The 61,498-nt window shown below is 30.6% G+C and overlaps 1 long non-coding RNA gene across 4 annotated transcripts; it reads left to right on the forward strand.

Annotated features, from left to right (window-relative positions):
* Nucleotides 1-8,938: 8,938 nt before the first annotated feature.
* LOC122272026 (uncharacterized) lies at nucleotides 8,939-41,808 on the forward strand. 4 transcript variants are annotated; one of them, XR_015434891.1, is made up of 2 exons: nucleotides 8,939-9,279; nucleotides 41,094-41,808. It is a non-coding gene; the product is annotated as an uncharacterized LOC122272026 (long non-coding RNA). The 4 variants fall into 4 exon arrangements; XR_006226738.3 differs by lacking the exon at nucleotides 41,094-41,808 and adding an exon at nucleotides 25,937-26,395; XR_015434893.1 differs by lacking the exons at nucleotides 8,939-9,279; nucleotides 41,094-41,808 and adding exons at nucleotides 15,347-15,428; nucleotides 25,937-26,395.
* The last annotated feature ends 19,690 nt before the right edge of the window (nucleotides 41,809-61,498 follow it).

Consider the following 61,498-nt stretch of genomic DNA (forward strand, 5'->3'; position numbering starts at 1 on the left):
TGATAAAAGATAATTACAAAAAATAATTTTCTTTTATAGAAAAAAAGGAAAATGTGCTTCTTTTTGAGCCAATCAAAATTTTTGTCAGTTCCTTATTTTTCTCTCTGTACAAAGTATAAATTTCTAAAAGTTTTTTTTTTTTTTTAGTAAAGTTTGCTTTCAGGATCCAACCAAAATTTAAATATTAGGTTTTCAAAATTCAATTCAAGCAAGCAAACTTCCATATGGCGTCAAAATTTACTGCCTGTGTCGTCATTAAAAATTCCTTTTTTTTTAATTGTTGTGTTTAGGTTTTTCTTCTACTATTGTTGATTACGATTACGAATACGAATTTGAATCATTCAAAATAAAATACCTTACATGTAATTCCAAAACATGACAATTCTTTTAAGTAAGACTTTTTTTTCTTTCTATTTTTCTTTCTAAATACATGTAATTAGGGTAATCCCATTTGTGAAAATCATATTTGTTGTATTCAAGAAAAATTCGCAGATTTAATACATTTATTTTAAATAATTTAATTTCTGTTGGCTCGCTAGGTGAAAAAATTACTTTTAAAATAGTTGTTATTAATTTCGAAAGATATTCTTAAAATGCATCTCGCTAATTTACTGATGCGGTTAGATTTCAAATACCCTATACTTGTTAAGTTAGTAATATGGCACCAAAATTCAGCGCACTGATTCTTATCATATTTCCATTAAGTACCAATATTTTCGTTAGAAAATGCTGATTGGTTGTTGATTTTACAAAAGGATTTAATTTTCTTTATACTTATTACTAAAGTTGCTTCACGCAATAAGAACATCATCCAATCTTATTTTTTATTTTTATAAAAAATTATTATTTATTTATTATTTTTAATAATATTTTCTTCTTAAGAGACTCTAAACTAGATCTAACTTTATTTGTTTCGAAATCAATTATATGTTACGACAAAAAAATAAATCAATAAATGGCTAAAATTCCTGAAACGACATGTTGTTGCGTCCTGACACGACCGATCCGGGGAAATATATGTTCAACCTAATATGGTCATAGATCAGTGTTTCCCAAAGTGTGGTACGCGTACCCCCAGGGGTACGGGAACAGTTTATTGGGGGTACGCTTTCTTATGCGAAATTTCTTGCAACAAACGAAAATTTAAAAAAAAAAATATTTAAAAACAAAGCCAGCTATGAAAATTTACGATTACGTATTTTTCTATTGATTATTTTTTGCGGAGTTAACAATTAGTAATTAGTGGTGTCAACAGCTAGTTGTGATTTTGAACTTTTGTGCAATTTTTTTATAGTAAAAAAGACATTAATTTTTTTAATTAGTGGTACACAGCGTTACGAAAACTTTAGAAAGGGTACACAAAAGTCATAAGTTTGGAAAACACTGTCATAGATGATCAACCTTAATTTTGTGATTAATATTGTAAAATTTGTCCTTTAATTAAAATCTTAGTGTCACATAATATTTTATCAAATAACTTTCTAAAATACCTAATAACATAACATATAGATCAAGTAGTGGAATGAATACAAAAAATCTTTAACAATTATTAGCAAAATATGAAAGTTTTAACTCAGTTTGCCTCACTGAGACTTTATGAACTCATTTACAAGATAAAATAGGGAAAGGATACTTTTTAAATTTTTTGAACTCAGTCCTCGAGAAAAGATAAGAGCGTTTTGAGAACGGACCCTTTTTGCAGGGAAATTCCGCGCGCCTGGTGTAGTAGGAGTGAGAAATATTTTTCCTACCAGTCGATAGCCTCGAGGTCAATGACCCGACCACCCAGCAGACGATATTCCAAGTTGATCTTTACTCGCTCTCTCTCTCTTTTTCTAACTTGATTTCCAACTTTAAGTTTGGCATCGGCACATTGTGTGAGAGCGTCTGAGAATGTGGAATTTTTTTTTCCTGCTTGTTTTAAAGAGAGAGCGGAGAATATTCTTGTTTCCAAAGGGAAATTTGAATGCCAAGTTTGTTTTTTTATTTTGTTATCGATTTTTCCAGTTGTCAAATTTTCATGAAAGAAGGTTGCTGTTTTACGTTCTTCTTTCTCTTTTGTTTTCTAATTTTTGTAAAGTTGTGGAAACTTAAAATAAACCGGTTGCTAAAGGGTAGAGGGATATAATTTTATTGTAATACGTTTGAACTGTTGACTCCAAGCTTTGCAAATAATTAAAGAATTTGAGATTTTCTTTCTTTTGTTGAAAAAAAATAAAATAAATCAAAAAATCTCTTATATCTCCTTTAAAGTTTTTTTCTCTATATCTTTTTGAAAACCGAAATTTAAATAATATATCACAAACTTCTTTTTTCTTCTTCTTAGAATAGAATATGTTTTTTAGAATATTTAATTTATGTAGTATAGAATAAAATAAATTCTTTAATACCGTAAAATATTTTCCTCGTAAAACATTCCATTAACTATACTTTATAAGCTTTTTAGTTATTTTTAATTAATGCGCAAAATTTTTTATATTTTAGCATTTTTGCATTGAGTAGAATGTTTTTAGAGTCTATTTCCTCACGTTCTGGTCAGTAACAAAATTCATTTGACTTAAATTGTAAACGCATTCATTGTAAACATTATTCATTGTAAACACATACTCTGAGTCTCAAGAGAAAGTCACTAAGAACTATCTAAGAAAGTCACTACTCTGAGTCACTAAGAAACTATCATACAATATGTATAAAGCTCCAAAAATTAAAAGCTAACATTTTTTTATTACAATTAAAAATAATTTCTTTTTATAAAAATCTAACTAAATTTAAATTAATTAAAGTTATTCTTTTAAAAAAATTTGTTTATGATTTTACTGTCTTTTAAGCTACATATTTTTAAGTAAACATTGCCTTTTCAGCCATACAGCTGGTTCTCAGAAGGATAGAAGGCTGGTGAAGTTGTGAAAGGTCATTTTAAATTTTCGTTTTATGTCATTTCAAGTCTGACTTTTAAGTATCTGCTGGTCATTTTTATCAACTCAAGTCGATTTTATATAAACTCACTCATTTCAGATAGTGATGTTATTTACAACTGGTAAGTTTAAGTCATCTCAGTAACTTCTGGTGGTTGTATCATTTCAATTCTGTCATTTTAAAGGGTCGTTTTCTATTATCTCAGTAACTATCGGTGATCATTTTATGCTAACTAAGTCTTTTTAAATGGCTATCTTAGTAACTAACGTTGATTTTTTTATGTCAACATAGTCATTTTAAATGGTCATTTTTATACCCTCTCAGCAACTTTCATCAATTTTTTATGTCGACTTAGTCACTTTATATCATCTCAGTTACTTCGTTTATTATTTTATGCCAACTCAGTTATTTTAAATGGTCATTTTATGTCATCTCAGTAAACTTCCGTTGATTATTTTATGTCAATTGAGTCATTTTGCGTGGCTATTTAATGTCATCTTTCTCAACTCCCGGTGATCTTATGTCAACTAGGTCTATTTATAAGGTAATTTTATACCATCACAGTAACTTTTGTTGATTGTTTTATGCCAAATCAGTCATTTTGCATGATCATTTTATGCTATCTTAGTAACTTCCATTTATAATTTTAGGTCAACTCTGTTATTTTAGGTGGTCGTTTTCAGCTGCTCTCGCTTACTCAGCGCTGGCTAGGTTTAAGATACACTAGTTTTGCTGGAGATTTTGGGGGGAAATAAAGCATTTTGTTGGATTAACGAAGGACTATATATAATGATATGGATTGATAGATACAATGATCATAATTTTTTTTTTTTTTTTAAATTCTTATTTCTACTCAAAATGAATTTGAAGAGCCAGAAATTTACTAATAACTTTAACCCATCATCCTTCAATAAAAAGTAGTATAGAGAAGGGGGAAAAAATTGAAAGCAAACGATTTGGAGGTCAGAATTCTGCTCTCGGTTACCTGATACTGCGAGTCGAGGTTTTGAAGAGCACCCTACACGAGCTGCTTGAAAACCTCAAACAATGTGAAAACCTTAACCCTCTTCATGTTCATGTTTTGTGGTTATTTCCGTTTCCGCTAACTACTTTCCCCTTCCAAAGTTCAAGGCCTAACAACACCCTGCATTTCTGCATGGAACCCTTTCACTACAGGTCAGGGTGACAACGTTAGTCATTCCTCAAGATTGAATAAAGTTACCACTTCAAATATTCATTTGGATCACTTCCCTGATATCATTTTCTTACAATTCTATATTTTGAAGAAAAAAAATTCAACTTTTTAAACTGTATAACTTGTTTTCGAGCTCTCTTTTTTCCCCTGAACTATACATTTTAAATTGCTAATGTAGTTGTAGGAGAATCAGCATTGAAGGGTTTTTCCCGCAGTAAAATGTTCTCTTTAGGAAAATTTGTGAAACAGTGTCATTTTGTTGAGGATCATTCGCAAATAGCGAGGCATCTTTATAGACAGGCGGAACTATGATTAAGATTTAATTTTCAAGGAATGCTTCTTTTTTTTAATTCTCTATAATCTTCATTGACTAAATGTAAATTATTCTGATAGGATTTTACACATTATAGCCAGTGGAATTCCGGAAAGATCAAGTAATTTGGTGTTTTGGAAAGAAATTTTTTTAATTATAAGTATCTCTTTATAGAGGTAAATGATTCTGATAGGATTTTACTCATTATAGTCAGTGGAATTACTGAAAGATCAAGTAATTTGTTGTTTGGAAAGAAAATTTTTTAATTTTAAGTGTCTCTTTGCAGAGGTAAATTATTCTGATAGGATTTTACTCATTATAGTCAGTGGAATTCCGGAAAGACCAAGTAATACAGAGTTTTTGAAAGGAAAATTTTAAATTATATGTATTTCTTTATGTAGGAAAATGATTTTGATTGGATTTTACTCATTATAGTCAGTGGAATTCCGGAAAGAAAGTAATATGGAGTTTTGGAAAGGAAAATTTTAAATTATACGTATTTCTTTATGTAGGAAAATGATTTTGATTGGATTTTACTCATTATAATTAGTGGAATTCCGGATAGACCAAGTAATATGGAGTTTTGGAAAGGAAAATTTTAAATAATAAGTAACTCTTTATAGAGGTAAATGATTCTGATAGGATTTTACTCATTATAGTCAGTGGAATTTCGAAGAGACCAATTAATTTGAAGTTATTGAAAGGAAAATTTTAAATTATATGTATCTTCTTATGTACGTTTTTTAATAGGATTTTACTCAATAGAGATTTTGCTGCTTGTTTATTAAATTTTAAAATCGAAATAATTTCTTTTTTTCTTGAATTTTTAAAAAAATATTTTTAAAAAATGACTCTGCAATCTTAATTATGTTTTTTCAGTGATACATTTTAGTAACCTTTTTAGATCTATAATTGTAAAATATTACAAGCGTAAAAATTGAATGTACAAAGATGTAAACGTATTTATATAATTACATTTAATTGTATAATATCACTTAATGATATAAACTTTCGCTAAAACCTTAGACTTAGTCCAACTTTGAATATTCTTAATGTAATCAAAATTAGGAGAGGAGGCTAATGTTTAATATTGGACAGTATAGGTGAATAATGATTCATAAAACAAAACTTTAAAATTTGCATAGTTTAATAATTCGGATTTTTATTTAGTAATTTTATCCTCAAACAAACAGGCAAAATAAAATCACAGGTTCTAAAAATTCAGCAACATCTTTTTACGAGCCGTGGTGGCTCAGGGGATAGAGCATTCGCCTCCCAATGAGATGAACCGAGTTCAAACACCAGCGGTGGCTGGTCGATAGTCATTCCGCACCCGGCTCGCACCGACCACAGTGCTGACGTAAAATATCCTCAGTGGTAGACCGATCACGGGTTAGAGTCCCCTTTCCGTACGGCTAACAGTGGGAGGTATTCGTGGTTTTCATCTCCATGTAACGTAAATGTGGGTTAGTGGCCTCATTCCTCCCATTACTTGTTCCAGGGGTTCTCTGGTCTTCTGGATTGGGTTCAAAATTGCAAGGGTACGGAGTTGAACATGAGTCGTAAATTCAAAATTGGGTCGGCCGTTCAGCAACGGTCATAAAACTTTTTACAGAAAAAAATTTAGTAGAATATGAGGGGAAATTTTTTTTTAAACTCCTTTTGCGTTTGAAAACCCATACACCCTTAACGAAGCGTGATTCAATTGTTCGACATGTTTTGTTACTTAAACATAATTTTTTTTTTGCTCCAACTTTCACTTTTTGTTGGTCATTCTTGGTTCAATTTCTGTAAGTGCTCCAAAAACAGTTTTGGATTCGCTTTATCAGAGTCGCCACCACACATAGCAACCACGAACGGAAGGTGGATCATTAGTAGATAATGAAATATGAGAGACCAACTTCGGACAGTAGATAGGGGCGTGGTTTGTTTGGACGACACAAGGGGGTGCTCGAATCTTAATGAATTGGAAGTTCATTGTTCCGCGCCTCGATCTTGCGGTTACAGTTAAAAGCATATCTGTGTAAATGGAAAGGTAAATTGAAAAATGTGGACTCAAATTATATCTACCATTTTTTATTATTTTTTCCTCTTTTCATAAAGCATTTTTTTAAAAATAGAAAAAGACTTCGACTTTTTGCCTTAAAAGCACTGAAAAGAATGCTATACATTTTTTATAATAAAGCTAATCTCAACAACGGCTTTTTTTTATTATTGGGAGACATAATTTTTAATAATAGCGATGTAAATAAATAAATAAAAAGCAATTCACTGAACTTCGCAACCATTAAATATTTTTTATTCCTGATAAAGAAAGATATAGCAGAAGATAATAGAGATTCGTTAATAAATTTTAATTTATCAGTAGTGTTTATGATGAATGCATTTTCCAATGTTTCTTATTATGGGAAACTATGAAATAAGGGTAAAAAGGAATTTTGATATTTACTGTTTTTTAGCAAGAATAAAATTTCAAATGCCCCGAACTTAAAGCAAGGCTATAATTTTAAACTGCGTGCATTCTCTTGCCATAAAGCGTTATCAGAGCTTTAGAATAAAAAATTTAAAAAATAGCAATTTAAATATCCTAATATAATTTGAATATTTTAAAAAAGATTAAATTTTTTAAAAATTCTCCTCTTTGGTGAGATTTTACTAAATAGTAGAAAATTATCTACATCAATGAATAATTATCAATTTTTGCAAATGTTTATGAGCCAAGTAATTCAGCGTTTTAGCAACTTTTTAACTATTCAAAAATTAGATCACAAAAGTTTTTTATTTTCGCAAAACTAGTCCTCTTTTTCATTTTGCCGTTTTAAGAATTAGCATAAGGGACGCTGGCTAAATACCCAACAGTAAGGAATAACTGTTTCCAACTCAAAGCTGATGTAAAAAAAGCGTTATTTAATGTGACTGAAGAGTCGTAGAAAAAACAGCCTTACTTATTAATAAGTAAAATCAACAAACTGTTCTGAAAATAAAAGTTAAAAATTAATGTTTTACTTCCAGTACTTAATATATTCCTTTGTAGTATCAAGTAGCGTTTTTTTTTTTTTTTTTTTTTTTTTTTTTTTTTTTTTTTTTTTTTGCTGCCAAAGTACTTTATTATGCCAAGAAGGGATAGTGCCATACTATGCCATACAAACTGACTATATTTACTATGCCATATTTACCATGCCATATTTGCTATGCCATATATACTGACGTAACTATGCCAAAATTGATTTATTGATCTAGAATTTTAAATATAGCAGATTTTTCTACTAGAACTTACTAATTACCAAGAAAACTGCCGTTGCAGAGGAGCAAACGTTTTTCATTGTATATTTAAACCGTAATCACTTTACGTCATAGTATTTAAAAGCTATTAATTTTAGAAAACATGTAGCAATTTAACATCAATTTTGCATTCAATAGATACTTCAAATAGTTAAGATTAATTTTCAAAACAAGAAGAGAAATTACCTACTTCTATTTTTGAGATTCCATCAGCTAACGATACCATCTTATTTAGTCTTCAATGACCATGCTAATTCTATGGTGAAATTTTTATTTATTTTCTTTATCGTAAATTTTGACTTTAGCCAATCACAGGCTCTTCCCCGTATGTTGTAAACCATCTGTTTAGATTTCAAGATTAAACAAGAATTGTTTTCAATTAAATTTTTTTAAAAATGTGATTTTCTTCTCAATTTTAAGTATTACAGTTGATTTTTGATTTTAAAAAAAATTTAATATGTTTTTAGCATATTTATGCTATAGATTTAAATCTGTGCAGTGTTTTTAAGAGGAAAAGTGTCCCCGCTTCTGCACCATTGAGGATACATCATGGAATCTAAAGTTTCATAATCTTGTGATTCATGGCATAATGGTAGCAATATAGTCAACATTGTGCACCGACCGCCTTTACTTCCTAAGACCAATAACAACTCAGCACCTTAACCACTGCCAAGGCTAAAAAAATTAGAAAGATTTTACTAAGTATAATCAAAAGTCAATTGAATAAATAATATTAAATAAGTCACGTGAGCTTAAAAAATAATGATAGGCTCATGTGACTTTCTTCCACTTTTCATCCATTTAAAAGCTTTTTATTTAGAAAATAAGTCGCTTATTTGCAATATTATGGTTAGCATGACACCTCATCCCATTAAACGCTAATAAAACTGTCATGACTTCAAATTGAGGGCAGAAAAAATTAATGAATCGCTTTGTCTTACTTGGTAGATCATTCAAGTGTTTAAAATCGCGTACCTTTATTAAAATTCTTCAACCTTTCACAGTTAGGTAATGAATTCCTTAGAGATTTTATTTTTTTCTCAAACCAGAAGCAATAGTTTATGCAATTAATCATAATAACTGAGTTCCAGACATAATTTAATAATATTCCTCGAACAATATCAATTAGCTCCGTCTAGTACACAGTCTAGACCAGAAGTGTATTTAAAATGCCTTGACTCTATTAAATCCGGAAATTCTCCCGTTCTGAGAGCTCCTCGGCAACTCTAGTACAACGAACCGTCACGCTTTCAATAAGAATTCCTCACTCGGTTTAGTTTCTGTTTTAAAACAAAAGATTTTTACGAACTTCAATGGCAGCTTCGTTTTTTTTTCCGTTTAGCGTTCTTTTTATTTTTTATATTCCCTTCTTATCGCTTCCTGTGAAGCTGGGTATTTTCTTTTAAATTAAGAAGCAGTTGTTGGCCAGACGCATTTTAAATGTCTGTCTAGACGGAGGTTGTCGGATACAAATCAAGGATGAATTGCATTTGACAGTTCATGAAAACAAACCCTTTTACCTGTTCCGAAAATAATAGAACACAAAACACTTTCTATTGCTGTAGAGATTCGGGTAAGTTTTTATTAATGATGAAATATCGATATATCTAAGTAATTAATTTTTTTTCTATCCTGTTTTATGATGACATAGAATGCTAAACATACATGAGAATAGAAACCATCTCGGAAGATTTTTGAAAACTTACTTTCGATGTAGCAACACCAAATCGGCTTTTCAGAGCTTGTTTTATTTCGGCAGTTTAAAAAACTTATTATCTCTATAGTTTAGAAATTTAAGTCTACTCCCCCCCAAAAAAAATAATAATAATAACAGCCAAAAGAAAGAAAATGATAGTCACCAAATAAACCATTTTATTTGAAGTTTCCCACCGTCTAATCCTGACTACGCCATCTGGTGCTAGTTTTTTTCTCTAGAAAATCATGATTTTTTTTTTAAGGCGTTAATATCCTTTTATAAAATGCACGGAGGATATATAAAAAATTATACATCCTTAGCTGAGAGCACAAGTTAACAAGTTCGTGAGATAGACGAACATTTCAGTACAATTAGCTAGTACCATATTCCATGCCCTGGTGATAGTATGCAGGGGCGGATCCAGAAATTTTCCCTGGGGGAGGTCATAGACTCAGATTCCCCCTTATGCCCCCTTAAATAATTTGTGAAATATTTTATTTCTTTTGTAAACTATTAAAAAAAATTATTCTTTTTTTCTTTCAAAAAGAAATTTTTTTTTTTTGGGGGGGGGGGGGTTCATGACCCCTATGACCCCCCCTCGTTGGGTCCGCCTCTGATAGTATGGTTTTTGCCTCATCTAAAATTATATGAAAACAACATAATAAGCATTAATGTAAGAGTTCGTTAGCAATTGTTTGCAAGTACTATGTTCAGTTTCATTGGAATATTATGCTTTTCACATTACTAATATAGTGGGAAAACAATGCAATATGTACAAATAAATAAGTTCGAGAAATAGGCTATCGCTTCTGTACTAATAGAAAGTACCATATTCAGTTCTATGTTGATATTATCGTCAGCATAAAATTATAAAATTTATAAAGATATTGTTTATTTTTATAATATTTTTTCATTCTTAATATCAATAAATATTCCATGATGTAATTACTACGAAAGCTTTAAGTGCATTTTTATGAAACCAAGACCTTAAAATCTAAGCAACTACTTAAAGATATTTACCTGAGATTTTTATTTATCATCCTTTTTCTTACTGTTTATTATTATTATTTTGATGATCATTCGAAATTAAAGGTTTAAAAATGAAAACAATGCGTCTTTATTATAAAAGTAATCCTATTAAAATACCTTTTTTAAAAATATTTTATGATAAACATATTTGTATTTATACCCAAAATTATGAACACATTTACAGCTTATAAACAGTAGTTTATTTACTCTCATTGTTAGACATAATTAAGATTGTTGCAAAAATGGATTGAACTAACTTTGCATACTCTTATCAGATAATCATCAGGGTAAAAAGCAGTTATTTTTGGAACTGAAAATAGATAGAAATTTTAAAAAAAACAAAATGGTATATGAAATTGCAATGGTAAAGGGGCTAAAGGATTAAGTCTTATTTAATTACCGGTGTTGAAAAGTCGACCCAATTCTGAGTTTTCGACTATCAATCTTTAACTCAGTAACCTTGTAATTTTGAACTAAAACCAGAAGACAAGGAAACTCCTGTATCAAGTGCTAGGACAAACTAGCCTTCGTGGAGGACTTTATGATGGAACTAACCAGCATTTGCGTTACACGGAGAGGGAAATCTCCCACAGTTTGCTTTTAACCCATGATCCGCCTACCACTGACAATATTTTACGTCAGCACTGTGTGGGAAACACAATTCTTCGTGAACACAATTTCTTGCGGTTTCTATGAAATATATCTATTCACGAAGACAAAAATCTCACATTGTCTATGAAAACTGACTAATTATTTAATTTGTGGTCGTTCTAAAAGTAAGTAAAACCGAAGAAGAAGGGATTTTGTGATTTGTTTATTGTTACAAGGGGGGAGGAGGTGCATTATCAATGATTACCTAAGACACTACATAAAAATTTTTGTTGTGACTAATCTTTAGCGTCCCTCATTATAATTACGTGAAAAAGATACCTATTGGTTGTAAAATGTTTTTAATTAGCTAATCAAACTATTTGTATTGTTCGTTACATATTTGTTGCAAGGGATTTAATATTCTAACCATCGCCTTTGTTGGTCAAAATATTCTGGACAGGTCAAATTTAATTTTATTTTCAAACTGAACAGTTCTTTAAAACAAATTTTAAGCAATTATTATTTTTCCTATTTTTTCTTCGTTTAATTTCAGTTTTGAAACGGTTTTTTTTAATTAAAAAAAAATTACTGAATTTAGATATCACATATGAAAATGAAAGACTTTTGAAACATATTTTATGGGTGTTTCATCACAGAAACTGGAACTTTTTAGGATATGAGACCAGTGAACCTTTCAAACAAAAACTGCTTCAAGCAAAATTAAAAGGCAAGGCCTAGTCCTGATCAGCAGGCGGATGGACTCTCGTTCATGAGAACGCGAGTTCGAATCCAGCCGGCCGAAGACTCCCCATGTGGTAAATGGTGACTGGTGTACGTTAAATCTGTCGGGTCACAATGTCTTCCATGTTCCCATAACAAATCATACCTCTGGCGGTACTGAATTGTAGTTTTAATTAAACAAAATTACGATCTGTGGATGAATGAAGGGATGTAAGAATGATTAAACGTATGGGTGTGGCGAAAATCAAATTCTTAGCCATAGATGGCGCCACTGGAAAATAAGAACTATCGCGCCCCTTGCCTTAATGGCCGACGACAACAATAACAAAATTAAAAATGGAACACTTTTTTTTTTTAAATCTAAAGATGAGGTTTTTATGCATTACTACAGTGCTATAATGATTCATGAGGCAAATTTTAAATTGAGTCATTCAGAGTTTGATAAATAAGGAAATCTCAAGAAAACATACTATCAAAACTTGATATAACGAGTACGATAAATCTGCTATTGCGACAAATTTTCTAGTCACTGTCAAAAGCCTATCATTAAATATACAAAAGTTTTGAAACTCACCATGAGTCCGCTAGATTTCATGTAACTGAACATTCAACTAAATCTATCAGTGTCATTTAGAAAATCCGATATTTGTCCTGTTGCATTTCAAGCAATCTCTCTTGAAACCATACACGATTGTTTTCGACCTGAGGAATGGCTGCGTATGCATACTGAGTGATCTCTCTTTGATTTTCCAGTAGGTGTAGGTATCTTTAGCGATTTTTTCAGTTTTCATCTGCTAGTGGGTGAACATACAACTCATTTTGATATAGAACTAGACGCTATTTTTGTAACTCTACAACAGCTTTCAAGGCATTTAACTCCTTACAAAGAAATGGTTATTCTCTCAGATGCCACCGAAAACGATCCATCTATTACCCCAAATGATCCATTCATTACCCCCAGGGGTATGATTTGTTATGGGATCAGGAAGGACTTTGTGACCCGACAGATTTAACGCTCACCAGTCACCATTTAATACACGAAGAGTCTTCCACTGTCGGGGATCGAACTGGCGACCTCTTGCTCATGGGCCCAATTCCCTCTCAACCAGGCCTAAAGTTCTTGTTCAAACACAGTTGTTCTGTTCTAGAAATTTCTGTCCTTCATGAAGTACAGAACTACGTAATTCAGTCCACAATCTAATGATAAAAACAGTCGCACAACAAATTAAAGTTAAAAACCTCACAATCTTCAATTAACTTTTAGACCAATTGTCTAAAACATTGATACCCAGTGCTATATACTTGCTTGCTATTTAGCTCCTATCAGTTCGCCTCTCTAACTTCCAACGATATCGATACTGTTAAAAATTCTCATGATTTTCTTTCCCAACTCACACAAAATTTTCTTCCTCCAACAAAATTATGCTCTCTGATGATGTTGTTGATGTTGTTAATTTAGTTCTATTCATTGAAATTGTAGATATTATCTCCCTTGTCAATTCCTGAATTCAGCAAACTGCTTTCAAATTCAGTAGTAATTTTTGCAAGGAAATTGAAGGTTTATCCTTTGGCACCGTCCTCTATCCCATTCCTTGCTGCATGCTCATGCATTATTTCCAAAAGAAAGTTCTTAAATTGTTCAAATTCTCCTGGTGAAAAAAGTACGTTGACGATACGGTTGTCTTAGTAAACAATGATACTGATTTTGAAGAGTTATTTTATGTTATCAACTCAGCTGAGCCCGAAATTCATTCTTTAGTCACGGAAATTAATTTTACTTTACATTTTTTAGATGTTTTTGTTACTAATCATTTTGCCTGATTCAATCCTGATCATTTTTCCATCTCTGTTTATCGTAAACATTTTACCATATCTTCACCCCTTATGTTAATTCCAATGACCCTAATTGTCAGAAAATTCCTACATTTCATACTTGACCTCTGCTCTGACTCTTCTTTAAACTGGAACTTAACTTCCACCTCTTGCTTGCTGCTAACCATGGATTTAACCATTCTATGTTTGATTCAACTCTTGCTAAACTCGCTAAGAATGAAACGCCCCTCTTCTTAAAATCCTTATAGAGAATTTGTTACTTTACCGTTTTTTTTCTCTCCCGTTTGTCCTAAAATTGCTAATATCCTCACCCGTTTTGGATTTTATATTTTTAGTCCTTTTAACAAAATCAAATTTAAGTTTCTTAAAGTCCTATTAGCTTTGATAATCATTGGGGCTTGTACCACATTTTTTGTCAGTGGCTACATCGGATAAACTTTAAACATTAAAAGATAGATAACATGATAGAAGAGAGTATGGACATATTTATCATGATATAAGAATATCATAGATATGTCCGTTATCGAGAATTCGCGACATCATCAATTGCTGCACATTGTTGGGATCTTGGGCATGAATTCAATTTCGACGATGCCAAAATTATTTCTACCCCAGTCACTTCAGCTCATCATGTCATATAATCTTTTAATTCATATGAATAATGATTCCCCAGTTAACGAATTAAGATTCATATTTCTCCATTGTGCGTGGAAATGCATTTTACTCTGATTTGCCCCAGTCGGCCACTGTGGTTTTTCTTGCTCTGCTTTTCATATTTTCTCTCTCTTCGCTACTGGGGTTTTTTCTAGTTTTGCTTCTCACCTTTATTTTTCCACTTTTCGTTGGCAATTATACGATTTTTTTTAATTAAAATTTCAATTCGCTTTTGTTTTTTCTCATTTAAGTCTACTGGCAAGTCTTGAAAATGGGCGCCTGCTTTTGAAGTGCATTAGACATGTTGACTATTATTTGCTATTTATTTATTTTTGAAGCGAATGAAGTTTTTAATATGGCAATATCTTGGCACTTCAGTTTCTTGGGATTATTTATTTAGAGAAAATTATCTCTCAATCGGTGTTTCGGGATACTTTTTAACATAAAAGCTATGGCAAATTCGCACTGTTTTATTATCCCATATTTTGTTCTAACACAGTCCTAAAATTGCTTTTTTTTACTAGTTTTGAGCTCTAAGTAATTTTTGTGTCTAATTTTACCAATTACTAATTATTTTATTTACTAATTTAAAAGTTACTGAATTACTAATATAAAGTTTAGCTACAAATTTTAGTTATGAAAGTAATTTTATTTATTTTTATTTTTGCGATAATTTGCATTTAAGAAACTATCACAAAATTGTACTGTTCCTTTTTCCTCAGTTTTAGTTAAAACCACTTTTAATTTAAACACAACTCTGAAATCACACTTTTTATTATAACCTTTTCATTTAAAAAATAATTACAAAATTGCTTTGATTTTTTTACCTCACATTCAATTCAAATCAAACTTAAATTGTACTTCTTGACACTAGAAAGACTGAAACTTAGTATATACATATATTTCCCAAAAGCAGTCAAAAATGACTGCATTGTGAAAGAACAACTAATGTGTAAAGAAATTTGTTTAAAATTTATTTTTAATATTTTTTTACATTATTTACAGTTACATAACAAGTTATTAGTAAATATTGACAATAAAAAAATTTACTTCACTTGGAAAGAAAATATTAATTTATGCATTGTTATTTGTGCTAGCTTCCTTTTAGGCAACTATGCAACACCTTGACCGCTTTCACTGCTTAGAAGGTCATCGTGCTGAGAATACACATTTACAGGGTAATATTCTCGAAACAGTGATATTCTTAATCTTGATGCACTGGAATACAACAATATATGCAACAATCTTAAAATGGTTTTTTGTTATTTTATTATTATTATTTTTTACTAATTCTTTTAAATTCTATCCTGCATATATATATATATATATATATATATATATATATATATATATATATATATATATATATATATATATATATATATATATATATATATATATATATATATATATATATATATATATATATATATATATATATATATATATATATATGTGGAACCTGTCTAAATTGACCACCCTCGGGACCAAGTCAAATGATCACTATATAGAGGTGGTCACTTTACAAAGACTATTTAAAAAGGACTCTTGAAATAAAACTAGTAGAAAATGGTCACCTTACTCAGGCGTTCACTTTACCCAGGTGGTCACTTTTACAGGTTCTACTATATATATATATATATATATATATATATATATATATATATATATATATATATATATATATATATATATATATATATATATATATATATATATATATATATATATATATATATATATATATATAATAAATAAATAAATACAAGAAAACACTAAGAAAGTTAAGAAAAACAATAAGTTTCATTTATTGCGCTTAAGCTGCAAGTAAACAGCATCATTAGATAAGTTCAAAATGAAGAATAAAACAAAGAAAAATTATAGACATATGAAAAAAAGGGGGTGGGAAATAATAAGTAAAAAAAAATAGTTTTTAAAATTATCCAGTATAATATTACCTTGCGCACATCCATTTCGGGCCCATCCTTGGTAACTAACAAATCCAAACTCAGAATAACGAATCACTTCAGCAGTGCAGTAAGAACGACACTTTAAAACCCTCTTGTTACACTCAATTTGCGCTTTTGTTTTCATCTTTTGTTTTCATATTTTGTAATCTGGCAATCTTTCTGCGAAAACATTTTTAAATCATTCTTGAAAAATATCCGTCCATGTAAGTTGTTGTTGTTGTTGTTAATTTACGTCGCACTAGAGCTGCACAATGGGCTATTGGCGACGGTCTGGGAAACATCCCGGAGGATGATCCGAAGACATGCCATCACAATTTAGATCCTCTGCGGAGGGGATGGCACCCCCGCTTCGGTAGCCCGACGACCTGCGCGCGAAGTCGAGCACTTTACGGTAGCACAGTTTAACGAGGACCAATACCGCACACCCTCGGTCCCTACGCAGACTGATCCAAGTGGTCACCCACCCGCACACTGACCGTAGTCAGTGATGCTTGACTTCGGTGATCTGCTGGGAACCGTGTCTTAATGATCAGTCCACTGCGGGACCCATGTAAGTTGTTATGATTTTGCTACTCGCTTTATAGTCCCCCCTTTTTAATGTTTTTTCTTTTTCTTTTATTTTATTATCTGTTTTTACATGTTATTTTTACTTTTTATGATCTATTTTTATGTAGTTATTTTATAAAAAAAATTTTTTGAGTGCTCCTCACACTATTGTATTAATATATTTTGCTTTGGCTTTATTGATACAATATCAGAAAGCACTCTGTTTTGCGGATATAATCGTGTGGACTGAAGAAAAGATTATATCTTTTTTTTCCGGCTTTTTTTCCCGGTTTTTTAATTAACATTTCATTTTTTTTTTTTTTTTAATAAAATGTTGTTTATTTTTTTTTTTTACTTATTATTTCCCACCCCCTTTTTTTCATATGTCTATAATTTTCCTTTGTTTTATTCTTCATTTTGAACTTATATATATATATATATATATATTTGGGTATCGCATTTATGAATAAAATAAATTATGAATAAGAAATAAAAACATACTTTTTATTATTTTAACTACTCTGTATGTTATAAACTATATTTAAAACACTTAATCAAATAAATTTCGTGAAGGAACGGAAGCGGTGAACGTCAGTTTTTTCCCCTAATTTTATTAAATGTATTAATTTTATTAAAATTTAGGAGCATATATGTTTTTAATGCATCATCTTCTGTTGCTTCTAAGATTTTTTATGGGTTCTTTAAATCTCTTTCAGTTTTGGGCGAGATAATCTTGAATTCAGCTGAAGTTATTCAATTAGTTAAGTTGTAAATGTTTTAATATTCTATAATATTTAAAAGCACGAGGCATGTAGAAAGTGTTTTAGGTTTTTTTTTCTTTCTCTGGATACCAACATTTTAGTGTAGTTTCGATTTTATTTATTTATTTTTCATACATAAAAATATTTTGTAAGTAACTTAATCTGGCTAAATTCGTTTTAGTGTTTTTCAATTGATTTCTTGACATTAAAGTTTATACCGGTGATATTTATATTTTAGACATTGCTCAAAAAAAATTAAAAAATTTATATAAATTAAAATTGTAAATTAAAATGTGAATTTAAGGAAAGGTAAATTTTATAAAATGCAAATTAATAAAACGAGTTTCTGTACAAAATGCTCTTGTTTGTTAAATAATTCCCCCAAATCTTTAACATTTAAGATACGCTTGAAAAAGGCGCAAAAAAATTGCTTAACTTTTTTAAACACTACGATCATTTAAAAAGTTAGTTCCTTTTTTAAAAGAAAAATACTCGTATCAGCAGTTAAAAAAATTATTTTTAATTCTATCTTTATTTTGGTAAATTCACTTTTTAAGATCTAGTTCTTTCTTCGTAAATATTGAGTTATGTCCCTTTTTTTAAACGCAGATTCTATATCTTATATATATATATATATTTCTCTTACACGGCACCAAAAAAAAAAGCCTCATTACAACTCCCCGAATGGCAACGTTAGAAAATCGACCAATGATTGCTGCTAAAAATGTCACATGGCAAATGTCACATGAGGTGGCTCAACATATAGCGCTTTTAAAAACGGAAACAATAACCAGAGTGAGCATTATCAGGTTTTTCAATTCAGATTCATGCCCTAAAAACATGATAATATTTAATTTAAACTGGCTCAACATATAGCGCTTTTAAAAACGGAAACAATAAGGAGAGTGAGCATTATCAGGTTTTTCAATTCAGATTCATGTCCTAAAAACATGATAATATTTAATTTAAACTCAATTAGGAATTAATTAGGCTGGCTTTCTTCATGACTATAAATAAGTCACAAGGTCAGACTTTTGAGAAAATCAGTTTAGTATTGACTAAACAAGTTTTTAGTCATGGACAACTTTATGTTGGCCTGTCAAGAGTTAAGTCATTTGACAGCCTTTCAGTAATTGCTTCAAAATGCCCAATCTATAATTGTGTTTTCAAGGAAATTCTAAATGATTAGTGCAAATTTCTTAGAGCTTTGCAGAAAAAAAAATGTTTTTTGGGAAAAATTTAATTGAAACGTCTATTGGCAGTAGGCAAGGGGAACTGCCAAAATCAAAACTCCCCGATTAGAAATGCAGCATGGTGACCTCCACGTGGTATTTCTCGGGTAATGCTAACAGCCATGCATTTTAATTTATTGTATGTAAAACATCCTTATTTTGTTCTAAAATGCTATGTACTTTATCACAAATGTTAATTAATATAGAAATTGATTTCAATAATGCTGATCACCAAAAAAAATTTCATTTGGCGATAAAACAAATTTGTTCTTGAAAATGAAAGACTTTTTGAGGGTTATTATCTCACAAGGAAAAGTTAGGGTTTAAAGTTTATATTTTTAAATAATAAAATTTTTTTCTAAATTAGAATTTCTAGCATTAACTAATTTATTATATACATTTAGTTGAATTTAGGTGAGTAACTGCAATATTTGATAATTTATTTTGCTAATATGTTTCTCATTTAGCTAATGTTTTGATTTTTTCACCATGTACAATCTAAATAGCTAATATACTTTTTTTAAAAGCCAATAAGAACATAGATAGAATTCTTCTACATGAGTACAATACTATGTCTTTGATGATAATATACTATGTCTTTGTGCTAGAACATTGTGTTCATTGGCGAGCGAGAGCAGCGAACCATGGTTCACAGCGTGAACCACATAGGATTGCGTAGCAATTCTCGGGGGTTGGCGAGCGTTAGCGAGCAGTGGGCGGAGCCTCCTAGTATATAAGTATTTTGCCAATATTAATCTATTATATTGCGTACTCGTATTTAGCCTTTTTAAATATATTATATTACCTGATTCCATTTATTCTATTCCATTATATACGCTCATTTTGCCAGTAATATATCTATTTTCCTCAACATATTCTCCAAACTTGTGTGTCCAAACTTAATTTGCGTCTATAATAAAAAATTTCATACAGATTATTATTATTGAAACAGTATGTATTAGACATAAATATAAATCCCGTTTTCGTTCAAAAATATTAAAATAATTTTTTTTCCAATGCCCACCTGTCTTAACATCTGTCAATTCAGGCATACACAGGCTGATTTTGTTGGCCTCTCTTTCAGGGGCAGCATATTAGTTGGGCCAACGTCGGTCCCACAGTGAGGACAGATAGTACTAAGAAGTAAAAAACATCCATAACTTGCCCGGGATTCGAACCCAGAACCTTTTTGAAGCAAGGACAGTTCCCTGCCTCCTACACAGGCCGGTCGGCTTAAAATAAAAATTTAAAAAAAATAAAAAGCATTTATCCGAATTCAGATGTCTAAAAGATAAAAACTAATTTTTTTTCTTTTATTAAATTTCTGAAAATAAATTAATTCAGCAGATTTTGAAATCCAACGCTTTAATTAAGTAGTGGTCATAAATTTTAATTTTTTTCCTATACTAGTTAAATTTCTTTTTCCCTTTTTTCATTGAACTTTTAAGCTGTTCTTAAAATAATTTATCGAATGAACCCAAAGGAAACCTTCGCCCGAAGATAAAATCTTTCTTGTGATGTTAAAGCAATCTATGATAACATCAGTGATGTTTTTAATTATCCGTTGACAAATTATCAATGCTGAAATCGAAGAATAAAATAATTAATTTGCTATTAACCTTGTCTTATCACTTACTTGAAATCCAAACAAATGTGTATTACTTTCAATAAATGATTGATTTTCATTGATCAGCTTTTTGAACTCAATCCTTCTAAATCCAATTTAAGACTCTTCTTCTAATCTAAGGTTAATGACTCCATGTTTTTAAATTTTTGAAAAATTCTATTTAGAACATACAAGAATTTTACGAAGGTATGTTTATGGAATAAGTATGTTAAAATTAACTTTTAAATTTAAACAAAAAAACTTATAAATTAATGCTTTGCTATAATTTTAATCAGAAAAAATTTCTTGGTATACGTATGTCACAATCTAATGATTATTTTCTGTAAATAATATATTGCGGTTTAAAAACTACTCTGTTAAAAATACTTCTCAGTTAATCAAATGACTTTATCTTTAGTAAAAAAATACTACTGCTCATCACTCCCTAGTTAGTTATATGGCTCATTATAAGCAATAAATATAAGCAAAACTAAGCAATAAATAAAATATTGTTGTTCAAAGTAGTTACAATTATCCGCAAATCAAGTGATTCTTTAACTGCTTTTTTTCAACAATTATCTTGTTAGCTCTAATTGTCAGCTAATCAAGTGATAGTTTACCTTATAAATGTGCTAAATTGAACTCTGACTGCATTTGCTTCACCCTAAATGAGTTTTAATATAGTTATAATCTTTTAAAAATAGACCTTTTAAGTAATTTTCATCAAGTGCGCATTGCTTCATCGATTTTTAAGAGTAATGACATTTTTGAAAGTCTAAATATAGATTATTTATATCCATTAAAGTAAGCTTAAGACGGAGCAGAAATTTCATAATTCCCTTTTCATAGCTGAATTCAGCTAATTGAAGATATAATTGATTTATCGTATTTATTTACATATATATATATATATATATATATAATATATATATATATATATATATATATATATATATATATATATATATATATATATATATATATATATATATATATATATATATATATATATATATATATATATATATATATATATATATATATATATATATATATATATATATATATATATATATATATATATATATATATATATATATATATATATATATATATATATATATATATATATATATATATATATATATATATATATATATATATATATATATATATATATATATATATATATATATATATATATATATATATATATATATGTGTGTGTGTGGATATAATCTTGTGGGCTGAGGAAAAGATTGTATCTTTTATTTTCCAGATTTTTTAAAAAAAAATTATCCCCCCCCCCAGTTGTTTGTTACTTTTTTTATTATTATATTTCTTTCCACCCCTTTTTACATATGTCTGTAATTTTCCTTTGTTTTATCTTCATTTTTATATATATTTTACATATATATATATCATGCGGGGGGACGCTTGGGAAAATTGAGCAATGTGACTCCTTGGAACGGCAGCCTCCTAGTTTAGTCGATTAGGAGGTGTTTTTACAGCAATAATGAAAACGAGATTCCACAAGACATCATAAGGGATGCAGGACGTATGCCTCAATACTCGACCGTATCGCATCCTGCATTCGCGCTAGAAGTGGCCAAAGAGGGCACGCATCTTGCATTTGTATTTTTTTTTTTGCAGCAACAGATAATCATTTTGCTTTTATTTTTTATCACTTACTAACATCAACGTTGTACATACTCATGTAAAATTTCGTTTTATTCTGTCAACTCTTTTTAGGTGTCATAATAAATAACCATCTTCTCTTCTTCGAGGAAACGAATCTAATTAATAGTAAGATATATTTCGTCATTCTATTTTTTTTTTGTAAAAAAAAGAAACCCTTGCAATACTACTGTATCTAACTTTCCTAAAAGCCTTTTTATCGTGGAAGCTATATAACTGGTCAGACCAATGTCCCCTTAATAACACTAGAAATACAAGTAGAACAGAGACAAATGACACCCATGAACGAAGCGGGATTCGAACTTGAGATCTTCCTGGTACGATGCTAAATCTTTGATCACCATACTGGCCGATCTGCTTATTTCGCCACTTTATTTTCGACCGTCTGTACTTCATCCCAGTTTCGTCATTCTAGTTAACAATCTCCCACTATGTACAACGATTTCGAGTTTAAACATTTTCGTCATATTTTTTGGAGTCCCCATTTCGTCATAAATCACGGGATTTCGGGACGAAATAATTCTCAAAATCTGTGACGAAATTTAAGAAGATTCAATTTAGCAACATATTAAGATTTCAGCAAACTTGAACGAGCGAAGGCCAAAAGGTCTGAGCGAAGGAGTATTAGGTGCATTTTGTTTTAATTTTTGAAACGCGAAAATTAACAATATAATCTCTTTAGTGAAAAAAAATATGTAATAGTTGTACTCCGCCTCCCAAAGAGGTGACCAGAGTTCGATGGTTGGTCGATACGAATTCTACACCCAACTGCAGGGCTGATGTAAAATATCCTTAGAAGTAAACGGATCATGGGTGGTTAGAGTCTCCTTGCCATCTGGCTGATGATTGAGGTTTTTGTGGTTTTCCTTTCCATGCAAAGCAAATGCTGGTTAGTTTCATCAAAAATTCCCCCACGAAGGGAAATTTCTCCCATACTTGATCCGGAAGTTCGTTTGTCTTCTGGTTTAGGTTCAGAATTACAAGGCAACGGAGTTGAACATTGGTAGGCGTAAATTCAGAATTGGGTCGGCTCTTCAACGACGGTTGTAAAGTAAAATAAAAATCAATAGCTAACCGTGAGAGGTTTTCCTTTTCATATAACGCAAATGCGGGTTAGTTTAATCAAAAGTCCTCCACGAAAGCAAATTTCTGCTACTACTTTATCCGGTAGTTCGCTTGTCTTCTGGATGGGGTTGAAAGTTACAAGACTACGAACTCGAACATTGGTAGTCGTAAACTCAGAATTGGGTTGGCTGTTCTACGCCAGTTATAAAATAAAATAAAATAGGCGTGCTCGAACTTTCATTCATGCCAGAAATCAAAAAATTTCTCAAGTACCTTTAACCATTTCAAGTTCAATGATAGCAGGGAGTGTTATCATAATCAATAAGCAAATGCAAATTGTGTTCGATAAAAACATTCTTTTTCCATTTGAAACTGTAAGGGAACGCCAACCGTTGATGAATCCCATGTTTCAAATGTCATGGTGATCCTTTCAAGAAATAAGTAAGCAAAGCAACTTTTGGCGGTGTCTTTGACAAACGGATAAACTCACCAAATAATACCTTTTCCGGAATGCATACTCTGTCGTCATTCAAGCGTTGTGATAAGAGACCGACATTTAATCTCCTCAAATAATCGCCCAGTCAAGAATCTACACACTCAAATGGATTTTCTTATTTTTTTTTCAATGATGGAATAACAAATGGTAGTTTAAAAATCTAATTCGGTAAACAATACTATTATTTTCGTGAATTACGTTGAGTTTTTCATTAAATTCTAATTTGATTTGTTAGACAAAAAATGTTTTCTAAAACTTAAAACACTAGGATGAAAATCCCCTTTATACCACCGATACCGCTATTTTTTTTTGTGCGCAAAAACTAATCCATTTCGAAACCTGAAATTACGAAGGTGTGTAGAAATATTTATAGTGCGCTGGGAAAAAAATGGACCACCCTGAAAAGCTTTTGGTCTAATGATAGGTTTTAGGTCTCCATTTTAATGATTCAAAAGGGTAAATTCACATAGGCGAAAATAAGTTACAAAATCAGACACAAAAAAAGTTCTTTCTTTAAATGAACATAAACCTTTTTTTCGACGGATTCGGATTTCGGACCCCAAAATATAGGGACAGCCTCCCTCTGGAAAATAGTGTCCCTATAGTTTGATCAGAAGAGTTATCTAAAGTTTGGACCTCCTAATAGTAATTTTAATTTTTACGATATTAGAACTGTTTAAGCGAATTTAAAAAAATTTTGCAACACAGTTTTAACTTTCATTTATCCAAAGATAATTCCATGCAAAAAATAAATTTTAGTAAATATTCATTATTTTTTATTATTTTATTAAGTAATAGTCGAAAAAATGTTGAATTGTGAGGTATACAGTTTTTTACGATATAGAATGTTTTTAAATCACAATTTTAGTGTATTTTTTGTCCAAATGAGCAAGTTTCAAAATGTAATATATATATAAGGGGGTCGCATAAATGTTGCGACCAACTTCTAGGGGAATTGGGCGCTTCATCAGGATTAGAATTGCAATGGAATATAGTCGAAAAAGTCGTTATACGCTGCTAGGGACGCTTCTGTCTCACGAACTGTTTCGTCGTATGATTCTAACAGGTTATTCTAATAGGTGAATGACCGATACTGATAGCGACCGTTATAATAAAGAAGCGTACGGTATTTCCAAGCATGGGTTCCTATCAAATTTTGATCTTGATGATGCATCCTAAGTACTACTCCCCTAGAAATATGTCGCAACATTTACACAAAAAATAGACTTATACATTTTGGCAAAAGAAAAAAAAACTAATAGTGTCATTTTGAAAAATGTACAGATTTAAGAGTAAAACTAATTTCAGATTTGAAATTCCCACACCAGAATTAAGCTAGACGAAGTATTTGTATAAATGCCAACCTGCTGTGTAGGGGTCAGGGAAATGGCCTTGCATCAGAAAGGTTCTGGGTTCGAGTCCCGGGCAAGGCATGGATGTTCTTTCCTTCTCTGTACTAACTGTTCTTACTGTGTGAGCAACGTTGGACCACCTGATAGGGTGCCCCTGTAGAAGTGGCCAATAAATCTGCCCTTTAGATGCCTGTATGATGTAGATCATTCCTCTGGCGGATATCGGAAAAGTATTTGCATAAATGCAACAAAAAACTTGTTCCCCAGTTCTGTAAACTGCTTAGTTGGTTTTAAAAGTTACCATGCAGACAGCTACGCACCTGACAGAAATACAACTTAGTTGAAATTTGGCGAACTGAAAATGCTTTCTTTTATTTAATTATTCAACAGGAGTATTTTTTTTTTCAAGTTCCAATTTTTTTAAATTATCGCAATTTTGTAAGCGCTTTTTACGCAATTGATTATTTAAGATTTAAATAATGACTGTTCATTTGATGTCTCAGAAAATTTCATTTACCACTTTCTCGAGATCTTTATTTTATAAGCTCGAGCTTAAGTTGATGCCAAAAGTGAGAAAAGAGAGAATGAAGGAGTGATTAGATCTTGCTAGATAAAAACATCAACATTTATATTAAAATATTGAAATTTTTAAAAACGCGAAAGGAACTTAATCCACGACAAATAAAACCGTTACAAATTTGAGCTAATTTAACGGTTTACATATTGTTAATGAGTAACATTAATTGTAATTAATTTCTTCTTGTTGAGTTATACCTTCCTTACTTCTAAGTTTAATATTCTTCCAAGCATAGTTGATTATTTTCTAAATCCAGATAAATCCTCTTCAAGTTATGATTAACATATTAAAAAAATGTTCTTACATAAATTTATAATTATTATATCTTTTATTGACAAGATTACCTTTATTCAATTATTTATTAAAAATTATTTGTCTTTTAGGAAGAAAACAGCGACAAAATAAAAGCAGTCACGGCGGTTGGTGAGCAAGGGGCGGAACATATAATAAAACAAATGGCCTTACATATTTTTAGTTATGCAACCCAAGACTTAAAATAAGTTGAACCATTTATATTTGCTTAGAACGCACAAAAATTACCTATATATTTATATTATATAAGAAGAAAACAATTCTGTTTATAGACATGTTTGGAATTCTTGTATTTCAATAAAAGTTGCGTCAATGGTTTTACAATATCGATTTCATTGAGTATTTGTTCAATTCATTCATTAAATGACTTCAAATTTTGATGAATGGCTAAAGAGTGAGGAATTCTATGGCTGCTATTGGTGGAGTATGCAACTGTATTGTACCACGTGATTCTAAGACAAATATTAGGCTTCAGACTTGTATCAAAACAGGTAATAGCGTGGGGGAAGACGATCTTCTGTTCAAATAGACTGAGCACGTGATTGTCACTCATGTAGTGGAACCAAACAATTGCAAATAAGTAAAAGGCATAAACTGTAAATAATTGATAAAAAAAAATATAGACGTTCTTTTTAATGTTTTTGTATTGTCATCTTTGATATGCATTTGACTTTCATCATCTCTAACAAAATATATTTAATATTATTTTATAACCATAGTTGAACAGCGAACTCAATTCTGAGTTAACGACTACCAATGTTTAACTCCGTTTGCCTTGTCATTTTGAAACCAATCCAGAAGACAAGGGAACTCCTGGGTTAAGTATTGGGAGAAATTTTGCCTTCGTGAAGGACTTTTTAATGGAACTAACCCGCATTTGCGTTACATGGAGAGGAAAACCATGAAAACCTCCCACGGTTAGTGTGACGGTATGGTGACTCTAACCCATAATCCGTCTACTACTGAGGATATTTCACCAGTGCGAACAGAGTGCGGAATTCGTATCAAACAGCCATCGCTGGGATTCAAACCCGGGGCACCTAATTGGGAGGCGAACGCTCTATCCCCTGAGCCACCATGACTCTATCAAAATATATTAGGTTTAATTCAAAATATATTAGGTTAGGCACCGGAAAAAAGAGACCTAAAAAATAAAACTAAGGAAAAAAGCACCAACAAAACTCTCCATTTTAAGAATTGTATGAATTTAACGGCTTATTTAATTCGGGCATTTGAGCCAGAATTTAATGTAATGAAATATTTATTCGAAGGAAACCAAATATTTTTTTTAAAAAGAATTATTAATATTTAAGGATTAATTAAAAATTTACAGAAAAGACTTTCCTCACTTCATAGTATTTAACAAACTGATAAGGACTCTTAAGCCGTTCTAAAATCGTTGCAAATTTCAATAATTGCTCTTATCGTATTTTTTTAAATAAATAGTATACAAATGATATGATACTTTGTGAACTAATAATTTATCATTTCTGTCTATAACTAGTGTGCATTAGCTATTAAATTATATTTTTTGTTTACATTGCAAAATTAAGCTCCTGAGAAACTTCGTTTATTTTATTCATTTCTTATGACAATACTCCGGTATAATATATAATTGCATTAAAAAATATATAACGTTCTTAAAGTCCCTATCAGCCAACTTCAAATTAAACTTGGTATTTTAATTAAGTTAAAAAAATAACCAATTACCTTCGAATAATAATTTAATTACACTGAATTCGAGTTCAAAATTGAAGAAATGAAATTTACGCAAAAATAAAATTCGACTGGACATTACAATCAGGTTATGTTAGGCTTTCCGTAAGGTAATGAACTTAGGTCATGGTGTAGTTGTGTTTTCTCAAATAAACCGCGCAATATGACTCAATTAGTTCATCTTGAGAGGTGAAAAATACTAGAATTTTTGAGTTAAAAAGCTCATTGGTGCCGCTATCTATGCATGAATGAGATTTTCCAGTCTAATAATCCAGGGTCACCAATTTATTTTATTTTATAACCGTCTTACAGTCGTTGAGTAGCCCATCCAGTTTTTGGTTTACGCCTACTAATGTCCAACACCGTAGCTTTGTAATTTTGAACCCAATCCAGAAGACAAAGAAACTCCTGAATCAAGCATTGGTATAAATTTGCTTTCATGGAAAACTTTCTGACGGAACTAACCTGCCTTTGCGTTACAAGTGCAAAATCCGGAGAGGTAAACCACGAAAACGGTTCCACGGTTAGTCTGCCGGCCATTGGAGTCTAACCCATGATCCGTCTACCACTTAGGATATTTAACGTCGGTCGGTGCAAGCCATGGCTGAGATTCGAACCTCGTTTAACTCATTGGAAGGCGACAGTTCTATCCCCTGAGCTACCACTCTCAGGTATTTTATACCCTTTTATATCCGTCGTTGAACAGCCGACCCAGTTTTAGGTTTACGACTACTAATGTTCAACTCCGTAATCTTGTAATTTTGAACCAATCCAGAACACAAGGAAACTCCTGAATCAGTACTCCTGATCAGTAGAAGAATGATTTGTTATGGGAACATGGAGGACTTTGCTACTCGACAGATTTAACGTGCATCAGTCTACACGGGGAGTCTTCGGTCAGCAGGGATAGAACCCGCGAACTCTTGAACGTGGACCCAGTGCCCTACCAACCAGACTATCCCGGCCAACTCTCAGATATTTTATTTTATTTCATAACCGTCGTTGAACAGCCTACCCAATTTTTGGGTTTACGACTACTAATGTTCAACTCCGTAGCCTTGTAATTTTGAACCCAATCCAGAAGACAAGGGAACTCCTGGATCAAATATTGGGAGAAAGTTTGCCTTCGTGGATGACTTTTTGATGGGACTAACCCGCATTTGCGTTACATGGAGAGGAAGACCTGGCCAACCCTCAGATATTGAAAAAAATGAAGGTAGTATTGAGGACCGTTGGAATTCGAACCCTCGATTAGCCGATCATGACATAGACAGATTTTCCCCTTCAGGTAAAGAATGTACCCAACTGCTAGGATGGAAGTCGCTTTAGAAGATGTTCATTACATACTTATCACTATAAGATTATTAGACATCTGCTGCTGTGTTAAACTTCCGATGGAAGAAAATTAAAATATGAATTTGTAAACCTCATCATGTAGCTTAGCTTAAAGCTTTCCAAGAACGCTTGCTCGAATTTCCTTGGTTGCGGATCTAGATGCAGCAGATAAAATTCCTTTTGTAAAACCGTATGAGGCGAAAACAGTCAATAAATGATTTTTCTCGCAGTGAATACCATCTTTTCTATGGGTATTTGACCGTTTTTTTTTATTGTGGAAAAAAAGGCAATTAAATAAATTTTTATTTTGAAAGTGCATTTTTAACCACACCATTGAAAGAGGACACAGGAAATTAATGAAAAATCATAGCTAATAACTGAATTATTATTATGTTATCTTTTAGTTTATATTTCCAAAGTCAAAGAAAATATTTTAAAAATGTATTGCTGGTTCTCTTAAAATCTCTCTTATGAAAATAATATTTTTTATTCATAGTCAGATTATTTTGAAAAATGAAGATTATTTTTTCAATTTAAGTGAAACTGTTGAAAATCACTGGAAAAAAAAAAGCGTATGCCTGGAAAATAAGCTTTTAGACAAGTGATTCTAATACTCGTCTGGTATTTCACAAGATATTATTCAAATTTCAAAGTTAAATAGTTTTTTGCTTTAGAAAAATGTGATATGTTCATGTATTATATTAACGCTTTCATCAGGGAACAAAGCCACGCATTTGTACTTCTCTACGAATATTCTCATACAAGTCGAAATTTCTAGTTAAAAATATTCGAAAAAGTAAATCCTTTTTACATGATAAATCATTCGTTTTGTTCTTCTAGTCTAGACAGTATAGATTTTTTTTCTAAGTTCTCTCGAGAATTTTTTTGAGATAACTATTTTTTTTTCCATTATACTTTTCAAGATGTAATCATAAATTCGAACTTTAGATCAGTTAATAATATTTATAATTATCCAAGAAAAAAAAAAGCTAGGTGAAAATTTTTGTAAAAAGTTTTGGAAGTATGATTATTTATTATTTATTTTACATGTTTGAGCAATAGTTGCGATTATGGCATGCTCTTTGTTAATGTCATGAAAAATATTAAGATAAATATTTATAACTAATAGAATGTTCGCTCTTCGTCCGGGGGGGATTAATAAATCAGTATTTAACAACACTACAAAATCATGCAGAAACCTGTAAAATATATACCAACGCTAATAATAAAGCTAGATGAATTTCAATTTTTTATTTATCTTCATTTTTTGCCCAATCCGGTAGCTTTACGTTGTTTTCAAATTTTTTTTTATTGCCTTTGATAAATATGTTACCAAACAGTAACATTTTCAGATTTATTAAAAAAATTGATCTGTAAGTTTTAATCACACACAAAACTAACTTTATAATACTTACGTACTTTGAGTTTTTTTTAACACCTGATTTACAAAATTTATCACGATCACAAGTTTTCCCTTGATTTGACTTTTTGAAAATTATTTCAGTTTTATTTTATTGATTATTGGTGACATTTCATTATTTAGGCTATTCGAAAAATATTTTAAGAGCCTGAGTAGTAACACGATGATCACGTGACTTCCTATATCTTTCGAAATCCTAATCAGCTTATGTCACGAAGAATTATTCCCCTCGATATTCAGAAACACTAAAATTTATAATTACTGTTGGATATGATGCACATAAGAGTCTGTAAAATTATTTTTGCGGAACAGTTTAATTTAAGATGATTAAAAGATCATTCATTTAAGATTTATCATTAATTTAAGATTAACTTAATAATATTCTGATAACCACTCTAACACTTAAGCATACAGAATAGATTTTACTAAAGTAAAGACATAGAAGCATTAAAAAAATCATTCCTTATGCTATTTCGAATTTTATACAATTTATTAAATCTGTATATATATATATATATATATATATATATATATATATATATATATATATATATATATATATATATATATATATATATATATATATATATATATATATATATATATATATATATATATATATATATATATATATATATATATATATATATATATATATATATATATATATATATATATATATATAATATATATATATATATATATATATATATATATATATATATATATATATATATATATATATATATATATATATATATATATATATATATATATATATACATATATATATATATAATATATATATATATATATATATATATATATATTCAAAATGAAGAATAAAACAAAGAAAAATTATAGACATATGAAAAAAAGGGGGTGGGAAATAATAAGTAAAAAAAACAACAAACATTTTATTTAAAAAAAAGAAGAAAAAAAAAAAGTGAAATGTTAATTAAAAAACCGGAAAAAAAGCCGGAAAAAAAAGATATAATCTTTTCTTCAGCCCACACGATTATATCCGCAAAACAGAGTGCTTTTCTTAACTTTCTTAGTGTTTTCTTGTATTTATTTATTTATTATATATATATATATATAGTATATGTATATATATATATATATATATATATATATATATATATATATATATATATATATATATATATATATATATATATATATATATATATATATATCGAACAGCTTGTATAAATTTTCCACAAATAATCAGTAATTAAAACAAAAGAAGAAGTGAAAAAAATTACTTAAAATTGTCATAACTTTCGAATAAACTGGAATGACGAAAAGTAAATTAACGTTTAATTCAAAAATGATAATGTCCCTTTCTCCACGTTGAACTTGCAATTATAGCAGAGTGCTGTTTTTGAAGGCTGTTTTTCGAAGTCTCTGTCGTAATATGAAATGATGCTTTTTTGCGAATAATATGCTATTTTTTAATAACTGCTGTGAGTTTGCTACTGTTACTCTTGACTGTTTGGTCAAGTTTAGCCCATCTGAAGCTGTCTGCGTTTATTTTAAAAATGGAGCAAAACGTCAATATGGAGAGAAGCCACAGTTTTGTGAAAATGAAAAGTGTTTGTGGCCTAACTTTTTAATATTTAAAAACTTACTCCAATGCTGTATTACCTGGCCTCATAAAATTTGCAAAAACTGAGAATAAGGCGGTGATTTTGATAATTTTCATCTAGGTGGAAAAACGTCACCAAATTGGCGGTTTTTAAAAAGAAATTTTGTCTGTTTGATTTGTCTGTTCTAAAGCCCAGATTATTCTTCATGGCAAGATTATATATATAGTTTAAAATCATCGCATTGCTTCAAGTGTAAGGTACCTAAACTATGACTTTTTTATTTTTTGGCAACAAAGTTTCGAAAAACAGCGCTAACAGCTGGTAATTCCGAAATTAATTATCGAATGTTGAATGTTTTTTATTCCATCGTACTGCCTGCACAATGGACTTAAAAATATATGTATACCTATATTTTTCCACAACTTCGTTGTTCTAAAGATTTTATTTTTCTAGTTTTTGCGCAGAAACACAAAATGAAACGTAAAGTTAAATATCAAAAACAGTGGCTCTATCAATCTTCAAAATAGAGCGTTAGTCATGCTAATTATTCTAAATCAACTCATAAATTTACTCATCATTTATTTGGAAGACCCCTCTACTCATAAAAGTTACCTTCCTTTCTAGCTTTGAAATTGTTTAAAGCTCAGACTATTTATTTATCGACTCAAGGCGACCCATGGAACGAACGAAATAATATAGTGCTGCCATCTTTTGAGGAGAGAGAGTTGCATGTCCATTGTCCTTGGTCACCAAAGTAGAGGGAACAAGAGAGATATGTTCTTTGACACCGACAGGGTTCCAACCCGGGATTTTTGTGCTCATAATTTACTAATGTCCTCGTGGAAAAGATTGTACACCTCTGAATCTAATTAGAGTAGAATAATTTATATAATAACCGTATAAATTAACGGTTGATTCAACAAATTTTTCTGAAGTTCGTTGCAATTACAAGCACTGGTTTTTTATTTTATTTTATTATTATTTTCATTTTCACCGTATAAATTAACAGTCAACTCCACTAAATTTGCTGAATAGTGCGGATACTGAGCTTTTTAATCAAAGAAGAGAGGTGGCCGTATGATATAACGGCAAACTCATCGAAATTTACGGAAGTTTCTCAAATCGCTAGTGTATTTTATTCCTGAAAGTATTAAAAATCAAGAATATTTTTAGAGTTTCTCAATCTTTATTTAAAGTTATGACACTTTAGCTTACTTGATACCAAGGAATTAAACTAAATGTTGACTTCTATCTTATGCTTCACTTTGCACTAAAAATTCTTATTCATGCCTTATTCCTCATAATTTCTTAAATTTCTACACGGAGAAAAGAAAATCTTGTAAATTACTGTACAATATAGAATTACATTTCTGGTTAAATAAATAAATAATAATTAGGGTAATCAAATCCAAAGTATAAGGTATTTAAACCATTCAATAGGTAATTTTTCCGTTCATTGGTAACGGTTTACTGGAAATCAAAGTTGGATACAAGCCCCGTGGCAGAATCGTGGCGACACGGCGACATTGTCGCAGAACGTTACAGAGTTCTTGCAGAGAAATTTTTCCTTTACAAAGTAAAAAAATTTGGTTTTCTTTTCTGCAAAAATTTTCGAAATTTTTTTTCTCTCTAAAATTATATTTAAAAGAATTCTTTTTCATGCATCGAAGGGGAAAGAAATGTTCTTAATTTTTCGATTCTTATTTGAGAAGCATGAAAAATAAAGAATATTGAAGTAAAAAATTTCTTTTCTGCAGAAATGTTAGAAAGATTTTTTTCCCACCACAATTATACTCAAGAGATACCTTTTTCACTCATCAGAGGGCAAGAAATGCTCGCGATTTTTTTAAATTTCCTTTTGCAGGGATGAGATTAGCCAAAAGACAAAAAAGCTGAATTTCCACGATATTAAATTTTACGCAAGCACAGCCCTTTAATAATAAATTCCAGACAGTTTAAGGTAATAAATAATGTGTAGACATACAATTGTGTACTAATCTATTATTATATAAATGATTACATTGATACTTAACATTTAATAAAAATAAAAATTACCAATTGAAAAAATAAAGCTGGAAATTATATTTTTCCTTCAGTTCACATAAGAGACAATTATTACTTGAAAAACTACCTGGTTTAGCAGATTAAAACTACTGAGAATATACATTAATATTTCATTTCTTTTAATAAATACTGTTATGTGATTTATAGCAAATATATCAGTAATATTACTTTTTAAATCATATTGGGAAAAAAAAACTTTAACAATGGACCGAGTCATTATGTTCATATTATAGTCTAATCTAACTAGAGCCCTCTGAAACATATCAATAACAGTGAAGTAGAAATATATAGTAACTCCTTAACATACAAAAATTGCTATTTTAGTTTGACAAATTACATGACAATCAGCAACTGTTTAGATAATTGTTTTTTATTTGATAAGAATTTTGCATTTTATAGCATAAATAACAGCAATTATAAATGAAATTCTGATGATGAGTTAATTAACTCTTCATCAGAAAAAAATTAATTAAATCCCTTTTTAAGTGATTGCTTTTGTTTGCTATATCTTTTATGTTTTGCTATATTTAGTCGTTAGTCCATCTTCAAACATCTTGTGACAAATCCTATTTTTTCTTCTTTGCAAGCACAGAATGTTAGTTTTGAATATATTCCCTTCCAGTTTCTCTGATGTTGTAACACTTACATATACTAATAATCGTCGTTAGAAAAACAGTCACCTGTATAGTAACTAATTTTTAAAAAAAACTTACTTCTTACAAGAATCGCGATAGTTGATCTTAAAATTGCGTGAATATGAATAACAATTATATGAATATGAAACTAGATATACGATTTTGAAAATGAGAAAATACAAACTGGGATAGAGAATTTTCAAAATGCGTAAATACAAATCACGATTCATAATTTTTAGATCGTATAAATAAGAATTATGATGCATAATTTTTAGAATGCGTGAAGGCGAATCCCAATGCATTATTTTAAAATCACATATAAATACGAAAATTAATGTTTGATGATATAAACCGCATGAGCAAATCAAGACATTGAATTTTAAAATTGCGTGAATACGAATCGTTACATAGGTTTTTAAAAAGGAGTAAATACGAATCACAATATTGGATTTTTAAATCTCGTAAATAAGAATCGCAACGTACAATATTCAAATCGCGTGAATAAGAATCGCAACACGCAAATATGAAAAGCTATGTTTGATATTAAAATCGTGTGAATAAGAATCGAGATATTAGCAGATTCCAGGCTTTGGACCTCTAAAAGGCTTGTCAGAAGCAGCGTCGTTTGAACTACAAAAATCGTATCTATCTGGAGAGCGGGTAAAAAATTCGGAGAATCTTAACTGCTGCGTGTAAAAGGGGAGAAAATAGCTAAAATAAGTAAAAATGAGAAAGGATTGGTAGCTATGTAGTTTGAATTTTCTGTTTCTCTTTGAAAATCGGTGAATTTTCTGAAAAAGCAGAATACTTAAGAAAAAAAAAAAATTGAAATTTTTAGAAAATCTGAATTTTTGATAAAAAAGCTGAAATTCAAGAGATAAAAGTTAAAAAAGCGGAAATACGCTAAAAAGCGGAAAAATCTCATCCCTGCTTTTGGGAAAAATAAAAAATTTTGGTTTTCTTTTCTTTCACTGATTTTACGATTTTTAATTATTATTTTTCTATGTGATGATGATTTAGGAAATGCGAAAAAAGAAATAATTAGTGTGTTTTCCTCTTACAAAATGAGAGAATATCGCCCATGATATTAGAATAAAAAAATATTACATATTCATTATTTAAAAATACATAAAATTTTATTATATCCAAATAGGCTTTTCTTTGTAAATACAACGTTTCTGTTACATTAAATTTAATTAATAACTTGCATATTAGTTATTATTAAAAGTATCTTGCAGAAAAATATTAGTGCTAGAGAAGATTGTCGCAGAAAGCCCAAAAAAATTCTGCCACAGGGGATACAAGGATCAAAACTACTGGTTTTCAAAGTTATAGTTCTTTTTACCACACATTTAGTAAATAACAAACAATGATTTTTATGCCATGCTGTAAGGTATCATGATAAAATAATGAAATTTTATTAAAATTTATAAAACCTTAATTTATTGTTAATTTCACCAAAATCATTACCAAATCACTTCGTTAAAAATTAACGAGCTTTTTGGTGTTCCCACTCACGGTAAATCTTACCATATTCTGGTAGTTTTGAGCATACTTTTTTTTTTTCAGTGTAAATTTATTGTTTTTTTCTCAAATTTAGCCTTACTTTTAAGAACTATTTTGTAAGCTGTTAGAATTTTTTAAAAAAAAAAAAAAAAAAATCATTAGAAGAAATTTATTGCTCTACAGGTAAAATTTATAATAAAGATTTTATGTCGAAATTAATCGGATGCATACCTTAAATTAAATTAAATAATTTACTTTCCCATTAATTACTAAGAAATGTTATTAAAATATTTTTTCCTTCAAAGCCCTTCCTTTTCATTTGTAGGAATCAGTGCAGTCGTAATTTAGGAAAAGGAAAATGCAAATGTCTTAATGTAGAAAAATGAAAACGCCGAAAAAAAAGAAGAAAAAAGAATAGTTTTCTAAACGGATCAAGTTACTTATTAAAAATGTTCTTTTATAACAAGCTTTTATCTGCTATTTTTCAGCATTTCCAAAATTATAAATGTTAGAAAATAGTAATTATAAAAGAACAAATTATAAAATAACTATCGTCTGATACCAAAGAGAAGAAGACAAGGATATAGAGGGAGGAAAAAGTAAAAAAAAATTCATATGATCACGCTATGATAGCTGACAGAATTATCCACGACTTCCGGCGTGTGTTCACTTTAGTAGTTATTTGGTGCCCATGACAATGAAATGCTAAATTGTCTATTGAGGCTCATTCATCGGTGAAATGAACTCTCGGACCCAGACACTCTCCATCATTCCGTCAAATCTTTTGAAAAGAGTCACTTGTCGCCATTTTGTCCAAGTCTTCCGACAGAATCCATTCCTTCCTGACGCACTGTTCTTTTTCTATGAAACCCAATAAAGGTTGACACCCGAAGATTGAGATACACAATTAACCCTTTTTTTAGCATAATTCTAATTTTAAAAAATGCTTTAACACTAGAAAGACTGAAACTTAGTATTGCCCAAAAGCAGTCAAAATGACTGCATTGTGAAAGAATAACTAATGTGTAAAGAAATTTGTTTAATTGATTTTTAATATTTTTTATATTATTTACAGTTACATAACAAGTTATTAGTAAATATTAACAGTAAAAAAATTTACTTCACTTGGAAGGAAAATATTAATTTATGCATTATTATTTGTACATTTTTTGCAAATGAAAAAGCAGTCAAAATGACTTCCTTTTAGGCAACCTAGTGTTAAAGGTGTCATTTTAGTCAGCAGAATACCTATGGTGTTAAAATGTGTCATTTTTAAGGAGCATTTTCTGAAAATATATACAAGTTTGAAGTTTTTTTTCTTTCTCGTATTAGTTGAAAATTTTCATCAACTTAATTTAATTTTATAGCCGTCACTGAACAGCCGACTCCATTTTGGGACAATGTATGTTAAGTTTTAGAGATAAGCTTTTGAAGGTTTGTGTAACTAATAGGTTTGCAAGTTTATCAAAGCAAATTTTAAAATGTTGAAATGCATATGTTATGTTTCTTTCACTGCATATAATGTTCTTGTATTTTGATATTTTTGCAAATTATTTATGACAAAGATCTGGCATGCATCGCTAACAAAAAAAGATAAATTTGTTTTTGTTTTTTATTTTAAAACGAAAAAGTTAAATATTGAATTGATAAAAAAAAATTACAGTTCATTTTGATAATATTTTCCTTTCTAAATTTAAGATAAAGATATTTTCGTAGAAAATATTTTAAAGGCTCGTTAAAAAAAATTTTTTAATGCAATTTTTATTGGTAATTTATCACAAATATAAGAATAACTGGATAAATGTAAGAACAACATAATTCAACAAATGATAAAAATAAAGACTCATCCCCCTCTTTAAGTTGACCACCTGACTAAGTGGACTACAAAAACAATGCACTAAGATTGGTCAATTTACGTAAGTTTTACCGTAAACTGATAAAAGGCATTTTTTCGATCTCTTCTTATTTATTTTCATTACTTTATACTTAAATGAGTAAAAGGAAGATAAAAAATTAATAAGTTGAACAATAGAGAAGATATCTAGAAAAGAGAAGTTTACTTGTGAGCCCGATGAACAAATAATGTCGTGTAACACGTATTATTTGTTCATCTTAGAGATTAAGGCACACAACTACAGGACGATGGCCCAACTTCTGTTGCGTCTGTAGGTAGATGTTACACAATCTTCTATAACCTTGTAAAAAGACACTGAACATGCCTAACCTCTAAGTTTCACGTTTACCATAAAAAAAGTCATATTTTTTGCAATAACTTGGACTTTAAAAACGAGTTTTTTTTAGCTAATTATAAAAAATAATTTGATCTATTAATAAGATACCCATTTCGAATGTCGTCGATTTTTGTAAGACATGCAAATTGGTTTCTTAGAATTCCTTTAAAAATCAATCTCAAGAGAACAGTTTTCGAATCCTCTCCGTTGTGAATCTTTGCTTTAGAAGAAAATCTTTTGAATCCTTACTGTTGGGTGAAATCTTTTGTTTAATGAAATCACTTCAATCATTGTTGTTGGGTAAAACCTTTTGAATTTTTAATCGATGAATCAGCTCTTTTGAATCTCTACGATTGACTAAAATATTTTGAATCTTTAATTTCGCTTGAAACCTTTTGTTTAAGGAAATCATTTGAATCATTGCTGTTGGGTGAAACATTTTGTGTCTTTACCGATGAAAGACTCTTTAGAATTCTTACTGTTGACTGAAATCTCTTGAATCTCTGTGATTGACTAAAATATTTTGAATCCATAATTTCGGTTGAAACCTTTGGTTTATTGAAATCACTTGAATCATTGTTGTTGGATGAAATCTTTTGAGTCTTTACCGATGAATGATTTCTTTTGAATCCTTACTGTTGAGTGAGACCTTTCGTTTAATGAAATCACTTGAATCATTGTGTTGTTGGGTGAAACCTTTTGAGTCTTTACCAATGAATAAATTCTTTTGATTAGTCACTGTTGAGTGAAACCTTTTGTTTAAGGAAATCGTTTCAATCATTGCTGTTGGATGAAACATTTTGAGTCTTTACCGATGAAAGAACACTTTTGAATTCTTACTGTTGACTGAAATCTCTTGAATCTCTGCGATTGGCTAAAATATTTTAAATCCTTAATTTTGGTTGAAACCTTTGGCTTAATGAAATCACTTGAATCATTGGTTGAAACCTTTTGAGTCTTTAATAGATGAAGGAACTCTTTTGAATCCTTACTGTTGAGTGAAACCTTTTGTTTAATGAAATCACTTGAATCATTGGTTGAAACCTTTTGAGTCTTTACCGATGAATGAACTCTTTTGAATCCGTACTGTTGAGTGAAACCTTCTGCTTAATGAAATCACTTCAATTATTGCTGTTGGGAGAAACTTTTGCGTCTTTAATAGATGAATGAACTCTTTTGAATTTTCACTGTTGGGTGAAATCTTTTGTTTAAGGAAATCAATTGAATCATTGCTGTTGGATGAAACTATTTGAATCTTTAGCGATGAAGGAATTCTTTTGAATTCTTACTGTTGACTGAAATCTTTGGAATCTTTACGATTGACTAAAATACTTTGAATCCTTAATTTCGGTTGAAACCTTTTGTTTAATGAAATTACTTGAATCATTGCTGTTGGGTGAAACCTCTTTACGTTTTTACTGGTGAATGAAATCATTTGAATCTTTATTGTTGAATGAAACTTTTTGAATCGTTAAGATCGACTGAAATATTTTGAATCCTTACTTTTGAGTGAAATATTTTGTGTAACGAAATCGCTTGAATCCCCCCCCCCCTCATTGTTGTTGGGCGAAACTTTTTTCAATCTTTACTGTTGTGTGAAATGTTTAAACTTCTTACTATCAGCTGAAATCTTTTGAAACCTTACTCTTTCGACAATTCCTGTGTGTGAAAACTTTTAAATCTTTACTGTTGAGTGAAACCTTTCGAATCTTTATAGTTAAGAGAAATTTTTTGACTTGTTGTTTGGTAAAACCTTTAACGTCGCTTTTCCTTCATTATCATCAATAAGTATAAAAAAAAAATTCCTCTAAAAAAACAATCCGAGATCCATATTGAATGTCATCTTAGTTGAAAGAACGAATCACTAGTCGAGACTCTTACCGAAAATTTAATCAAACGAGGATGGTCCTTGATGATTGGTGAAGTTTTTCTAAAATCGCTGTCTGAGTTGGAAAAGAAGACTGAACAAAAAATTCAGCAAATCGAATGCTGATAATAAAGGCTTATAATTAAGTCCCAAATTTTTTTATAACATTTTTGGTCCCCTTGTCATTATTTTTAGGGCTTTTTTTTTTTTTTTTTTTTTTTTTTTTGAAGTTATACTTCTTATGCGATTTCCAACAAGGTTGCATTAAACGTTTGACGCTTTTAGCGTATTTTTATTGGCCGGGAAATCACGTGGTAGGATCCAGTTTTCCCTCATTCATTTCCATGTTGTTTTGGTTCTCACTGGCATAAAATAATAAAAGCATTGTTTTTCCATAAATATATTTTTAGTTTGCTTTGATACACATATAATTTAATAGGGTAGTATTTTTGAAGTTTTACTTCTTATGCGACTTCCAACAAGGTTGCGTTAAACGTTTAATGCTACATTTTTATTGGCCGGGAAATCACGTGGTAGGATCCAGTTTTCCCTCATTCATTTCCATATTGTTTTGGTTCTCACTAGCATAAAAATAATAGAAGTCATAAAAGTATTGTTTTTCTATAAATATTTTTTTAGTTTGTTTTGATACATATGTAATTTAATGGGGTAGTATTTTTTATTTTCAAATTTAGTGGATAACAATTGTAAAAAATGAGTGAAAACAATCCCGAAAATGCGACGGATTTAAGGTTATGTCAAGGTACGCCTCTTGTGAATATCAATTGATTGTTAGGTTTTCTCTTCTGAAATTACATTATGACGCATTCACATACATTATTAATACAAATACATTTTCCAGGGCGAGACGATGAGGCAACCACAAGCACTTCCACTGGTTCAAGAGGTCCACCAGGGAAAAATGCACGATATTACCATGATTACAGAACACGGAAGCGAGAGGAGCAGGAAAAAGAGTCGTTGAATAGAACTAGTGATCCTTCTACGACTGCTGACTCTTCTACAATTAACGTCGCAGGTTGCGAAGTTTAACTTCTTCCGCGCGGAGGGACTCCACGCACTATTTTTTTAATTCTTTAGGTATAAAAAAAAAACTCTTTGCAAAGCTTGAGATGCATGATTTCAAAAATGGATGCAACTCGAAACGTGTGTTTACTGAAATATAAATGGCAATAACTGCGCCTTTTCAATTTTCAACCCAAATTTAACAGCTATACGTGTTTACTCTTTCTTACTTAATCACTAGGGGGGTTAAGTCCCGAACTTCGGGGTCGGGGTGGATAGATTTAATTTCAAACGCTTTTTCTTATTCAGAACTCGAAACGAGTTTTAAAACTCTAAATACTTACGATGTAAATTTACAACCATGATTACAAATTTATAGCACTCGTGGCGACCTTGTAAAAACAATTGCGGAGTTCTAAAGTTTTTTCAAAATAAAGACTAATTTAATAAAATGTGCCAAGTGATTCATACAAATGGACGATGTCACATTGAGCATTTGTTGGGATTCATTAGCTAATTTTTCAAAAAAAAAAAAAAAAAAAAAAAAAAAAAATAAGAACAATTCTCATAAAAAAGGAATAGACTTCTATGTACATTTTCTAAAACAGATGTGCCCATTTTCTTAAACACGCATTTTAAGCTGTGTCCATTTTCTTAATCATGTATTTTGAGCTGTGTCTACTTTCGAAAAACAAGCATTTCGAGCTGTGTCTATGTTCTAAAACACGCATTTCGAGGTATGTCCACTTTTGTATACACACACTTTGAGCTATGTCAACACTTTTGTTTCGCGCATTTCGAGCTGTGTCCACTTTTGTATACACTCATTTTGAGTTATGTCCGCACTTTCGTTACGCGCATTTCGAGCTGTGTTTAGTTTCGTAATCACACATTTTGAGCTGTGTACAGATTTAAGAATTTACCGACGATATGTAATATGAAATTTAAGGGAAAAAATGAGGTTTTATACAAGTTATCTTGTCTCTATAACGAAAAATATATATAATATTCCAGCTATACGTCTATTGAATAAAATTGTTGTGTTATCAGACATATTGTTGTGTTTTTAGTTGCAATTGTTATTTAATAAGAAGTGCATATATTTCAGTTATTAAAATTTATTCCTTATTTTAAATCAAATATAAATCAACATTAATCCATAAAATACATTAATTTATGCAATTATAAAGTATTTAGTTTTAAATCTCTTTTAATCGCAACATTTCACTTTCAATAATATGTAAACACAATGCCTGCAAATAATTTAAAAATGAATATTGTTATTTTTTGAAATTTACGTAACTTATTATGCCATAATCATAAATTTCTTGTGTGTTTGTTCCTGTATATTGATAAATATAAGGGAATGTGTTTGTTCCTGTAAATTGGTAAAATTTTTGGAAACCATCGGAAAGTTAACACAGAACTAGAACTAAGATCAGTTTATTTAGTTTTTTCTATTTTTTAGATTTCTCTTATGCTGATTTATCCTTTAATGCTGCTGCCATCTATTGTAGAAATATAAAACTAATAATAACTTATGAAAAAATCGATAGCGAAATTAAATAAACATAAGATTTCAGTAGCTTGGCTGCGCCACAAAATCCACATCTGCCTCTTCTTTGTATTCAATTCTAAGTTAGAATAAGAAATCAATCTCTTAGCCATTTCTTTCTATTGATCAAAGGAATTCAACCATGCGAAATAAAAAAATAATAAATGAAACGATTTAAAAAAAAAAAAAGACAAGAAATATTATACCCCCTCTTTATTTAAAAAAAATTTAATTTTTATTAATACGAATACAAAGGTATTTAATCAAAATTAAAATCGACCAATCGAATTTTAAATATTTTTTTCAATTTTACTACAATACAATATATGTGAAAAAATGTTCTTAATTTTTTTAGAGTAAAATAATTAAATTGATTGTTCTAGTACAATCCTCAGATTTGTGTTTTGAGGAAAAGTCATCAATATCTCAAAACATGATAAATAATATATATCATTGATACTGTAATACACGGTTGTAATTGCGAATGAATAGTTACATAGAGAAATACATAGAGAAAATAAGTAAAAAGGAATTCAGTTTACACCACTTTTTACCTTTTTAGAAGCGCAACTCATCCCTTGAACCGGTCTAAACCGGAGATTCATTAAAGCTGTGGTAAGAAAGGATTTGTTACATATTTTAATGCTTCTAAAAACTATTTTTTTTAATAACAACAGTTTATAGAGCATAAGAAATTACTGAATCATTTTAACATTAATAAAGCTATTCAACACACTATCATATACATACATGGTGACCTATGGGGCCACATTACAGCCCCCCCTTATAGGCCTATTATTTCCTCTGGTAGGGTACACTAGTACACAGCAATATAATATGTTGTCTAGTTTGAATGTTATGGTTCCATAACTATGTTCAATTTGCAGGTCGAAAAGGAAACTCTACACTGCTTTAAAACTCAATTATTTCATCTTGAGCATTTTTAACATTGTAAACGAGAATTCCTCACCGTCTGTTTCATTAACATTTACGTCAGGGGTCATTCATAGCAAATCTGAAAAAAAAGAAGAAAAAAAATAGCAGAACTCATGTTTTTCGTTAAAAAAAATTTGGCACGTCCAATCAGTCCTTGATCGATGACCGACCAAAAGACCGCCAAGTAATGAATTGGCTCTTCCCTCCCCCCTCATTTCCACGGAAGGCCCCTTAAATTTATTTTCTCGTGATCCCTGTTTAAAAAAAATGACCGCTTCATCTACGGTCAAGAGATGTCACAAATATTATTGAACACGGAACGATCATGGAACATCCTGTCCATCCATTACAGCTGTCGACATCTCAACAGGCTGGCAGAATGATAGAATAGAATGTTCTGGAACAAAATGATAATAATAAAGAAAGAAAAACATTGCATAGGGGGTAACGGTGACCATATAACGGTTAAAAATAATAATAATGAAATAATGAAAAAAGTTAGAACTTTTTCATGAATGAATGCGTGTCTCTGAGGCAGGAATGATCGATCTGGAACAGGTGAAATAACAGTGATTGATAACAGCATGCTCGAAGACACGTGACTTGTGTAATAGTTGACTTGTAGTCAAATAATGAAACAAGTTTAATAAATGAATGAATATTGCGTTTATTTATGTTGCTTTAAATGTGAAATGAATTACTCTTGCAGTGACAAATATACGCAGATCAGATTTAGGATAAGAGCATATAAAAGCTTTTGCTTGCGTGGAAAACTGTTTGTTCACCTCCTGTTCCATTTTTTTTTTTTTTTTTTTTTTAGAGAATAAAGAATTGAGAGGCAGAAAGTATGTAGAAATTTAGACTATGAAGGAATATCATTCTGAGCTCTAATAAGAAAAAAATATATAATTTCTTAAATTTCACATTCAAAATTCTTTTTGACCTATAAGTGTGTTATAAATAAATGTTGTTTGACCTTTATTTATCGTAATTAATATTTTATAACAATTTAAGCAAGAGGAGGTTAATTCACTTAACCTCATCTAGCTCAAATTATTATAAAGTATTATACAATTCAATTGTATCGCGATCCAAAAAGGAAAATATCTTATCTATCTGAATAAACTCATTTCTAATGAAAGAAATATCACGTACCAAGTATAAATTTTAATGGTCCCAAGGGTTGACCTCAAATTAGCTAATTAATTAATACTCGCTATTAATTATATTACAGTATGAGACACAAAACACACTTTTTCTTAATAAACAAACCTTTTCTTCGACAGATCTGGATTCTTGCTCCTGAAAATATGAGGGAGGCATAATCTGGAGAACATGGTTTCCATGATTTAGTCAAGACGTAAAAAATTTAAATCCTTTTATGTTAATTTCGTTTTTAGCGTATTTCGCCGTTAATCGGAAAATTTTAAGCAATTCGAAAAATTTTGTATACAATTATAAATACCCTAAAGATATGGAGATCTAAAAACAATCTGGAAAACATGGTTTCCATAATTTAGTTAGGACGGCGGTCAAAAATTTAAGTCCTTTCATACTAATTTCGTTTTTTTGCTTATTTCGCCATATGTATAAGAACTTTAAGCGAATCGAAAAACTTTTTGTATACAATTATAAAATTCGTTTAACTTGGATAATAAATGCAAAAAAATTGCTAATTTGTTTAATATAGTCGAATAGTGAAAAGCATACAAGTTTTTACTCCATTTTATGCAAATACTAATTATGCAAATTTTAAAGACGAAGTAAAAAAATTGAGTGAAACCGGTCCAACAGTTTCTAATTTATAAAATTTTTAATGAGTCATATTTTTAAATTTCAGTTTCTAACGAACTATTTGTTCTATTTTGTTCAAATTATGTTTTTCATTTAATCAATGTTGTAAGAATTTGTTAACCTTTTGCTAGTTTTTGTTGAAAGTAAGTTTTTCGACCTTTAATAAATAACATAATAAATGTTAATAATAATCATCATAAAAATTAATAATAATCATTAAAAATTACTCATCCATGGAATTATCTTTCTGTTAACGAATTTTATAATTATGTACTAATAATATTCGATTTGTTTAAAAAGTTTCTATGATATGGGGAAGTACGTGAAGAGCGAAATTAACATTAAATAAAATCAAATTAACAAATATTTGATCATTCGTAACTTAACTATTGGAATCATATTTTCCAGATTGCGGCTGCCCACTATATTTTGATGGTCAAGAATCTAAATATGGTGGGAAAAAAAGTATATTTTTGTTTCTGATATGGTAATTTAATTGTAAATACTAAATAGTTAGCACATTTGAGATCAAAACTCATTAAGATTTTCACTTCGTTAAAATCCGATCATTAGATCAAAAGTTAATTTGGGTGATACTTTTTTCTTCTTTCACAATACGGGTTATTAGATACGTTATTTTGTTTATGAGAGAATCATGTAGAATTTTTCCAAAATGGCACCTACCTGTTTTAAATTTTAAGGAAAATTATTAGACTTTAAAGACTATTTTAAAACTATCAGCTATTTTAAAATACTATTTTAAAATTATCAGCAAAATTAAAATTAGTGACGAAAAAGTTACTGGTTATTATATGTTTACCTCTTTGTTTCGCAATAAGTTCTTTGTAATAGTTATAATTTCTCTTAAATTTAATTCAGATCTTTAATTTTTTTTTTCAAATTAAAGTTATTATTTGGAAATATAACCTTTTATGGATGGGTGGTCTAATGTAAACAATAACAAGCGTCCCTAAACCGGAAGAAATTTAGAAAATTTCCGGTGTATCCCTCCGCTTATGTTATGACTACGAGGCGATGTGTGAACAAGCCTAATATTCTATGCAGTTTTGTTATTGTAATTTGGGTTCAAATCTAAACATAATTGTACCATTCATAAGAGCTTTCAGAAATGTATTGATTCTCAGAGGTCGTAAGGCCAAAAAAAATTTGGGAAAGTTAATATCTCATTGTGAATAATTCTTAAGGTTTGCCATGTTTTGTATTTTATCCCTTATTTGGCTGCATTTGAATAAAATGTCGCCAAATATATCTTTAAAAATATCTTTTTAAGTTAACCTAATTAGAAAATATTCTAATGATTATAATATTAATATGATAATGCTGAAGTTTAAAGGCTGAAAGAAAGAACCAGGTACATGTGAAATACTGCAAAAGATATGATGCAATAATATGATGGCTCGTTTCTTCAATCTGCGGCGTAAAAATATATCGGAAGCAGTAACCCGGAAGTCTTGAAAGAGCAATTTTACCACTAGCTCCACCACCCTTAGCTTTACACGATCACCCATCCATACATGTATGGCAAAATGAACTATGAAGAGATCTTTCTGTCTCGTCCAAGAACTTCATAAAAAATTATCAAAACATAGGTATTGTTTGATACATTTTATTTTGTTAAAAAAAATTCTCAACTTCTGACTTTAATCATCTCGCGTTTTCTCTATTAAATAGCGTTTTAAACTTATGTAAAAATTATCGAAAAATATTTTTCTCAGTTTCCCTTCTTTATCCAAATACAAAACTTTCTCAGTTTCTTGTAGAATCTTGAACAGCCCTTCTGATGGCTCTGCAGATGTTCCAAAGAATTTCTGAATGTTGTAAACGCAATAGCTTCTTTTAATTTGAACGTCTTTGTAGGAAAATACCAGATTTACAACTTGATCCCACATTTCATTCTGAAACAGTAAATAGATTTCAAATGCCATGTGTCTGCTGTATGTTAAACGAAAAGTGTGGTTTAGAAAATTCGAATATTCTGATAGGCTCTTATGTTGCTTCTTCTTACTTCCAGCCTCTGCTACATTTAAAATAAAATTTTCTAATCGTTTGACATGTTCTTTTGTTAAATCTCTGCAAAGAACTTTGCACAATGCTCGAAGGCACAGCGTGGTGTGTGGTTGCCCGACCTTTAACGATACTGTCTCTGATATTGTTTTGGAAATGTAAGTTGAAAAAGACCATAAACTATTGGCAATTACACAGATCGTTCTTCTGACAATTTCGCCATTTTCAATTAGCTCTCGCTTCTGGATTAGTTCGATGATTCCGCCGGCATATTTTAGGCCGCAGTAATGAAGGCTTCGAAGAAAATATTCATCACACTGGGGATAGTTGGAATGTTTGGTGATATTCCAAAGCTGGCAAATCTCTCTTTCGATGATTTTAGAACAATCTTTAGGAGATGAGCTCTGTTTTTCTATTCTGCCTCCGCATTCAATGATTTGATTTTGCAGATCGTCTTCACCGATGATTTTGAGTATTTCATCTGCAGCAAATTCTTGCTTCCAGATAAACCAATCCTTGATGGTGCTTAATTCAAACCATTCAAAGTAGTTGTCCAGGTGAAGTTCATTCAATGGAATTGAAAGACCTTGAAAATAGTCAATGAATTCTTTCACTGAAATAAATACATTCAAAGCTTCTTCCTTGCATCTCTTTGTATTGTAGTTTCGCGAATTTGAAGCTATTTTTTGAATTTCAGATTTTAATGTTTCGCTGATGTTATCGTCGATTACATCGTAAATAACTTGTGTATAGGTGTCACTCCCAAATATTTCTTTAACCAATTTATCTGCTTCTGTTTGATATTCTAAAAGATTCATTAAAAATTCTGAAATGATTTTGAACCTATTTTCATGCAAATTATTTTTTAATTCTTCCATTTCATATGTAAAGAATAATTTTGCTTCTGCTTTTAGAATAGCCCATATTTCAGGTTGAGGAGGCACTTTCAGAATTTCTTGACACAAATGAGCTGATTTCAGAATGAATTTCAATCGAGACGCCTCTAATTCATTATCAACAATATCGAACAAATGAAAGTTCTGCAAGTGACTGAAGCATTTTGTTTTTAGACTTTGAGTTGCTGCTGTAAATATATCTTCTAATGGAATTTTTTCATAGTAATCGGATTGTTTCATGCTGTCATCGGCTTCCTTTAAAATGGAATAAAGGAACTGATAACTATAGGAGTATTTCTTAGTAAGAGAATGAACTAAAACCACAAAACGACTAATAAGATCTTGAGAATGTGATATATTTCCTTGCACGCCATGTTGAAATAACAATGTAAGTGCTGGCCCTTTTAAAATTTCTTCCCAACTTGTTATATCTAAATTCGATGGTGCGTAGCTTCTTAAACCATGCTCAATACAAAGCTTAACTAATAAGAAGTGCCTTTTTAGAGCACCTATGATATTTTTAGGTATTTGAACTTCGAATTTTGCTGATATACGAAGTTCTCCTTGATGTTCTTGTCCATTCTCAGTTGTCAATGGCTTCCATTCATCAATTCCTTCAGAATAAATGCTTGCCACATTTATAACAGTTTGGCCCAAAAAATCGTCCACCGTTGCCCTGCACTTGCACACGTTATCAAAACAGTCGTAAAAAAAGTAATAACATCCCCGGATGTCTTTCACGGTCCGTAAAAGTTTGAGATTAGCACCTATTCCCGTTGGATCACGATCCCAAAGTTGGATGAAAATGACGTCATTGGCGATATTTTTCAAAGGAAAAGTAAAGGCTTCATTCCATTCTGGATTTATAGTGTGTTCCTTTACAGAAGTAAATTTGGCTTCTTGTTTTTTGTCATTTAGCCAAATCAGACAATATGGATCGGCAAGTCCATCAGGATCCGTTGATGCCAATTGAGAAGCTTCGATTACTTTAAGATTTAAAATAAAATGCGGTGCTCGAATTCGTTTTGCTCTTTCAGCACATTCATTCATATGTTTCATTTCTAATGGAATGAGTTGATCGACGTATTCGTATAATTGTTTTTGACTTTCATTTCTTGAACTTGGAATACCAAAATAATTATTGACTGTGTATACGCATGCCATGTACATACACGCCGAATATTTTTCAGAAACTTCATTCCATAAAAACTCATTAAAGCTGGCTTCTTTAAATTTGGGATATCTTTTAGAAAAAGCTTCGGTTAAAGGATCTTGAGCGAGTGTAGAAAGCTTGTTTTTCTCCCCCAAGTCTTGCTTCGATCTTGAAAAGAGGCTACGAAGCCTACTATACTTTTTCGCTTTTTTAGTAGTGTCCATATCAGTATCAGATTCTAAATACACTAAATTTTTTATTCCTGAATCCGATTTGCGAATGGCTATTGATTGCCTTTTACTTCGTCTCGGCTTTACACTTATCTTTGGCTGGCTTTCTGGAGCTTCTAGTGTATGCTGGTAGCGAGGTTCGCCAACGTCAACGGTCTTTGTTTTGGTGTCAATTTCTTTAACTCCATTCGTTGCATGTTTAACTTTATCAGTTAAATTATTTCCCTGGTGGCTAACTAGAACACTTAGTTTATGTTGGCTGTGAGGCTTGTCAACATCGATTTTCTTTGGTCTGGATTCAGTAGTGTCAACCCCATTAGTTGATCTTCTTATTTGTGGCTTAAACGTTTCTTTCTTAAGACTAATGGAATCACTCAGTTTTTCTTCAGCGTTTGAAGTTTCGGGAACATGCCATCGACCATCAAGTACTTTGACTAAATCCTTGCATTTGCTGTCTCCAGGTTTTAACGTTTCTTTTGTTAAAGGAAGAGGCCTTCCAGGTTTGCCAAACTTTTTATCAATGAGTGACTGTTTCCTTTCCCATTCGCTCCATTTATCAAAAGTCGAACTTTGTTTAAATTTCATTGTCTCAATCGCACTATCAGACTTACTTTGGAACTTCGGGTTTTGTTTCTCAGATTGATCTGACCTTTCAGCTTCTTGCATTTCATTTGTATGAGATCTTCCAAAGTTTCGCTTGGAAACTTCACTCATTGTTTTGGCTTCAAATATTTTTATGAGTCCTTAAGAAGTTAAATTTATCGTAATTCTGAAGATTTTTCTTTTTTTCAAATTAGAAATATCTGTGATAAAAGAAACAAAGAAAAAAAATAGCTGTTATTACTAGCAAAATTTTCACTTAAAATTGTTTTAGTGAGTTTTACTCACATAATTTCTAATTTTTTTTAAATATTTTGCCCAATTAAAGATTGACGGTAAATATTTGAAGCTAGATTGTCAATTATCACTTTCATTTCAATTATCACTCGTTAATTTTATTTTATAACCCCCGTTGAACAACCGATCAATTTTTTTGGGTTTACGACTACTAATGTTCAACTCCATAGCCTTGAAATTTTGAACCTAATCTAGAAGACAAGGAAACTCCTGAATCAGGTATTGAGAGAAATCTGCCTTTGTGGAGGACTTTTTGATCGAAAACCTTTCACGGTCAGCCTAAAGGCAAGGGGACTCTAATTCATGATCCACTGAGGATATTTTACGTCAGCACTGTGGTCGGTGCAAGCCGGATGCAAAACTCGTATCGACGAGCCATCTCGGGTCTGAGAACCCGGTTCACACTTTATCCCCTGAGGAATCACGACTCATCACTGGATAATTATCACTTTTATTAACTGTAAATGAATAAATTAAAGGGTATTCACAAAAGGAATATTCTTTAGATATCGTTTGCTTTGCACTAGGCCGTAATAACGAATTTTCCAATTGCCAAGACGCTAGATTCGCGGTTTTGCGTGGTGCCGAACGATATTGCTAATGAGTAACACCCTTTTCTGTAATCACTGATTTAAATGTTTTTATAAAAATAAATTTTGGATTTTTTTAAAAAATTACTGAGCTTTTAAAAATTAAATCTGAAAACAGGTTACTCATTTAAGAGTAACATTGGAAAAGCACACATTATATACACAATCTTGTTTTAGGATTGATCTAAAAAGTCTTGGGGCAAGACTGCAAGCCTTTCTCGCCTTACTCAACTGCTGCGAAATGATGTCTCTTCGTGGGAGTTTCCAAGCGCGAACTCAAGAAGTTTGGAGGTTAGTAAGGTAGATGAAGAGTCATTAGTCCTTCTGAATCGAGTCACGAAAATTGTGGAGTTGCAAGAATTTTTCTTCAGACGTTACTCTCATCTACATATTCTTCGTCACAATAACGTGATCAGATTTTATTTTATTGTTTAATATCTGTGTCACTATACAAACACTCAGACGGCAGTCATGTGTTCAAGAGTTTCAGTTAAACGCATCATACATTCATCACTTCACACTCACGGCCCTTAACCGTTTCAGACACGCAGCGACGTGTATTAGCTTCACAGTAAAATACTTGACATTACTTTTCGGACATACCTTGTATTATTAGATAAATGAAAGACCTAATGAACTCTATTCCCATCTTCCATATTGATGGAAACGGTATTCTGATGGTGTGAGATCCGGGTTATGATGGGGAGGCATTAGTATCTCCCAGAAAAGTTCTCTGAACTCTCTTGTAAGGGTAATGCGTATTGTGAACAATTATCAGCCTGGCATGAGACACCATGCATTCTTTGCCGTGAGGCCAAATATTACCGCTCTTCGCTATAAAAGGCTATTCGAAATAATTTAAAAAGGTGGCTCATAATTTTATTGTATCAAGCCTTTCATAAAATCTGGGAAATTTATTTTCGAAAGTCTAGAAACATTTAAAAAAATAATTTCTCACCTTATAAATAATCTGAAAACTTATTAAGAATATGTGACACAGAGGAAGGAAAGTTTTCCTGGCAAATTTTGTTTCCCTTCCATTGTTATTTTACAATTTAAAGTTTAGAGAAAAGTTGTTGTTGCTGTTCATTTACGTCGCACTAGAGCTGCACAATGGGCTATTGGCGACGGTCAGAGAAACATCCCTAAGGATGATCCGAAGACATGCCATCACAATTTTGATCCTCTGCAGAGGGGATGGAACCCCCGCTTCGGTAGCCCGACGACCTGCACGCGAATTAGAGAAAAGTGAGTTCAGGCGATGTTTTCCTTCCATTGGTATTTCACAATTTAAAGTTTAAAGAAAAGTGAGTTTAGGCGATGTTTCCCTTACGTTGTTATTTCAAAATTTAGAGAAAAGTGAGTTCAGGCGATGTTTCCCTTCCATTGGTATTTCAGAATTTAAAGTTTAGAGAAAAGTGAATTCAGGCAATGTTTCCCTTCCATTGGTATTTCAGAATTTAAAGTCAAGAGAAAAGTGAGTTCAAGCTATGTTTCCCTTCCATTGGTATTTCAGAATTTAAAGTTAAGAGAAAAGTGAGTTCAGGCAATGTTTCCCTTCCATTGGTATTTCAGAATTTAAAGTTTAGAGAAAAGTGAGTTCAGGTAATTCTAAAGTACACTATAAAGTTTCAAATGCTGAAAAAATATTTTCCAAATATCAAAATGCAAGCCAATTATTGCAGGATAATTAATCCACTGCATAATTTTGCCATAATTTGTGTGCATTCTGTTGTGTTTAAAATATTTATTCAGCATTTGAAACTTCATAGCTTATCTAAACTCGCTTTTCTCGAGATTTTAAATTACTTACAAGAATTTGCCTCGAAGGATTTTTCCCGTGGTATAGCGTCCTCTTAAGCGAACTGATTCTTGAATTATTTGAAACTCATCCTTCTATTATTTTGTCTTGTTGACCATTAACCTTTTCAATTTATTCTGAAGAGATTGTTTAATAAGGAACAAAAATTAAAATCCTCAACTATGTATCACTAAATAGGAAAAAAGAAATGTAAGGTAAAATAAAATTAATCCAATTCATTAAAAGTTATATTTTGCGCCGTGGAATATTTTATTAGATAAAAACAAAAATATTGAAATCTGAAACAATGATTTCAATTGTTCATGTTAAACAATAAAATTTCTTTTCGTTTTTTCACTATAACAACAATATAATCTCTTTGTCTCAAAGGGAAATGCAACATTGCTTTAATTTTTGTTTCCCTCTTCGCAAACTATTTCTTTTAGAAACATTTAAAAAAAAAATAATAATCATAATTTTGCAGACTATACTGGAAATTTAACTTATAATATAAATTCGATTAATATTAAATGTTTAACTTGTAATAAATTATACAGTTTTGTGTACAATAATACAACAATGTACAGTACACAAAATAACTACTACGTAACTTGAATAACGTTTGATCTAATGATTGGATTTTCACGCAAGGATCGTTTTTCGTCATATAAAATAAAGATTATTAGTTTTTGAATTTGCTATATTTAGAACTGTTGTGATTTCGCAACTGTTATCCAAAACAGAAAAATGTAACAGTCACGATGAATCAGGGGATAAAGCGCTCGTCTTTCGAACCCCAGTAATGACTCGTCGATTCAAATTCTGCTCCACGATCATACCGACCACAGTGTTGACTATGTAACCGAAATGCGGGTTAGTTCCATCAAAAAGTCCTTCACGAAAGTTAGTACGTATTTGGCAATGTATAATCCCAAAAGTTCCCTTGTCTTTAAGATTGGGTTCAAAATTACAAGGCTACTGAGTTGAACATCGATAGTCACAAACACAGAAATGTCACAAAATTGTCGATGTCAAGATAAAAAGCGTTTGCGTTCTAGTTTGAGTCCGCCACTGGATTGTCAAGGTTTACAGAAATATGAGAAATCTCCCTAAAGTCACTCGAAAGACTGTAGATGCTATGCAGGCGCTCAAACTGACCCATTTCATAAATGAGCGACTTTTTAAAAGCGTTTAATGATTTTTTTTTATAAATAGTTAAAGCCAATTAACTTTTTATAGCAAGATAATCTATAGAGTTTATCGTTGGAGCTTATTTTCAAGATAAAGAGCTCCAAGACTTTGGCTTTTTGTTCGAGTGCCGCCTCTTCCCTTATGAAAAAATCGAGGTATAAATAAGGTATAAACGAGGTATATTTTAAAGGTATAAAGGAGGTTGTTATTTAAATACGTCGTTGAGGTTGAAAAGGGTGCAAATGAATACTTCAAAACCAACCTCAAATATACCTTAAATATACCTCCTATATGTTTCAACTTGAGGTGTTTAATTTTACATCTGGGGAGAGGTAGATATTTACTACTTTAAAGTGTTTCATTTTCAACCTTAGGTTATTACTTATCAGCCTGAAGTATATTTTTTACACTTGTGGAAGTATTTATTCAACAACCTAAGGTGTGTCATTTTACACTTCAGGTTATTATAAATCAACCTCAGGTGTATTTTGTTCGACTTCAGGTAATTATTTTTCAACCTCAGGTATCTAATTTTATGCTTGTAGAGGTACATATTTTTCAGCCTATGGTGTGTCATTTTACACTTCAGCTAATTATAAATCTACCTCAGGTGTATTTTGTTCGACTTCAGGTAATTGTTTTTCAACCTCAGGTATATAATTCTATGCTTGTGGAGATATATATTTATCAACCTGTGGTGTGTCGTTTTACACTTCTGGTTGTTATAAATCAGCCTCAAATGTATTTTGTTCTACCTCAGGTAATTATTTTTAAACCTCAGGTATATAATTTTATGCTTGTGGAGGTATATATTTTTCAACCTAAGGTGGGCCATTTTACACTTCTGGTTGTTATAAATCAACCTGAAGTGTATTTTCAACGCTTGGAAAGGTTATTTTTTATTAGCGCCATGTGTTTCATGTTCTACCTTAAGTTATTATTTCGTAACCTCAATTATATATTTTTCTATTTTTAGAAATATTAATTTATCAACCAAAGATGCGACATTTTACACTTCAGGCTTATGTAGCTCAACTTAAATCTGTTTTTTTTTAGCACTTACGAAGGTGAGGTGTTATACGGACCACCTAGTTTATTAATTTTTAGACTCACTATATAAAAAATATAATATATATAAAGATATTATTTATATTATATGAAGAATAATGTATATCATTATTTTTTTTTCACTAGTAGAGATCATTTATCAACCTGAAATTTTTAATATTAGAGCTTTGGCAGTAATTGCTTCTTTTGTTAAGCTATAAAAGAAAGTTTCAAATGCATAATTCTTCTATAATTTTAATAGATTGATTTAAATCATCTTAAAATAACACTTATCCAAATTCTACAGTTAGTAAAAATTATTTATAGGAACTCATACTAGTATTTTTAGAAGATAGTTGTCTAAGGTGCTTGAATTTTTAAAGCTATAAAACTACAAATTTAAATAATTAGTCAGCTGAAATTCAAAGTACTACTTTTATTTAAAACTAAAATGTCATTTTTTTTTTACAAACCAACAAAATTATTTTAAATACTGTTTCCGTCTACATGTTGAAACTTGTAATTATTGGAACCTAAAGGGAAAAAAATATGAATTAGTAAGTCATATTTACAATAATAGTGGCAGTTTTTAAAATATTAGAATTTTTTTTTTTTTTTATGATTTAAATTAACTGGATGAAGTTAATTTTCTTTTTCAGATAAATAGTATTACTCTTCTGTCATTTCTATTCAATCCTCGTAGCTAAAAAGCATGATATGTATCACAGCCACAAAATAAAATACACTAAAGACAGTATTACCATTAACAACATTTACGGAAATTCAAATATACAGGGTGTTTATAAAGTCCCGGACCCATTTTGATGTTTAATAACTCATTAAATAATAAAGATAGATTAAAATTAATAACATAAATGGTTAGATAGACTCAAAAAGTTTCATGACCCTTGTCAATGAACTTCCACGTGTGCCCCCTTCGTCGCACGGAGAATATCAAGTCGATAGTCAATTTCACGCCAGGTAGCGGCAAGCATGTCGGCGTCCACAGAGGGTATTGCGGTTGTAATTCTGGCTTTTAAGTCATCAATGTTCGACACGATCCTCCTGTAAACATTGTCCTTTATAAATCCCCCCCAAAAAAAGTCCAGTGGCCTTATATCAGGTGATCTAGGTGGCCAAGGGATTGGACCTCCTCGCATAATCCATCTTCCTGGAAAATGGTCACTCAAAGAACTACGAACGATGATACCTCAATGAAGTGGTGCACCATCTTGTTGTAAAAGGACATGTGGCTGAAGCTCTTCTAGTTGTGGAAATACGAAGTTTTCCAACATGTCTAAGTATACGACTGATGAGACCGTCTTTTCTGTAAAAAAGAAAGCTACCTGGCGTGAAATTGACTATCGACTTGATATTCTCCGTGCGACGAAGGGGGCAAACGTGGAAGTTCGTTGACAAGGGTCATGAAATTTTTTGAGTCTATCTAACCATTTATGCTATTAATTTTAATCTATCTTTATTATGTAATGAGTTATTAAACATCAAAATGGGTCCGGGACTTTATAAACACCCTGTATAATTCCAATCTTATTATGCAATTTTAACGCTTTTTATTTTTCTATACATCTGTAACATTATGGTACTTGTAAGTTTAATAATTAGATTTTCTTTTTTTAAAAACCTTTAAACTCAATAAACCTAGTCTATATTTTTAAACTTTTTGTCAGACTTCATGAAATTAATAGCTTTATTTTAAATTTTTGACGTTGATTCTGAAAAGGACTTACGTTATTGTCAATCACATCAGAGTTTCTTTAAAAATAGTTATTTTAATATTTTTTAATCTATGTAATCAAGAATCAACAATCGTTTAATAAATTAAAATTTTAAAGTTAGGTACCAATTTTTATTCTCTTTTTACACTCAATCGAATAGAACAAATTACAAGCTGATAAGGAGCATTTATTTTAAAGTTGTGAGTAATTTTATGTGAGGAAAATGTCTAAGAGAGAATGATTTGAAATAATACTTTTAAAATAAGTTGAGTATAATATCTCCTATATAACTTTTAGTACTGAGCAGAATAAAACTAATAGTTAGTTGTTACAAACACTTGTTTAAATATAAATTCACATCATACAGGATGAAATTCAAAACAATGCATATTACTTTCAACCATAAATGCTTTTATTTGCAATTGATTTTATTCAATTCAGGATCAAAATTGCATACTATACTGACTTACTTCTAAAAAATTTAAGATTTCCGAAATTCGCACATTTTTGAAGTAGTGAACTATAAACAGCTGCAAGAAAATGCTCATAACCTTGAAACAAATTGTCATATAAACTTGAAATCGGATTTAATTTAATTCTGCTCAATATTTTAATAAGTAATAACAATCTGCTTAGTAAATAATTAACGTGCGTAAAATGCGAAAAAATAACATGTAGTGAAAATAGCAGTTTTGTGATCAAACATGAAGTGGGCTAGTACAGTTAGTAGTTTTCAATTATCAAATATCTAGCAAACAATTGTTATCAACAATTACATAAATTCTGTAGTTTATTAGGAGAGATTACTTTTTCTTTTAGGCATAAATTCAGAACTATTTCCTAGGGGAAGGCTGAGCAGCTTGCTAGTCTCTTCTTCTGCGCCGCTGCGCATGTGCTATTTACAACCTAGGTCATCTCAGCAATATCAGGGAACTGTGGAAAAGCTCTGTAAATATATATATATATATATATATATATATATATATATATATATATATATAAACAATATAAACTTTGCAACAAATATCCAAACGATAAGCATACAGCTATAGTAGAATTTCAAAGCAAAATTGCTATTTTAAAAATCTTTCAATTTTCAATGACTTATTTATAAGAGAAATTATGAACATATTTCTCAATTAAGCAGCGTGCATACTGCTACGTTAAAACATATACATTTAAGCAAAATAAAAAGAATAGTTCTATTTGAATAAATTACAAACAATAAAATATACTGTGCATAACCTGCTGTAACGATTCAGCAGTAACGTTACCCTAAACAGCGACGAAAAATATTTCGGTTATTCTCTCTTATTACTAAGCCTACAACGATAGCCTCTAAGAACATCCTCCAACTTAAATTATTTAAGATCAGGACGCGTGGTTAAAACAAAAATAATAAAATTTAAGTTTGAAAATTGAAACACATTTGATTAAAAGTGATAAAACTAAATTAATAAATGACAAGCACACTTACCGAATTTCAAATAAACTTTCGATTGTCAACACACACGCCATTTACCGGTTCGCATGGAACTCTGGGAAGTGAGCTAGTTAATATGAAGTGTACTTTAAACAACCTTAAAACAAGCTTAGGTATAAATAAAATGACTTCATACACCTCAATAAATACCTCACTCTCTTTAGTTGAAATAAAGTATATTTTTTTATACCTCATAAATATCTCAATATCGTTAGTAGAAAAAGGGTATATTTTTTTATGCCTCGTAAATACCTCACTCTCGTTAGTTGAAATAAGGTTGATTTTTTTATACCTCATAAATACCTCTTTTGCTACAAGTGTAAAAAAAACAACCGCGTATACCTTAAAAATCACCTTATCAGTCGGGATGATTTGAAGTGAATTTAAAACAACCTCAAAATAAGCTTAGGTATAAATAAAATGACTTTATATACCTCAATAAATACCTCACTCTCGTTAGTTGAAATAAGATAAAAAATTTTATACCTCAAAAATACCTCATTTTTTACATGTGTAAGAAAATAAACCTGGTATACCTTAAAAATCACCTTATCAGTCTGGATGATTTGAAGTGAATTTTAATCAACCTCAAAACAAGCTGAAGTATATGTAAATCTACCTCGTACAACTTAAATACAACCTTTGCAAGGTATAATTTTTATTGCTGTTTTCTCTGCAACCTTAATTATACCTCAAAACAACCTTAATACCTCAAATCAACCTTAAATTTTCGTAAGGGTTAGTTGTACATCGAAGTCAAGCATCATTGTGGTTACGATCCGTAAGCGGGTGAGTGACCCCTTTGATCACCTTATGTACGGACTGAGGGTCGCGGTATCAGTCCTCGTTAAACTGTTCTACCGTAAAGTGCTCGACTTCTCACGCAGGTCATCGGGCTACCAAAGCGGAGAAGCCATCTCCTCTGCAGAGGATCAAAATTGTGATGGCAAATCTTCGGGGATGTTTCACAGACCGTCTTTAAACTTCCACAGTGCAGCTCTAGTGCAACGTAAGTAAAATACATCCTTGGGTGTCGCAAGTGGACTGGTCGTAAGACACGGTTCCCAATAAATAACCGAAGACAAGCATCACAGGCAGCGATCAGTGAGCGGGTGGGTGACCACTTTGATCAGCATGTGAGCGAAGGGACCGATGGAGTGCCATATCGGTCATTGCTAAACTGTTCTACCGTAAAGTGCCCGACTTCTCACGCAAGCTGTCGGGTTATTAAAGCAGCGAAGACATCCCCTCTGTAGAGGATCAAAATTGTGACGCCCTTAGGATAATCCTCAGGGACATTTCCCAGACCGTCACCAATAGCTCGTTGTGCAGCTATAGTACGACGTAAATAATGTACTACTGTTTTTTTTTTTTTTTTTCCTCGGCGAAGGAGTTTAAAAGAACACGCCTACTAGGCAATTTTAATGGTTCAGAGTTAATACCTTCAATATACAGATTTGTGCAGAGAAATAATTTAAAATAAAAGAAAAACTGAAAATACGTTCCGATTTCAAGGGATATTAGTTTGTGGCAGGGCTAAAAAAAAGGAGATTTATTAGTACCGTAAAGCTTAGATCGTTAAAAAATGTTAAATAGATCATTAATTCGATTGTGATAAAGCATTTCTATGAAATATTATTGTGAAAGTAATGTGTATAGCTATGCTTTTTTTTTTTTATCTTGCTCTTATTTTTTTAAAAAAAATATAATAATAGCTCTTTTAAAACGTGTTTTAACTAATGTAATGCTGTAAAGTCACCGGGCAGAAACAACAATTAAGTATTAAGTGCCGATACACAGGAAAAGAAGAACGAAAAAAAAAGGGATCGTAAAAAAATAAATATAAACTATGTTATAAATGCCAATTCCAGAAGGAAAAAAAACATTAGCATGGTTAAAAAGAGGTCTTGAATTATTACCAAAATAATAGTGTGAAGTCACAGTGAATGGGAACAACAAATAAATTGGTAATCATAAACTAAACACTATGTGCTGATGAAGGAAGACTGTTTGTAGAAAGGCAGAAGAAATAAAATATTTAGTGATTATTAGAAATTCTAAAACGTTTTTTTCTAAACTTGTAAAAGGCAAGTGAATGACAGTTAAGTACCAGTTCCGTAAAAATTTGCAGCAGGTAAAAAAAAAAGATTAAGAAATAATTAGAAAGTTATGTAATTGTGAATTAAGCAAGATAATTCATAGAAGGGTTAAAAATAGATATTTGAAATATAATAATTATAGAATGACTATACCAAAAATGCTTATTTTCGTGAATTAGACATTGTTGTAATAGATCACTAAAACAATAATATTATGCTGGGTTCAATAGCTAAATATCATAACAAAAATGATGTTTTCTTCCCCCCCCCCCCGAGGTATCATGTCCCTTAAATGACTGAACCGATTTTCATTTTAGAATCATGAATTGTAGTCGCAGTCATAATTTGCAAATCAGATTTTTAAGAAAACGTTATAAATTTATAAACGTATTTTATTCTAGAAAATCGAATAATTGCAATCAGTCATTAATTTTCGTCTTATAAATTATTTGCCAGACTTTACATTGAACGCTACTCGATATAGCTAGAGAATAAAGGGAGTAAAATGAAGGAATAGATGATATCTGTAAATCTGTATGTTAACGGATCAGACAATAAGTTTGTAAATAAATAAAAAGTTGATCACGTGTTAAGTGACTGTGAATTTGTAGCATGAAGCAGCATTTATTAATGACTTATAAGAACATGTTTTTTTTCTTGTAAAAACACCCACTTAAAAATACACTGAATAATAGCAATATATAAAAAAAATTATAGAATGTCATCTTGGATTATATGTGTTCAAGAAATAACAATTGAAATTAGCTTAATACATCTAATTCATATATATATAAATAATTAACTATTT

The sequence above is a fragment of the Parasteatoda tepidariorum genome, chromosome 6 (assembly GCF_982258835.1).
Source record: "Parasteatoda tepidariorum strain Cologne lab strain chromosome 6, Ptep-v5.0, whole genome shotgun sequence".
Taxonomy (NCBI): domain Eukaryota; kingdom Metazoa; phylum Arthropoda; class Arachnida; order Araneae; family Theridiidae; genus Parasteatoda; species Parasteatoda tepidariorum.